This window comes from Diadema setosum, chromosome 7, assembly GCF_964275005.1.
Source record: "Diadema setosum chromosome 7, eeDiaSeto1, whole genome shotgun sequence".
In the NCBI taxonomy this organism is placed as follows: Eukaryota; Metazoa; Echinodermata; class Echinoidea; order Diadematoida; family Diadematidae; genus Diadema; species Diadema setosum.
The window spans coordinates 22,431,721-22,495,328 of NC_092691.1; the positions used below are offsets into that span (position 1 = coordinate 22,431,721).

At 38.0% G+C, this 63,608-nt stretch overlaps 3 protein-coding genes across 3 annotated transcripts; 1 reads left to right on the forward strand and 2 right to left on the reverse strand.

Annotated features, from left to right (window-relative positions):
- Positions 1–7,630: 7,630 nt before the first annotated feature.
- On the forward strand, positions 7,631–25,848 carry LOC140230320 (arrestin domain-containing protein 4-like). The gene is made up of 7 exons (XM_072310474.1): positions 7,631–7,772; positions 8,450–8,560; positions 19,557–19,786; positions 20,370–20,555; positions 21,620–21,805; positions 23,664–23,838; positions 25,699–25,848. The coding sequence occupies exons 1-7, from the start codon at positions 7,631–7,633 to the stop codon at positions 25,845–25,847; spliced, it is 1,179 nt and encodes a 392-aa protein (XP_072166575.1). The 3' UTR covers position 25,848.
- Positions 25,849–48,967: 23,119 nt separating this feature from the next.
- LOC140230991 (uncharacterized) lies at positions 48,968–50,399 on the reverse strand. Its single transcript, XM_072311139.1, has 2 exons — positions 50,107–50,399; positions 48,968–49,655 (listed from the first exon to the last, which is right to left on the reverse strand). Exons 1-2 carry the CDS (start codon positions 50,397–50,399, stop codon positions 48,968–48,970), a joined length of 981 nt encoding a protein of 326 aa, XP_072167240.1.
- Positions 50,400–56,439: 6,040 nt separating this feature from the next.
- On the reverse strand, positions 56,440–57,867 carry LOC140230949 (uncharacterized). Its single transcript, XM_072311090.1, has 2 exons — positions 57,581–57,867; positions 56,440–57,242 (listed from the first exon to the last, which is right to left on the reverse strand). Exons 1-2 carry the CDS (start codon positions 57,865–57,867, stop codon positions 56,552–56,554), a joined length of 978 nt encoding a protein of 325 aa, XP_072167191.1. The 3' UTR covers positions 56,440–56,551.
- Positions 57,868–63,608: the final 5,741 nt, after the last annotated feature.

The following is a 63,608-nucleotide window of genomic DNA, read 5'->3' on the forward strand; positions in this document are numbered from 1 at the left end:
AACCGCAAAATGCAAGTGGTCAGGGAGTTCGAAGTCCCTTGACTGTTGAAACGAACATATATAGATTCGTGGGCGTTCAAGGAGCTAGAGAGACTTTCTGATTGCGGATGTGCAAAAACAAGCATGGCGCTGATTGACAGCTAGATTATCAGCGTTGGAAATGAAATGGACATCGCCCTGGAAATGGATCGAAACCAGGGTGGAACGTCGTCTGTCACTTGCACTGACTCCCCCGCGGCTTCCATTAATCATCACACCTCCTGGTACAAGTGATAAAAGTATAGTGGCGCCTTTTTCCTGATGCCTTTTTCATACACCGTCTGGGGATAACACCTGGTGTCGGAATGACGTGTATCAAACCAGTGATCATGTCACCCAGGGTCGATCGTGATGATGCGTGTAATGAAGTAACTATTTTTTTTTTCTAGGAATACTGTACAATATCATTGTATTTATCTGTCTAAGAACATGTATTGCTTCTCCGAGTAGCGGCCTAGTGACTCATCGTTTATCCATTGAAGCAGACACAACATTTTGACAAGTGAATAAATCTCCATGGTAACTATGCCTAAATTCACGAGGCATCTATATCTGAATTCAGATGACTAGTTAAAGGGACTGTACAGTACTGGTTGAGGTGAGGCTTCAGGTTTGTAACATTCCTAAGTGAAATAATGAGAAACCTCTTATGAAGTATGAAAGAGCACGTCATATTAAGAGGGATTCAAAGTTTATTTGAAGAAAATTGGTTTTCAAAAGGCTGAGATATCAAAAAAAAAGTGATGATGATAATAAAAGGCGACAGGCCACGACTTTTATTAGGATCTCTTTGTTTCACCTTGTTTTTGGATATCTCAGCCATTTCAAAACCGATTTTCATCAAATAAACTTTTGATTCCCCTTAGAAATGCATGCTCTTTGTTATCTCATCGAGTGGTTTCTGAAAATCTCGCAAAACGTTAAAAGGTAAATCCTCACCTCAACCAGAACTGTACAGTCCCTTTAAAAGTCGCCGTCTTTTTCTTATTTGTTGTGCACATAATTATGATTTGGAAATAGGGGCTGCAACAATTGAACGCAACATCATCATTGTTCAGAGGGACACGAGGAGAATGGAGAGGGAGAAAAATCACAAGAAGAAAAAAGCGGTTGAACTCTGACTAAAGTCAAATGGAAGTCCATCTCCTTCCCAAAGGTCACATCCCAAATGGTACGGGTTTGGATTGCTGGCCAATTATTCCAGATGTCAAGAGGGGAAGCATTAAAGAGGACTTTATCTTAAGCGCAAGTGGAGACGTTTTGATTTATTGAAGCAGGAATGGGTGAGATATCAAGAATACTTAATTAAACTTATCGAGTCGACCTTCCGGACTGTCAAACGTCTAAGCAAGCGCGAACATTGCGTTGTTTTATCTTCGGTGTAAATAAACTGTCCGGCCAATAAAGAAATAAAAGAGAAAGAGAGGGAGAGGGAAGACACGGAAGATTGATCAGATTGACTTGTCAAACGGCAGCTTAGCGACAGCCTGCTGACCATTATGACGTGACATTGGTTATTGATAACGAGCTGCGCACAGTCCGGTCCATATCCCCCCCCCCTGCCCCCCCCCCAAAAAAAAGGATATTTTATATATATGTATATATATATATATATATATATATATATATATATATATATATATATATAACTAATAATCATAGAAAAGAAATGAGGAAGATATATAGGTTTGAAGTGTGATATCGTATTTCTTCATACTTTATTATGCCAAAAAGTACGCAAACCATAAAGAGATAGATATCATAATACTCATGCTCTTTTTGAGAGCATCGATAATGGGTGCAACTGGAGATCATCATCATAAGCATTTTGATGAGGGGACGTTATAATGATTGATAAGGGGGAAAGGGGATTATAGGATAAATATTCAATCTTCCTGCGTTATTAGTGAAATGTTCGTCCAAGGACACTGTTATATGTATTTTTAAATGATATTCATGGGCTGAACAGAGAAAGAAGGTGAAAATGACCAAGGATTCGATACCTCATCGTTCAGCCAGGGATGTTACTGGTGTACAGGATTTAATTTATATTGTATGTACAATGACATACAATGATTTATGTCTATAAATGTGGGGAATTCTAGACGTAATTCCCATGATGTCTGATTAAATAATACAATATGTGAAACTACATGGAATATCTTCGGATGATAATCGCAAGAGAAGCGGGCTGTAAAACGAAGACGCGGGAGGAGAATGATATGGAATTACAGAACCACTGAAGAAGAACCCTGAATGTGTGTTTTGTGCATAACTGTATCACTTCACAAATAAATGTTTAATTAGGCCTAAATGTTAATTGTCAGATCCTTGTACTGATTTATTAGCATAACTAGTAAATCTTCAAGATTATTAGTTGGGCTCTGTGTTCATGTTTCCGTTGGCCATGGCAGATACGTTTCAGGCCATCATGGACAAAACGGGATGGACGTGCGACATCGCGGTGGGACGGGATAGGCAAACGTGCACATCTGGAGGACGTACAGGTGTTGGACGCAGCACCACGTGGGTAAATTAAATATAAACAAATTGATAACGAGGATCAACCTGTCAACACTGACACACAGTGCGATAGCGACAACGACGACGATGACGACGACGATATCGACAACAGCATCGACTTAAAAACATGGTTTCATGGTTGATTTTAATGATCGGGTAATGAAAATTATCTCACACACGCAAACCGCGGTATTAACAAGAACTGATAATGATAGACAAGGCCATTGAGTCATTAGCGTTGTTGGAATGAGTATTCAGTGTAACCAACTCGAGCCCCCACCCATGTAATGGCGATTGTAGAATAGTAAGAAAAGGCACACAATGGATCTAATGATATAAGCATTATAATACCTACCATTAGTTGATTATCAGGACGCAATACTGAATAATTTATTAAATCTTCGATATCATGAAAAATGAGGGGGAAATAACGAAAAATGAAGAGAAATGGTTTGGAGAAAATGATACGAGAGAGGAGACGAGGTCATTATACTATCTGTCGGGTTTTAAAGGAACATGAAATCCGAGAAATAATGACAGCAAAAATCAATTTCATGCGAAATCTATATGTTAGTCATCCACGAGTATAGAAATGAAAGCATGATGGGAATCTGCTAAATACAGATTTAGTGCTGCTTTGTCATAGCCTCATACATGAACACAAGGTAGTCTTCGAGGAATTGCGAGGGAAATATCTAAGAAATAAAGTCTCCAATAGTTATCTTTTTTCATGAAAAGTGGAGAATGTCCCTCCAGCCCAGAGAATAACGACGGAGACACCGCAAAGTCACCTCAGCAAAGACACCTCACTGATTCATGTGCCACTGGTGGTTTCGCAAAGCAGCTGAAAATACATGTTAAAGGCAAAAAGTGTTTTTCATCTTTTTTTTTTTTCTTCAGCAGTCGATCCATTCTCCTCACACTGACTAGATGCTGCTGCTTCTCTTCTTAGCTGCTTTACTATGTGGTATGGGATCGTATCTTTAACCGTATGCACGCCAGACAAGCCGCTGCTCTGTAGGATTTCAATATACCTTCTCGCCAAAAGTAGCACCCTTTTCAAGCAGGGGCTTAATTGATTTATATTTCGAACAAGACGCGTGAAGTGTGTGAGGCACTTCGGATGCCCCAGAAGAAACGGCCAATAAGAAAGGACAAAAAAAAAAAAAAAAAAAAAAAAACAGCACCGAAAATGAGGGATATAGAGGTTTCTCTGGAATAGGTGAGGGGGAACCATTATCTTGTTTTCCCCGCAAATTGATTGATGTGGGATAAGACCAGTCGGGCGAGTGAGATCATTCATCTTTTCTCTTCATAATTTTGCTGCAGCGCCTCATCAACTCGACTCGATAGCACGCGCATGTTATTTCTCTGCAGTATACAGGTTGCAACAAGTCCTGCATAGAAGAAAACACAGACCTACAGAAACCACACAACACTCCGGTCAATCCCAGTGAAATTTGGCATGACAAGTTACGTATGTCACATTTACTCATTACCTTGTGACTACTCAACTCCAAAGACAGTAATGTGTAAGATCACACGTCATGATATAGGCCTATTTGTGCGAGCTCAGTGACAATTGAATTTTAATATTCCGAAACAAATCGATATCAAAGCATCGTGCATTACAAGTGCATTTTCAATGCATAGTATCAAAGATAAAGAAATTTAAATAGATAAATACGTCTGTTGAGAATGAGAAGGGCGTTAAGTTGTCCCGAACACTATGGCCCGAATTCACGAAGGTGGTACAAATGAAACTATGGTTTAAACCATGGACAAAAACCATGGAGCGCCAAGTGTCGCACGGAATATTTCGTTACGAAATTGGTCATTTCGTCGACAAAATGACCGTTTCGTTAACGAAATTATCATTTCGTGGAGATAATTTCGTGGACGAAATGTTCATTAAGTTACAAAATGTTGTCATTTCGTTACAAAATAGTAATTTCATCGACGAAATGACTGATTTCGTAATGAAATATTCCATGCGACACTTGGCGCTCCATGGTTTTTGTCCATAGTTTAAACCATGGTTTTATTTGTACCACCTTCGTGAATTCGGGCCTATGGGTTTAGAGGCAACTTAACGCCCTTATCATTCTCAAATAGTAGATAGAGATAGCACGAAAGAGAATGATTGATTTATTCATTCATCCGTACACACTAAGATACGGAAGATATAAACGTTGAAGAATATTATGTTACACAGACAGGAAACATGATAAACCAAACAGCACCAACGTTAACCCTGTTTTCCATCATTTTGACACGTTTGTTTGTTTGTTTGTTGTTGTTGTTGTTGTTGTTGGTTTTTTTTTTTTTTTTTTTTTTTTTTGGGGGGGGGGTGGGTTGACACGTGCATGCATGGCCGTGTATTGGGTTAACCGATAACTCTCACAGACATATGACCTATCATTTCTCCCTCTTCCTTATTTTTCCTAGCATGTCCACTCTGCCACCATCGAGTGTTGCCAGCGACAATAACAATACGCACACTCTAAACGGTTTGGACATTGATGGCGCTGTAGCAATTGCAAGGCATAAGTACCTTGATTATCTCAACACCGATTCCTGAAGCCAGTTCGCAGTTCCACTTCGCGCATGAGCAGAAGAAAGGTCATTCGTACCAATAGGCATATTTGATTTGAATTCACTGGGATAAGCATCTGTGATGTAATGATTATTCATGTAATGCTTATATTAATGCTGCTTGCCAGCACATAAGTAGTATTTGGCAATATCAATAGAAAGAGATTGTTAATACATTAAATGCAAAGAATAATGAAATGGATGCTTTTCTAAGTGTTAATTGACGGATCATTCTGGTCATCTGGTCTACACAAGTTCATTCTTTGTTTGTACAGAATCAATGTAATTCCATAAATTGTTACGTAAAGCTTACGCATTATGTCGCTCTCAAACGAGTGAAGTGCCCCGAACCGACTGAGAAAAAAGAAAGGTCATTCGGACCAACGTGCCAATGAGCTAACTCCGAACTGGCTTATTACTATATGTCACGAATTTTAATAGACTGTGGTTTTGATCGTCTTTTCTCCTTTGCTATTACGAGACTGAACGCAATGCAAGCAAATTATGTTTGTAGTCATTGTAGTTTACAGGAAATGATAGACGGTTCAGATAATGATCTCCATTTTTCATAAGTTAACCGAGATCGATGATACAACGTGTGGCACTAAAAAAGAAAAAAAATAGTTTACGTAGGTAACGCAATTAAAAGAATGCGCAATGAAAAGAGCTGCTCAGTTTCGTTACTATTTGAGTTTTATGTTAATGTTTTCATCTATAATGGTAGGCCTATTTTTAACAATATTTGGTTTATGCACTAACACAAAAATGCACCTGACATATTGCATAACCAGCAAAATCTTCTTATTTTTCTTCCTATTCTTAAATCCCCAGTTATGGTCGACATAGTATTACTATCAGGTTAGAATATTTTAAAACAGAATGGGTCTTAGGCGTAAGACGCTACACACACACACACACACACACACACGCGCGCGCGCGCACACACACACACACACACACACACACACGCACACACACACATATACACAAAGAAGAAGAAGAAGAAGCAGAAGAATTCCGTCTGAATGACTTAACAATGAAATATTAGTGTTGTATGAATATGGATATCATATGAGTGATACGACTTCACAAGTGACTTTGAATTAGATAAACAGAGTACCATCCACCATACTTTGCCTGCTTTTTTCTAAGGCCAAACGTGGTGGACACAACCACTGAGATGTTTGCAAGCCGGGCAACCTCAAGCCGAATGCCGCCAGCGGCTACCCGGACGTAATAAACGAAAAATTGGGGGATATCAGAGCGGACACAAGAGGTGAAAACAATTACCACTGGTATAATGACATTGGGAATACACGTACAGTGATAGCAACGATAAACATAATCTATCGTGATTTTGGAAGAAGCCCAAGGACACTGGCACACACGTAATCGTATGATACATACGTGCAATTTCATATCCTGCGTTATATTTTAAGGCGATGGTATTTCTTCATAGGTCATAAAAAGTAAGTCCAGATAAAGCTATTATAGCTAGATGTCAATATCTCTGCATTTCGGATTGCTTGGTTGCTTATAAATGTATCATGCGTTTCCGGCATCAACTTGCAAGGGATTTACGGATGTCGGTGAATACCAATCATTACCCTTAATGTTATACTATTTTATGGAATCAGAGATCTCCGTTGAACACCTATTTCAAGTGGAATGTTAACCATATTACTGAACCATGCGTGCCTTATTGCAACATCTCACAAACAAGTGTTGGACGGTGCTATGAATAGTAAAACAATACGAGCAGACAGGCATCTATAGTGGATCTCACTCTCCCGTTCGTCTCCCGTAGATATAGACATGCCGTTTCTCCATTATTTCATGTCAGCGAGTTTAGACATCTGGGTGAGTTGTTGTTGCTGTTGTTGTTGTTGTGATATCAGCTCAGCCATTCTTGCTCTAGGCATTCCTGTGCTTTAATCACTCATCTACGTCAGTTCACAAGAAGTGAAGGTACACGGAAGATGGTGATAGTCATAGATAGACGGGGAGGAAGAGAGAGAGAGGGGTGATGGGGGCAGGGGATGACACTGTCAAGGTATGCATTTAGAATAGGTTCCATTTGAAAGCTTATATGGAAGTGCAGTGCGCATCCAATTTTTCTCTCACTCAGACATTGCTGTCAAAGGCATGCACACACTCACACACGCACACACACAGACACACACACACACTCACACACACACACACACACACAGATACACACACATACAATGATACCTACACATCCACAAAAGACAGCCAGTGGAATTTTATCCGTCTTTCCAGCGTGTGCGTGAAGGGATAAGGAGTTGCGTTTACGATTCCGCGCGCTACGGTGGCAAGGTGTTCGCTCGCTTTGTTTTGCAATTCGTCCCCTTTAATGTGGGAGGCGACTAAAAGCCGTAGTGTGTAACAGGGAAGATGTGTCTACCCATTATACGCACACACACGTCCTGCTCCTTTAGATGGGGGTAAAATGGCGGTGCCGTCATCCTATGCGCTCAGAGTCGATGTGTTGGATGTTATCTTTGCTGATAACGATAGGGACTTATTCCGACCTGGAGACACAATCCAAGGATTCGTTCGCGTTGTACTACAGCACAAAAAGAGCATATTAGGTAAGTGCAATTGTTCATCAGAAATCCATGCGAACCATGTTTTTCGCTTTTATCAGTTTTGAACGTAGCGCCTTTACTCATGTCAGCAGGTGTTACCATGTGTTAAAGTTATAAATGTTTACAAGGTAGTGGTCCAGTGCTAATTGCAAACAGACGGTGTAGCATATCGACAAGTTGGTTAAGTTAGATGAGCCAGGGTTACGTGGAATCTCATTATTTTTTACAAAAAGGTCATTCTGACCCTGTTGATATTTGAATATGATTTTAAGTAACATAATGAATATGCGTCTTTTTTCCGTCGGAGGGGGGGGGGGGGGAGGAAGGATAGACAGCTATATTCACAGAGAAGATATGACCAAGTATACGTTCGTGGTTTTGACACTGGACTTGTGAACGTCAAGTGTGGAATCCATAACTCCGAAATAGTGTAATTTCACGGAGATATTACAAGGCATATTCATGAGTAGGCTCCTAGCTGTTAGAGGATGACTAAGATGAGAATGTGCAGTTAACGCACATTCGCAAGCGGATTACTCTGCAGAATCAAGATAACAAAAACAATAACAAAATGAAATGTGGTGAGGCATGAAATCAACACTAAAGTCAGCAGATTTAATGATACATTTTGGATGATGATAATCATAATCTAAGATTTTTGTTTTCGCTTTGTCCACCAGACATTGATATCAAAGTGAAAGGCAAGTCGACAACGCACTGGGTGAAGGACGATAAGACATACAGCTCGACGGATTATTTCTTTAAGGACAGCTGGATTCTGTATGGTGAAGGTAAGTTCCCTCCTTCGACGATTAGTGGACATTCTCTCTCTCCCTCTCTCTCTCCCTCTCTCTCTCTCTCTTACGGCTTATGGCGGCCTTTCTTGATGAATTTTGTTCAAGTTTTGTACAGAGGTTAACCATAATCAAATCTGAACTTTTGATATAACAATAATATTGTTTATTATGCTGTCTCTAGTGTTCCGCCTTTCACAAGGTCAAAGGTAGCCACCATGTTTTAAGTGCGTCTGCATGGTCACTTCTAGGCCTATATTGACTTTCTTCAAGACTTCTTCAAGATGGAGGTGCATCATGGTAAAACTGAAATCCCTTAGGGGCTGCGATTCTTTTCGGTGGTGCTGCCCCATCAGTATTTGGCCCTTTTTTCTTGTGGTCAACGGTCATATCGCGTTTCCTGTGTGGCCTTTATGGGCAGATTTTCTCGACGGTTTTATTCAAATTCTTATTATGGAAGTAAATTATTCAAAAAACTATAGCCGCCTGACACTTCTGGTGGAGGCTTATTCCCGTGTTATATACACACAGTCTCATGTCATCTCCTAGTCTATCTCACAATATTTCGTTGGAAAGTAATGATATAAGCTTGCGGTTTCTAGTTCCGAGAGTTGTAGTATTTAGATCAGAGTTTGATAAAGTGTCAGGTTTTTGATGAGGCGTTTGAACTTTTATCACATATAGTATCTTGTGTGTTATGATATGTCAACATTCTATTCATGATGCATGTCTTATAATTTGTGATTATATTCTGTTAATTTTTCACGTATAAGACTTAAAATGCAATGAATTTTCTGCTTGACAGTTAATTGGAATTGATTGATCTATAATTCATTTATTAAGTTTGCAACTTGTAGATGATCTTATCCCGTTCATGTGCAATGCCGAGAGAGAAATGCCAACGCAATACAAAATTGTGCCCTCTTTTCATCTATTATGAAATTCCTACGTAAAGTAATAGTTGTCATCATCAGTCCGTGCACCATCAAATTAAAGCGGCATAGCTTCAAACAGTGTCGAGTATTCTACAGTTTGCCTCTTTTTATTCTTTGAGCTATGACGTGTTATTAAAAAAAAAATCAAAAACTTAGTGTTGGTTGTTTCATTATCGTTCAATTGTTTAGTATTTCAAGCAATGTCCCATCACAGACATTTACAACCCTAGTTCAAAATTAATTTTTTGTTTAGTATTCTGAGTGGGAAAGCGTAAGATAAGTGAAGATGAAATCAAACTGAAACAAATAGAATTCAAACAAATAAACATATTGCATATCCGTCATTGAGATCATTGGATAAGTACACAATATGATATACATAAATTGATTATTATAGTCATGCCCTATTGTGGCACACATTTATATAAAAAAAAAAAACCCAGATGGTTTGTTGTCAGCTGAGAATAAGGTGAAAAGAGGACTCATATTGAGCTATTTATGTATAAAATCATATTGTTATTTGTTTACTATTCTCTTGTATGTTAATTCTACCGCTCAATCCATTCGCCCATCAATTTTCGCCACTCCCGATCTTCATCACGAAGACACGCAACACGCGAACACTCATGTACATCCTCCGCACACTCACGCACGCACACACACACACACACACACATGGTTTACGCATTTACATTAACTCTATTGCTCATTGCTTTTTATACGATCTATTATTTACATAAATTACATGTACTTAATTGCCTCACTCAAATGGAAATCACGTATAGGCTCCCGGTGAAGAGGGTGATTTGAAGTTATAATGCACATCCTTGGTCTTTTTCGCAGTTAGTCCTTTCATATTCATGCTATTATCATACTCTACATGATGATGTATTATGTGGTTTCATGTATAGATTTACGATTGTAGTAAAAGTAGCTTTTAGACGAACCATACTATGATTTCCATCATCAATTAACAATCCTTGTAAGATATAAAGCGCCTACATTTTGAAGGGTACCGGTAATTTCTACACCCCGTGTATTGAAGCATGAATCATCCTGCCTGCACGATTACATTATAAAGTCACACAGCGCTATCGTACGACTGTCAAAAGACTGAGCTTATGGCCTAATTTACATTAATTCCCAATAGCAATTTGACGTTTTTGAGGACGCCGTTAGGCGGATAAATTGCCTAGCACCTCGGCCACCAATCAACTCGTCACTGGGGTATATTTCACTTGATTAAAGACTACGCGCCGTTTCCACGGATGCAATAATGACACGTTCGTGTGTCTGTACAGTTGGACCATATTCAGTACCCATTGACTTTCGACGTTGAGAATCCCGCATGCTAATACCTGGTGCCTTTGTACCACCAGGAAAATTATGATAACAATCTAGTCATTACATATTTATGGAAATAGTTTTATATTGTCATTTCCTTTTATCATTTTAGACCAGGTAAAACTGTAATTGCAATACCTAATATTCTGAGTTGTGTGTGTTTTTTTTTTCATCTATTTCTTACATTCTATCTTATGAGTTTTTACTCAACAGATGTTTTCATGCTATTTCATTCGCGTCGCGGCAGCAGGCCGTTTGTATCATGCAATCCTTGGAAGAATAGGCAGTTTCGAATTATGACAGTTAACAGCCAATAATGCATTCTGTCAAACATGCAGCTACCAGCATTACTTGAAAATTTTGGACACTTCGTGGCTATCGAGAAAGAGAGAAATCATGCACATCTGTGACCATTACTCATTTAATTCTTCCGGACAACAGAATATTCTCGATATAGCGACATAACGATATATGCATGACAAGGGATTTAAAACAATGCCTAGTCTATTTCCACGTAAAAGTTGACCCAATTAAAGAATTAGTGACAAACCATTTGTGTGTTTTGTTTGTTTTTGGGGTTTTTTTTTTTTTGTATAGACACCCCACAAGAAAAAAAGTAGGATCATGTCACAAATTAAAAAGTAAATCTCTTGCCTTTATTTATTTATTTATTTATTTTTACTGCTGTCAATCTGCTTGATATACTCTGATATCTATTTTATGAGATTTTATTATTTGATCTATTGAGATATGTCTTTGCGTGTTTTGTGTTTTTTTTCTTTTCTTTTTTTTTTTGTCATGTAATCGAATGTAGACTATAAACTCATGTGGTATAACCGATGACATGTTCTCGGAGTTTTGAGTAGTGCGAACCGGCCTCGTTTTATTCATAAACAAAAAAAAAATCATATTTTATAGCATCTTGTAGATTTCTATGACTGCTGTTTTGTGGTAGGTTATCTTCACAGATAACAGTGCACTTCATCAAAACCAAATCCATGCACATGACTGAAAGGAGAGAAGAAGAAAAAAATAAACCTAATTAAGCTGAAATACACTTTACTAAAAACATGTCGAAAAACATGATAATGCCTGGAAAGAATCAAACTAAAATGAGATCAATATTTCTCCATACGGCCACTGGGTTTTCTCCAGCCTTTGGCTGCACGCATCAATTACTTTCAGCCATCAAGCGCTCGTTCCTTTTCCGTCCAGTTGCCCCTGCTACTCAAAATTGATTGGTTTAGAAAATCGTTCCGCAAGGTATAATCTTTACATAATCATGCAAATCTAATCAGTGCAATCGACTAAAATTTGCTTGTGTCCTAATCACCTCTGTGAATAGCCTGGACTCGAATATCAAATCACACCTCTGCAAAGCAAAAGCAAAAAGAACAAACGTGGCTTGCAGACATAATTCGTTTTCATATTACTCTCACAACCTTTTATTTCACGAAGCATTTTAAGCTCTAATGGTATTAGAAATTAGAATCCTTAACTTTAATTTGAACATATTTGATCCATTCACTTCTGCTTGTATGTCATAGTTCCTATATATGCAAGAACATGTTTTTCTTCAGGTGATGCAAAATAATGATACAGCTTCCACACATTTAACAAAAGTTAATGTGGTAATCATGTAAATCAAATCTCATCATGCTCATAGAAAGACCTGGCTATTTTGTGATTGTGATACCCTCTCAGAATTCTTACTTCATAAAGCGTTCAAGTGCCTGATGCTTTTGGTTTGTTTGTTTTTAATTACGAGCATTTTTGTTCCGTCATAATGTTTGTAGGATCCAACTATTACACGTGCATTATGTATAAACAAACAAACAAACGGATAAACAAATTAAGCGCATAGACAAACAAACACGCAAACTTATTCCTCGCATTAAATAATTTGTCGTTTCAATTCATCCTCTTTGAAGAACATACATTAGATGGATCATTTCTTCCTCTAAGGGCAATACGGCGGAGGTTTTATTACTATTTTTATTATTATTTATTATTTTGATTAGTTTTATTTTTCCGTGGCGACAAGATGTTTATATTGAGAGGGGGATCTGGGATGCTGGCAACCAGAGGGAGATCGTCAGTTTTTATTTTCCGAGTAATGGCTTTATGGGTATCGTGGCCAAATGATTTTTGACAACATGACCTGGTGTGTTGCGAAGGCTTTCCGTACACACACCGGGTAAGCATGCATGATGTTGGTGGCTGCTCTCCACAAGGCTCGGAAACTTAGGCACAGACTCATAAATAATATATTTTCATTGCTCCACGAATGGAGCTCACATTTCAGGCCAGGAGCTTGCAATACAAAGTAGCATTAGTCTGTACGAGGAATGTTAAGTCACGGTTTGATCTTAAACTATTTAAAGGTAGTTCACAGTATTAAACAGCGACATATGGCATCGTTTCTTTCATTCCCGTAAATTTTTCAACCAAATTAATAATGCTAATATGATTTTCTACTCTGTTGAAGATGTCTTCAAGCAGCATGAAAATGTAATAGGATAAAGAGGGTAATATTTATACCCAAAGTCTACCTTTAGGGGATTTATCATGTACAGCTTCCCGGCCTGAACAACTAAGATGTTGTATTGCTCTATGGTCTGTTTCCCACCTATGTTGTATGATATTTGATGGGAGGCAACCATTGAGGAGGAATAAACAGATAATGAGCTAAATTGTATCTGCCAGTGAACAGCATAAAACTCACAATATTGTTTCAACTAATTGGTATTCATCCGTTGTTATGTTTGTTTGTTTGATAGATACTTTATTTTCTGCAAATCAATATACATAAGTTACATAATCATGAAGATGCAGGAAGTATACAAAGTAAATTCAACGCAGAGTCGTTTGACTTGCATAAACCACGATACATATAAGTACATAATCATGAACATGTAGGAAATATATAAAATAAATTTAACACAGTCTTTTGACTTGCATAAACAACGATATGAAAGAAATATAATATACAATATGCATGTCTATGCAGCAGTGATAAGAATAGCATTTATAGTTAAGAAACGATTATGCAGAGGGCCGCCATTACAAGCATTGCTTGAAAAGATGGCCGGCCCGAGGAAAAGATAAGGACGTACTAGATTCGTAACGATATAAATTCTGCTGCGAAAGTAGCAGGGGAAAATAAACTCTAGTGTGTGATGGTGGTGGTGGTGAATGTGTGTGCAGGTGCTTGAAGGTGCACAATGGCAGATAGGCTGGAATTTAGAATAATAAAATTGGTTTACTGAAAGAGGGGACGATATGCGTTGTTGCTATCGGGAGACCAACATTAATTGTATAATTTGTTTGTTTTTAGTTCGTAGTTGAAGTATACTGTAATAAAATATACTTCTTTAAGTTTGCTTTGAATGAAAACAAGGAGGCACACTGTTTCAACTCCTCAGGAAGAGTGTTCCATGTATCCGGACCTTGATGTCTAATTGACTTTTGAGCAAGTAAAAGCTTCGGATTACTTAAATGAAAATCATGGGAACGACGAGTAGGGTATAAATGAATATGGTCATTGGTTACTAGGGTATTATGAAAAAATGGTAATAAATTTCGAGTGTGTTTATACATAAATATGGCAGTTAGGTATGGATGTATATCATGGGCTTTCAAAGTTTTTAGGTGATAAAATATGGGATCAGTGTGAGCCAAAAAATTTGAATGTGTGCATATACGAAGAGCCTTTTTCTGGAGAAGAAAAATTGTATTCAATTTTGTTTTGCTACTGTTGCCCCATACAATATTACAGTACATTACATATGGTAAAAATAAACCTTTAATGAATCATTAATGAACCATTAATAAACCTTTAATGAATCATAAACTCCCAAACAAAATATTGATGAGTAGTCATATTTCTCCTTGTTTTTGTTTTTGTTTTGTTTTTTGTCAAAGAAAATTCCCTACAGATATATGAATATAGATTATCTTTATGTATTTCATAAAATGCGACCGACATGAAGACACACACCGCACACAGACATAAATAATAATGGCTCCGCCTTTCCGCAGCGACTATAAGCCAAGCGAGACATGCCTGTGGCAATTCACTTGTGCGTGGCGCCTCAGAACCCTTTGCTTTTAGAAATCGGATGTGTCGTGCATTACAATAATTGGAATTGTTATTTCTAGAATACTTTGGATCAAAACACTGCATAATAATCACCAAACAAGCGTTTCTACGAGCTAGTTTCGCCACACTGGATTTTGTTATGTGGGCATAGATAGCGCCATTCTTAGAAGACAAAAAGAAAAAAAAATGTCCTCTTTAAGTTCTCGAAGAATACTACATGTAATATAGTATACTAAGAAAATGCCACCGTTTGTTAAACATGTCGATTTCTTCGTCAGTAGGAACATTATTATTTCATTTTGTTTTTCTTTGTTCTATTTACAACGGGATTCGATAAGCAATTTTGGAAAATAAACCGCAAAGTGGGATCATAACGCTTTTATACCTCTATGTCAAAACAACTTATCAGAGATTGAACTGTTATGATTGTAATTTTGAAGTCATTATTAGTATTAACAATTGACAAAAATTAATGTTTGTCTAGATAGTAGCAGAGTGAATGTATCTTTTTATACGCAATTGCGTAAAACTATTTGAGGCTTAAAGGGTGTGTACAGTTCTGGTCAAGGTGAGGATTTAGCTTTTAACGCTTTTCGAGATATTCAGAAACCACTCTATGAGATGTCAAAGAGCATGCAATTCTATGGGGTATCAAAAGTTTATTTGATGAAAATCGGTTTTGAAATGGCTGAGATATCCAAAAACAAAGTGAAACAAAGAGATCCTAATAAAAAGACGTGGCCAGTAGTCTTTTATCATTATCACATTTTTGGATATCTCAGCCATATGAAAACCAATTTTCATCAAATAAACATTGAATCCTTCTTAAAATTACATGCTCTTTCATATTTCATAAGAGGTTTCTCAGTATCTCACTTAGGAATGCTCAAAACATGAATCCCCAAGTAAACCAGAACTGTACAGTCCCTTTATAGCAATATCATCATCAGGAAGTGGGACCTACATAATCATAATTATGAAAACATATATACTGTATATAAAGAGCAAGGGCACGGTCACTTTCAGTGGTTTATATCTCATGTTCTATAATAGATATCAAATTCATATCAAATATCATTTTCGAAAGCTGTCATTTAGATCGTAAGATGAATCACTCATGAACATTATGGCAGTGATGATGTTGGATGTGACACAAAAAAAAGAAGAAAGATTAGAGTGATAACAATGACAGTGATACCAAAGATATTATAATTTAATTCAGATTCCTTGTCATAATTTCTTAAATGAATGACAGTGCGTGACAAAATCAGAGATTATTTTTTCTAAATATGGTAATTTGGGCTGATAGAATAATACTGCATGCAAAATATTATAGAACCTCCTTATAAGACAGCTTGTTAATCGCGAAATCTCAATTTGGAAATACACTGTATGTAGAACATAATAAAAAAAAAATAATCAAATGGAATTGAAAAGTTTATGAAATGCACAAAGACTTAGTTTGAGTTTGAGTTTGAGTTTGAGTTTGAGTTTATTTATAACAACAACATATGTACAGGAAAGTTTGAATACATGTTTATACATCAATATTAATACATAGCACATGTAACTGTCTAACCGATCTAAACAAAACATATTGAATATAATCTATAATATATAATTGATAAATGATTATGTAATCTAAAACTATTAATCTAAAAAGAGCTACAATATGGCAATGTTGTACACAATGAGGTTGCTAAAAGAACCAAGAGGTAGTACAGGTGCTAGTAGGTGTTGGTCCTTTAACTAATTAACTATTGAAATACATTAAAAAAATACTGTTATAACATTATTGATTTGTAGTACCATTGTCTATACAGATTTAATGTGTTTTGCTAAATTACTACGGAAATTTTTCCTGGTATTAGTACTCCTTAATTTGTTTGGCAAAGCATTCCACAATTTCACTCCTATATAAGAAAGTGAGAGTTGGCCATATATAGTTTTGCATTTTGGTAGATAAAGCAAGCCTTCTTTTTTTCCCCCTTGTTGAATAAGAATGTTGGATGTTTTGACAATATTCTACTAAATCATGTGGCATATTTCCCTTTGATAAATCAAATATAAATGTACAGATGTAAAGTTTATACAGTTCAAATACATCCATTACTCCCAGTTTTTGAAATAGGGGATCAGAAGGTGTTCTGAGTGGACTGAAAGTGGTAGCTCGCATGGCCATTTTCTTTCTTTTTTTAGTGGATGCCTACTCAGCACTATACATACAAATAAAAACTTTAAGCCATTTTCATATTATCAATCAATGCACATCTACTATATAGTCATTTCATGATTAGACATCACTCAAGTAAATTGAAGAAAATTTATGAATCACTGATAGCGAATACAGGATATTATGTGTGTATATACATATCGTATGTATATTGGGGTAATGAGGCGAAGCGCATTGGATAGAATTCAAATGAGAATCATGTGCGCAAATCCAATCTACTCTTTGCTTACACCATTTGACAAGGTACCCACGGTGCCCCCTTTAGTTAGAGTGGATAAATGGGTAACTGGTATCACGGTGGTGCTGCTGCCAGTAGGGTCCTAGAGAAAAACAGTATCAGAACCACTGTCAAAGTACCCCCCCCCCCCTCGTAGATACGATTGCATAGTATATCATAAGATATACCATAATTGTTATTTGATGTTATGTTATGATTATTGTTTTTATCATGTTACGTCATGATTATTATTTTTATTTCATTATATTATATTGCATACGATCATACTATGGCACATACAACTATGATTAGAATGTTATATCATATCATTTAAGATTACAATTTCATATTGTATTGTCTTGTATTAATTTGAATGGTCTACATACTGGTCAGTGATTGGTCATAATGCGATCACGTGACTAATGTAGCAGGAATCGAAATCGCTATATTGCGACAACGTCAAGTAATAATGATTCCAGAATTTGACTGGTTGTCGAGGGGGCTACAATGAAAATAAATGATGTATAATTCTGATGTAGACCATAAGATATAGCATGTATTACATTGCCTATCGTTGTTAGATAAATACTTGACTGTCCCTTCGGAGATACATTTTCCCCTTGAAACAATATTTCCCTTAGCGCTGGGCACTTCGAGCAAATAACTCCGGATGTCAAGTGATTACACTTCTAACTAGAAATGTCGCTATGGCGACTGGTATGCCTCCGCCATAATGCATGATTCTCCTAATAGGTCTATAGTACATGTGGACAATGTGTGATTACATTTTCACAAAATTGGCAAAATATCAAAATGACATGTTTGTCACAAATGTATCGAATGTTCACCTTCCTTGACCTATGTTTAATTGGATGAATAGGAGAGCATGTATTTGGGGATTTAAGAACTATTTACTTCGACTTTGACCCTTTCATACGTTTACACACTTCAGTCATTTTCAAGGTAAGGAGAGAAAGTGCAATTTCTGTATTGAACAGTAAATTGTTATCATTTTCATCTGGCCTTTGATTCATAAGAGAATCACTGTCAGGCAGAACATACATAAATGTATACTAAGTTTAAAGATAACTTGAGCCACTTCCGAGATATGGAGAAAGAAGTAAGTTCAGCACTTTCACTTGATCTTTGACCTTTTGACCTTTGACCTTCTTGGCAAAAAAAAAATCCCAGAGAATCTCCAGTGGGTTATACATGCATACATCAAGTTTAAACAAAAATAATCCTGCTGGCATTGCATAAATATAAGGAAAATAATGCAATTTTGAAGCATTGCCCTTGACCTTTGACCCCTGAACTTTGACCCCATGAACCCTAAATTCCCTAGCTAACCACTGCCAGTCAGTACATGCATATATACTTTGTTCCATAAAGATACCTTGAACAATTTCCAAGATACAGAGAAAAAAGTAAAATTTTAACATTTTACTTTACCTTTTGACCTTTGAACTTTTGACCTCATGACCCCAAACTTTCGCCAGAGAATCTTAATTGGGTAATACATGTATACACTAAGTTTCAGGAAAATATCTTCAGGCATTGCATAGATATGGGGGAAATAGCGAAATTTTAAGCATTTGACCTTGACCTTTTGACCTTTGACCTTGAGCATGTGCACCCAAAAGTTGATAGGCATAACTTCACCCCCTAATACACATACATGCCAAGTTTCATTAGGATACCTCAAAAGGTTTTGATAGTTACCCTGTCCACAAAATTCATTACGGACGGACGGAAGGACGGACGGAAGGACGGACGGACGGACGGAAGGACGGACGGAAGGACGGACGGAAGGACGGACGGAAGGACGGAAGGACGGACAACCCGAAAACATAATACCTCCGGCACCACTTCGTGGCGGAGGCATAAAAAAAGGCAATATCTCAATGTCTGTATCACTCACATCGTATTGTTGATTGTATTGTATTATATTACCTCACATTATATCATATTTTATCACGGTATATCATATATCATATCATATCATATCATATCATATCATATTATTATGACATGCCTTATAACACAATGTAGGATGGTGTGATATGTATGACATAACAAATATCTCTCTATATAAAACTATATTGCATCATAATTTATGTGATTCATACTGTGTAACATATGCCTTGTATTTTTATATAAAGTACATGGTGAGCAGAGCCCAAAGACGCTGTCTCCCGGTGAGCACCGATTTCCATTCCAGTATCGTCTACCTGACTCACCGCTTCCTCCCACCATCCGGAAACGAGCAGGAGAGGTCAGCTTCAACGTCCGGGTCAAGATCCACAGGTTGAACAACAAGCCTCCACACAAGGTCAAGCGACAGTTCCACATACACCGCGACGTTGACTTGAATCACGTTAATCATATTCTGGCAAGTACTACAAATCATATATTGTTACAGGCTGACATATCAACGATTATGTCAAAGAATTGAATAACAACATTTTCTGATTAAGGGTCGTAGTTTGCGTATAGTTATTTCATTTTCATCACTGCAGTTTTCACGACAATGTGTGATCACCACAAGGTTCCACAATATACTCATCTAAGTTTGCATTATTGTGCTTATTTAACTATATTCTTTGTTACCAAAGAAAGTGAAATGTCTATGTTCTCGTCGAGAAATGAAATAAGATTTGAATTGAATTAAACTGAATTGAATGAAATTTTCTTGCACACATATGCATATGTTGGCATACCGTGAAAACATGATAAAACTGAAAGATATTCCATAACTTTCCTATCGTGCGTCCGATTTTCATTTCACCTGATCATGGAATATAATCACACTTTCATTTATTCAAAAAAATTAAACTGTTTTGCTTCCTACTTTGCATTGATGAATAATGAAACATGATAGATTCTTTCAACTTTCTCCCTTCCCTCCTGCTCCCTCCTTTGCCCCTCATTAATTCTATCTATGTCATTCTGGCCCTATCTCTCTTGCACGTCAGGAGCCCGTCATACGGGAAAGTACCAAAACGCTGACGTCATGTTGCTGTCACGTGGGCCAGGTCACAGTGACGGTAGCTATCGACAAAGGCGGCTACGCCCCCGGAGAACCCATCGTCCTCTCTGGCCAGGTTGTCGACGAGGATGAAAGCACGGACAGCTACGACATTCACGCCGCACTTATACAGGTTTGACAAGCAATTAAAAATCCAAACGCCCTAAGTTAGCCTTATTATTTTTTTGCCCCGATTGATAAGTATTTATATTTATATATGTGTACACACACACACACACACACACTCACACACACACACTTACATATATATATATATATATATATATATATATATATACTTATATATATATATATATATAGATATATATATATATATATAGATATATATATATATATACATAAATATATAGCATATTTACTATAGTAATTCAAATACATATTACTACGTTGTACATACAGTGCTTGAGTCGATTCACCTTCAAACATTTTTGTGGCACGAATGTCTTTGCTTTTTTAAAATCAGTAAATCGTCGCTTACCGCTGCCGATGTGGGAACGTGAGGCAATGCGTTTGGTCGCCCGAGTTTACCAGTTTTCATCGCCATTCTACATTTATATCATCGGCATATATCATAGGCAATCTTCAGGACACTGCTAGAACTGTCCCGATGTTACCATATCCGTACACACAATGTCAATGGTGGAGAATGGTTGTGACAAATGTGTGTGTGTGTGTGTGTGTGTGTGCACATGCATGTGTGTGTGTGTGTGTGTGTGTGTGTTGTGTCTGTGTTGCACTATCAAAACGGAAAACACTGCTTCAGTGGAGCCATTAAAAAAATAAGACAATCGTGCAAATAATGGAGCACACCTAGCTTGACATGTTTTGAAACCTCCGTTTAGTTTTCATCCAACCTGTTTGTATTTGAATCAACTTGCACTTATTCGTTCGTTTTTCTTCTTCGCTTTGATTCAAGGTTTGCACTGAGTGGGAATTTCACATTCATCTCAAGAAGGGCAATGTTTTCCTACTTGACGTTTGTTATCACACACACACACACTCACACACAAATGAAACAAAAGAAAGGGGAGCGACGTCGGGTCTTCCCAAACGCTATTGCAAGTATTTTTATTTCAGTATGAGTCGTCATTGATGTATACATCACAGACTACAATAAGAGGAATAAGATTATGACTAAACGACCAGGTAACTATTCCATTGACGCACTTTGTATAGGTGACGACCTTCAAGTCGAACGAGGGCACTACCACGAGTCGTGACGTCATGATTGCGTCAGTGATGTCGGGTCACGTGTCGTGCGAACCACGCCGGCTGTCCACTCAGGCCATCTTCTTGCCCCGTGAGCTGACCCCGTGTGCCTTCCAAGGATGCTCCAACATCAGCCTGGACTACGAGCTTGAGGTCAGTGATCGAGAGGAGGTTCCTCTGGAAGGACGAAAAATCTCCGGACACAATCCTTGACTTTTCTTGTAAATTATGATTTGACCCTCTGAGTATAAAGAAGTCAGCATTTTCTTACCGAGATAAAGACGCCCTTTCACTTTAAAACAGCATTTGAGATACTCGTAGATTATAAACACACACACACACACACACACACACACAACAATAGAGACACACGCACCATTTGCAATTACCTCGGAGAACTTGTAGGCCAAGAGTATTAGTTTTAACCTGGACATTTCTAGTAACAAGCTATTTTTTTTTTTCAGGATAGCTCCAGGAATGTATCTGTAATAACATATTAAAAATCCTCATAAATCCTCCTTGAGCGTTTTCCGCAACCGTAGATGGCGTCCAAAATGGCCGCCATTTCCTGAAATTCTTATAGATTTTCTTTTTTATTGAATTCTTCATGTTTCAAAACATATAGACACTAAAATTTTGTATTGGGTTGCCTGGTTGAAGGGTTATACGAATTTAAGGAAATGGCGGCCATTTTGGACGCCATCTTGGATTTCGGTACTTGTGTGCGTCAACATATCTTAACATGTATTTTATTGAGTTCTTCATGTTCCAAAACATATGTTTAGACACTCAAATTTTGTATTGGGTTCCCTGGTTGAAAAGTTTTTAAAGAATTTCAGGAAATGGCAGCCATTTTGGACGACATCTGGGATTGCGGAAAACGTTCAAGGAGGATTTATGAGGACTTTTAGTATGTTATTCTAGACATACCCGGTATTTCTGGACCTATCCTGAAACCCCCCCCCCAAAAAAAAAAAAAAAAAAAAACAAACAAAAAACAAACAAAAAAAAAACAAAAAAAAAACAACAACTGCTTGTTACCAGAAATGTCTAGGTTTAAGCCTATTTTGCCCTAATGCTCTTGGACTATTGAGTAATATGACGGAAATGATGATAATGCATAATTTTTGCCTCAGCAAATTCATTCAAATTTGTTGGCTCAGCATTCAGGATCATTTGAGGCTAACCTAGTTTGATAACTATATAGATTTTTTGAAATGTTCGTCTCCCTTATATAACGTCGAAAACTTCATGCAGGTTAGCGACCAGAAGGTTTTAAATTTTATGTTCGTAGCTTCGGACGTATTTAGATGGGCGTCCATTTGCTTTACAGTCAGTCTTCCTCGTTGACATCGGCTTTCATGCATCCAAGGTCATAGACAAGTGGTGGTTGAACGATGGCTGTGGTTTATGTTATCCACTCGAAACTGCCTACTTGATGGCTCTACTTTCCCACAGAACCGCTTGTAATACTGTTTCAATTCAAACGCTGATGCGCAGACGTGTATACAGCGATTATTACATTAGTCGATTTTTGTAAAGGATAGAAACAACGTGCGAACACTTCCTACGAAAAAGGAATTATCCCGGAAGTATCACACTTTAACGTGGTTAAGGAAATAGATGCTAGGGCACAGTCATGTGAGCTAAAGTACAGAGAGCTCACTGTGAGCACTTAACCTCTAGATGGCAGCAGAGCTGTAGTATTTGAGTACAAGACTGGTGTTAATGTTATCGTTACAAAACAAATATCTTGAGGCAAGATATCTATAATATCCGTCTTTTGAAATGTCTGTTCAAATATGTCTAGATGAAATGTCTTTTGAAAGCCCTAAAAGCAAGGGGTTTAGTTTTTCTTTACTGTTTCTTCACTCCAGATAGGGAATGATTTATCAAGTTAGTAATGATCCGTAAAGCATGTACAATACAATCCAGTACATGACGTTCAATAGGGTTCCTAACTATTCCGATATATCTGCGACTTCTCGCCACACTCCTGACCACGTTATAGATCAAAGCATACCTTGGTGGCACCAAGCCCGTAGCTACGCTTTCTTTTCCCGTCATCATTGGGACAATTCCCGCCCTGAGGAACCTCCACTTTCAACCCCACCTCCGAGGCGATCCAATTCACCTACGACCACGCCCTACTGACATCGAAGGCCAGTCAGCATCAACCGTCAACGGTATGTTGCTACCTTTCCCTATCTCTATCTCTCTCTCTCTCTCTCTCTTTCCCCCTTTAGTAGTACTAGTCAATGTACCCGTGGAGTGCTGAATCAGCCGAAGTGGGGCATAGGGGGGGGGGGGGGGGGTGTGTCGTGTGACATGGGCTTGTCCAACAGAAAGGAGTGGAATGATCCGTACTATCAGAGAGTACATGTATCATGCTTGTTTGGCTTCAGCCAATGCCCAGAAATCCTCTATGGGGATTCCCCCAGAAATCCTCTATGGGGATTCCCCCAGAAATGGTCAAGGTCACTGGGTCAACGGAGGTCAAATAACTGTTTTGCGCTACTCCTTGGTCCGATCTCGGCCAAACTTGCTGGAAGCATAAGTAAGCCTACACCTGGGAAATCAACATTGAGGATATTTCTGAGGGAATCCCCATATAAGTAGGCCTACACCTGGGAAATCCCCCATTGAGGATATTTTTGGGGGAATCCCAAGCAGTAGCGAAAAACAGTTATTTGACCTTTGATCCCAGTGACCTTGACCTTTCTAAAAATGAACCCCTCAAGGGCAATTTCGCGGTGAACCTGCATCCACCCACCAAGTTTGATGGAGATCGGACCAAGGACCTGGGAGGAGTAGAGGAACAAACAGACAGACAGACAGACAGACAAACGTTGCTCGAATTATAGTATGATACTGTTACTCTCTCCCCTCCCTCCTTTCTCTCCTTTTATCCGTTTTTGTCTCTCCTTTTCTCTTTCCTTCTACTCCTGTATCAAATGCTATAAATTGATTTCTAAGTCGGAATGGTATTACAGAAATAGGAAACTATATTATTTCATTGCAAACGAATTACATTAACGAGATTGATTTAAAAAACCTTACAGATTGGTAGAATAAACTGAGATTCCATTGTTGATGTTAAACATTTTGCCTTTCAGACAAAACAAATTCTTGCATAAAGGGCAATATAATAATTCCTTTAAAAACTACAATTTAAAGTCATATTGATGCCTACGACTACCTGATACCTATTTTAATGCAAATTCGTACAATATCATAGAGGGGAAAAACATTTCATTTCGTCGTGAATTGTATAAGAAAACATATAGAAATAACATAATTATTTAAAGACTTTTTAAACTTCTATTGATACCAGTTTGCAACTCGTCAATGAAAGGGCTCATGGTAAGACTCGAATTCTTTACAAATGATTTAGTTTGATCGAGGCTTTTCTTAAAAAACAAAGTAACTTATATTCAACTTTTACAGACTGTACGAAACTACAAAGTACAATGATCCCTAATCTTTTCTAAGTACACCCTTTTAAAATTTGTACAATCCACTTTTGTATTACACATGCACATGGCTTGACCTGTTTCGGTAAATTGTTTTTATAATTGACGCAACAATAGAAGTTCACTCGTAATAGTAATGTCATTGCACAACAAGAAAGCAAACATCGTAGGTTTCTTTATCAAGAAAGTTCTTCCACCTTTTATGTTCAGCCTACTTTTAACGAATGTTTTGATGAAAACATTAAGATCGACTTCTCAATCACCTCCAGTCTAGCAGCCAAACTCAAAACCATTATTCTGGAAATTAAGTACTAGTATGTGTGTGGTTTCTCATCGTTTTGAATATGATTTCAGACATTAACAAGTTATATTATAATCATGGGAAGGCTTAAAGTCTGAGAGAATGTAAAATATATCACACTCCGAGCATCGTTATTCAGCGACGTTTGTGGTGAAGGACCACAACTGATAATCATTAAATCTTTGGTTCCTTCCCAAACTCCGCCCCTTCTCTCTCCCAATCTGTCTGTACCCCCTCTCTCTCCCTCCCTTTCTCAACTAATATTTTATCAGGTCTCCCACCGAGCTACGAGTCTGTCATGAAAGAGAACCAGGAATTAGACGTAACGCCCTCTATCGAGAAAGATACACCATCATCGCTGGGGAGTACCCCTTCTTCTCCTCTTGTGCAGGGAGACATGAAACATTACGGTGTCTTCTGAGCGACACCATTCCTACCACCAAAACTTCGAGAAAGAATCCTCTTGTCTTTACCGGGGTCTTTACCTCCCCCTAGTGGAGTTACATAGAAAGTCTCTGAATGAAGGCTGGGGAAATAGATATCTCGATCGAGCATGACAACTCATAGGGTCTCAAGGAAGGATTTGTTGGTGTTTTGTTGGTGTGTTTTTGTGTTCTTTTTTATCTTTTACATATTTTCTTTTCTTTTTGGGTATCAGAACTTGGTGTAGGGTGATAGGTATCATCATCGCTTTGCTTTTATTGACTGATCTAAAAGCAATGACCTGGCCACTGACAATGTGACATGGCGATAAGGAGAATGTGGACAGTGTTCTTCCCATTAATCCGATGACCACGCCCAGTAATAAACTTGCGACCAATCACAAGTCAGAGACTCAATTCCACAATCTGCCAGGGGTATCCCTCTGAATGAGTTTGAAAATTGTCAAGTAGGCCTGCGTTTGAATTTGGGGAAAGTTTCTCGATGATCTTTAACATGTCTTACAAATTCCTGGAAGGGGCTCTGACGGTGCTCAATGTGGTACATGATTATCGTGTTTGCCTCTCAATACAAATCACCTGGGTTCGATTCCCGAGTCATAACTGAGCAGTGTTATGTAAACTAATGCTGTCCCCTTCAGTATAAAGAGGCACAACAATCTGCCCTTATGAGTTCAAATAGGATACTAGTTTGTGTTAGTCATGACTCATCCATGTAAAAGATCCCATTTCATTCATTCAAGAGCAGGGTGTTTCCCGGTAAAGTGGTTCAACTATCCACACAAGAAAAACGGGTCAGCAAACAATATCAACCGTGAACATTGTGCCATTGGAAAAAGAAGGTCAGATGAAGGAATAGGAGGAGGGGAGGAGGAGGAGGAGGAGGCGGAGGAGGAGAAAAAGAAGAAGAAGAAGACGAAGGAGGAGGAGGAGGAGGAGGAGAAGAAGAAGAAGAAGAAGAAGAAAAAATATGAAATGTGCTCGTAGGGAACGCCCCTACAGTTGACGCAAACTCTTGATTTTTTTTTTTTTTTTTGGTCCACCCTGACTCACATGTAAGTGTTAATTGAATCTGACAGTTGTTTTGTCAGTAAGAAATCGATGCTACATCATACATCTAAAGCGAATAGGACACTGAGCCTTCAGGCGGAGCGGCCATGATCGACCATAATGTGAAGATTCTACAATACTGCATTTGAACTTTGCAGTGACTGCAAACTAACGCTGGGGGCGTAAACAGAAACTTCATTAATTACAGAACGAAGAATCATGGCTTGACTGATTTTGTCCTCGTTTATGATGAAAAAAAAAATGTTACATGTTACACAAATATATCTAATCGCTGTAAATAAACAAATATATATAGAGAACTGTGTTCATGAACGGGTATTGTGATGCATTACATGCGATTGGTCGACTTGACTGAATGTCTGTAACTGCTGCGGTATGGTGGACCTTGAGAACGAAGACAGTTAGATTTCACACCGTTGCATACCAAAAAGCATAATCATCAGGGTGTCATCAGTTTAGAAAAACTTGATACTTGTCAATTACTTCGTTATACGCTGTAATTTTGCACGATGCACGATTCTGAGAAATAAAATGGAAACCCAAACATTCTGCTGTCTTTTCAAATTCACGATATCTTTTTGCGTAAAGGCTCACCGATATTTTTTAGGTATGATGTGCATTTCTTTTATTGAATGATCTGTGATACATGTTGTGAATTCATGGTATTTAGTAATACTACATACACTGCAGCATCTGTATATACCTGCAAAATGATGACGTTTAAGCGCAGGCAGGGACAGTTACAAAATATGACACTGGACAGCGAATGGACTAAGGAGGATATTTATCGCCTTTTGTGATCATCTACGATGACTGAACCACCACATAATCTTCAGAGGCTATCCTTAGAGAATACGTTTCATTTTTTTTTAATACAATTTCTAAAAAATCAAGTATTACTTTGCCATTGCTTTGCAAATTGCTGTACAAAACCCACTAGTCAATACACTGCAAAAAGAAATGATAAAAAGAAGAATTGGTTCCAAGCTCGATACGCTGACTCTGCACATTGACGATATAACATATTTTACGGTTGTTCAGACGGTGAATCGCTCCTTGTACATTTCTTCGTAGAATGGCATTTCCTTACCCACTATCTCCTTGACATCAGCCGTAGCTCCGTCCAGCGACGTGGTACCAGAAGGCTTCAAGAAGCAGCTACTTTTCATGGCCCCTTCAAGGAACAAGACAAGACGGTCAGCCTTGCTCACATCCGGGCACACGTGGTTCCACTTGGCAATGACATCCAAAGAAGAGTCCCACTGGAGGATACTGGGCGAGTACGGAATTCCGAGGGCGCTGCACAGTCGCGGCATCATGGCTGGAGGGTCGGCCAGAAGATCGTCAATGTCTAAGATGAGCGGCTTCGGTTCGTAGGTGGCCTTTACGTGCTTCCAGAGGTCGTTCAGCGCCTTGAAGAAGTACGGCGTGCCGTCCTTCGGCGGAGGAAAATCATTGACGCAGTGGAATTTAGCGGGGTCGGGTTTTTCGTAGTCGGGTGGGAGTTCTTCCTGCGGGACGTCGAGCATGGACTTGAGGAGGACCTTGCGATACGAGGTGTACACCTTGACCGGATGTCGAATAAGGAAGAGGTACCTGAAGCCGCTAGCCTTGTTTGGAAGATACTTGTAGCGAACTGGTGGCATTCCTACCGCCATGTCTTTGATGAAGACAAACTTCTTGCTAGGGCTGATGGAATCGAATTCCTTTTTCAAGGTGACAGGTCTATTAGGAAGAGAATAATATGACGGAAGAAAATTAAGCAAACACGCATCAATTTCTCTATGTTTTTTTTTTTTATTTTCAGATGCAATCATGATAGATGAAGAAGTAGATGGCGATGTTCCTTCAAGTTCTTCTTCCTTAGACAATACTATTCACTTCATGTAATCAACAACAACATATAATCGTAAGATATATTTGTAACCAATATGATTCCCATTCATCTACACCACCACCATCATCCTTTTCCTCATCAGAGTTCATCGTCGATTCTAATGATGATGATTATCGTCATCGTCATCATCGTACATTTGTCAGCATCGGTCATATAAATTCGAGTGCATTTTTAAAGATTTTTATCAATTCGTATTCAACGGATAAAAAAAGATAAATGCAAAAATGAACTTTCATTCATTCACATCCATGGCAGCAGTCTAATAATATGTGGGCATGATGGTTATTATAGCACCATTGAACATTTTAATCGTTTGATTAATTTTCTTTTTGTTCGGTTGTGTTAAACGTTGTAGCATTAAAGCATAGTGATATAAAATGAAATATATAGTGATGTCATATATTTCTATTTGAAATCACCATTGCCTACATGTGTCTGTCAACTGGAAATGCCATCCGAACGAGTTGTGAAAAGGCTTGGAAATGGGTGACCTTTCGTCATGATGACGCCTTGCATCAAATTAGAGTTACAATGTTTGTGTGACAGGCTTAAATTTTTCTTTTAAAGTTTAATTCATTTCTTGACACCTCAAATAAATTTGCATGACAGTCTTACTGCAATAAGAGGCAATACAGGATGCGTTTTGATTAGTCTACAACTTGAGGTAGGAAGGTCACGATGGGGGCCCTTAATAACTCATGTGGTAGACTTCACCATGCAGCGAATTCGTCAAAATCAAACTTGAAAAAGGAGAAAATTATGGCAAAATAATGTATTTTACACGCTGTCGCTGAGTGTTGGTAACGGTCGCAACCACATTACTATCGAGAGAGTTGTTAGCAACTCTCAGCACTGACATGATTTGTTTGAACAAAATCATGTTTTTGACCGATTGGCAACTTTCATATCTAAAACCTTCTAGTCTCTACGGTTTTCATGAAAAATCTTCCTTTCTCTTCGTACTTTTTTTAAATTTTATGTTTTACAGGGAGCTAAATGCGGAATTGCGCTTTGCTGGTGAACTTGTCCAGGTTTTTAAATTGACTCTAGGTCGTCAGAATATCTCGTGTTCTATAACGAAACGAGAGCAGATAGATAGTTACTTAGAAGTGGCGATCACTCACGAGAGAAGCTCCAACTTGTACTGGGCGAGGTCTCCCCCCATGCTCATCCCCTCGGCGGCCTGTCGGTAGGTCTCTTCGTTTCCCTTCACCTCCAGCGGCAGCGAAGCGTCCTTGTCGTACCACAGCAGCGTGTCCTCCGCGGCCTTGGCCATGTTGTACGGCTCGATCCACACCTCGGCTCCGTCGACGTGGCTGAGGCACTTCGACATCGCTGTCGACACCGAGCGGAAGACGCACCACATCATGACGCGCGGGTTTTCGGTCTTGCTACCTTCGTTAGCCGCCATTCTCAAAGACAGTTTCTGAAAGCAAAAAAATTGATTTACTTGGCAGAACTGAAACAACGAGACTCCATCTCTGCTAATAACTTAGTGATTAAAATGGGTCGCATGACTACATTTCGAAAATTTGTTATTATACTTCACTTGATTATAACTTTAAATGTGTTTGCCCTTGCACATCTGACCAAAAAAAAAAAAATCCACAATCAATCAAATATTATACAAACATGTATATCGCTTCATCCACAAAATACTGTGTTAACACTTAATAATTTTCCGGGAAAAAAATGCATTAAACAAATTGACACATACACACTAGACATCGACAAATCTCCCAGTACTTTCTCGGCAACATCTGTGTAGAAAATCAAATCACCTAGATTGGAAGTGAACCGATGTATCTTGTCCGACCTCATGCAGGCAGGAATAGAAATAGTGAAACGTTGTATTTTGTTGTGAAAAAGATTGTTTGTAAAAGTATGTTGTGTGTTTCACTTAACCCTGCCTTATCGCTACTGGGATACAGGTTTTAAGACAGCATCAACTAGTCATTATGACATCATGTATTTGATCTCAAGGAGTATGATCGCGTACCCTCAAAATTTGTATCAATTTTGTCGCAAAACAATCATCCACATGATCATGACCCTGGAAGGTTTCAAAGGAAAGAAGATCGCTCGAGCAATTTTTGAATGCGGTTGGGGGTTCTTAACCCATTCCATACAGGAACCTAGTGGCCTTTGTACTAAGTCAGTGGGGATATCAGAATTTAGTATGGAACGGGTTCAGCAAGACGTGGGAGTGCTGAAGAAGAAGAAGAAGAAGAAGAAGAAGAAGAAGAAGAAGAAGAAGAGAGAAATACAAGAAAAGAGGCGGAAGAGAAAAGAGGGAAAAGAAAAAAAAAAACAAAGACCAGCAGAAGAACAACTTTTCTTTCACACTTACTGTTTGTCACATTATTCATGATTGTATATCATTACGCTATATTTCCCTTATAAGAAATGAGCCTCAATGCTGTAATTATACTTCGTTGGAAATGAAATAAAATGAAAATGAAATGAAGACACGAAAATAAGCGGGAAATATTGGAGAAAGAGAGGGAGAGGGAGACTCAATGTGTCTGAGGGAGAACGAGAGAAAGGAGATTTGAAAATGGAGGATGAGGAGGAAGAAGAAAATCAGGCAGATCACAGGATGTAAAAGAAGGAAGAAACGAACACTAAGTGTCCCTTTTCTCCCGAGCGTAAAGCACTGAGTTCATTGTCGCTATTGTCTCTCTATCGACTTTCAAAGGTTAACTAAAAGCGGCTTTGTATACATTGTGCTTCCCTTGTAATGTACAAACGTTCACTTGTATAGTGTACACGTACATTTGAATAGTGTTTACGTACATTAAATTTGTATAGTGTATACAAATGTACATGCGTACATTTCTATAGTGGGGAATATGGTGATGCGAGGTAACCATACCAGAGCACATGGTTTTTGGACATCCATTCTGATTTGGCGAGGAACTAAGCTAGCTCTTCTTCATTCGAGAGTCACAATTCTATGATTTCAAAGACTGAATAATATATCAGAGGAGAGACACACGCTTGTTAGGCTTCAGTCAGACAAGCTTGAATGTGACCTACCATGTTAGATGTTACAGAGGTCTATATGAAATAGGGATGTAGCCTATACCTTATGTACTCATGCATTTGTGACTAGGCACCGTATGCAAAAGGGGGAAAATGTCCCGTATGCAATGTTGTAAATGCATACATTCGATTTGCGGATGCGTATGTTCCACGTTAGACTAATTGCAAACTGTATGTTCCTCTGTTAAAACCTCAATACTAACCAGTACGGAGGCAGCCATGCATGAATAGTATGCTTGAAAGATGACAACAAATATTTATACAAGTCACCGGCAAAGCGTCCATGACAACGATCGCAAGGTAGGCTATAAGGATGATCTGCATAGTATACCTCGCGAATGCTAAACTTCTGGTGTTGTGTCTAGTAGGACAGGGGAATGAACAATGACAGTGACATATTGCATTGACAGTGAAACAATTATCTATTGTTCATCCCTATGGAACGCTATTAACGGCGGTGCCATTAGAGTTGGCGAAATGCGAACACTCACAGTAACCAGAAGCTTGCTTGCAGACCGCAGTTAAGTATTGATGTGTCCCTCCTCAACGGGTAGCTCGGAGAATGATAGTCCCAGCTCTTTTCACGTATGTCTATGTATGTTCAGGGGGGTGTCTCACCTCCCTGGTATGTTTCAGTCGTCCATTTTACGCGCACGCAACAGATTCACAGATGCATGGAACAATGTACTGCTAAAATCGAAGGGATCAATCAATGAGATGTACTCAAATCGCACGTCCGTGCATTTCCAGACCTGACGTGAATGTCTGGACGTGTGTTTAGTTAGCATGTGTGCTTTTAGGTTTTTTGCAGTACGGAGAAAGATAACAAAGGGGGAATTAAAGGAAGGGGGAGGTACTAGCTGGAGGCCTACTAGTATTTGTTAAATCTCTTCTTGAAATGGTAGAATCCTCAGAGTCACTCAGTGTGGCTATTACAGGGTGTATATAGGTGGATAATCAGGGCACGTTCGAGGAAATTCTCTCATCGTCTGATCGTTTCTCATGTAGGCAACAAATCACTTCAGGAAAGCAAAAATCAGCAAATGATTTCTTTAAATGTTTGTTACGTCGACATCTTTTACTATGAAAGTCTTTTCTTCTTCCCCTCTTCTCTTTCTCCCTCCTTACCTCCCCTCTCCCCCTCCCATTTCTCTCCCTCTTCGCCCTCTCTCCCTCTTTATATACATATCTCCCTCTACGGCAGTATGCGATCTCTTGAGGTAGTGTATTGTTAAAAGATGGAGTCGGAGAAGTACGACGCAATAATACACGATTGCCTTTAAAAAATCGCGTTGTTAAATCCCAAGAAGTATGAACACGCGTTTTATAGAAGTCAGATTTCCATATATATATATATATATATATATATATATATATATATATATATATGATATTTTAACTATACCTAAGTTCATTATAGATCCCTGAATCAGTGAATCAATGAATTAGTCTTGCGAGTGAAACCTTTTTCATCTTTCTTCAGTGCATGTTTTCAAGTTCACTGTGTGTTTGATAACTTATTCCTTTCCAATAAACAATAAAGGTTAGTATTTGCCTAAATGTTTAACAGCGTTACAAAATCTATTTCATGTAAATTTACTATGGGGCAAGTCCAAGCTATTTTGCACCAGTAACGCGTGGGACATCACAAGAAGATTTAGCCCTATATTGCACTGTTAAGATTGAAACTTCATATGTTGGGTTGCTTTTGATAGCTAGTAGGTATCTTCATTCAAAACAATAGAAATAATGAGAATCACGCATTCAGTATTCAATTTATGCAAATTTATTCTCCAGTAACGCGTGGGACCATAAAAATTGTCCTTTTTTTCTTCTTTTACTTTTATCTCAATTATTGTGAAAATACTTGGTATACTATAAAATCATTACAAACATCTTTTCCTACAACAATTACTGTACCTGAAACAAAACATTTCAGAAAAAATCATGAAACTGTTTTCTCTCAAGGTCAATTATAGAAAGATAGGTATAGTAACGCGTGGGACAAGTAACGCGTGGGACATTTTTGTCACTATGAATATTGTGATGTGAATTGCACATATGCTCAGAGAAACTTTAATATGGGGTACTAATTATCTAAATAGATGTATTTCTAATAAATTCTTGCAAATTCAAATGATTTAGACCCACCAAAACAATAGATATAATAAAAAATATGAAATGCCTGTGTTATCCTTTATTTTTTGACATTTGACTTTGAATGTGACCTTGAAAATAGCATGTAATGATCTTTTGTGAATTATTTATCCAAAGTGGAGTTTTTCACCAAATTTCAAGTCAGAATTCAGAAAATTACAAAAAATCCCTCAATAATGTACACATTTCCCATAGAAGACTAAGATTTAGTACACTTCCATTGACTTGTACACAAATCGTCCCACGCGTTACTAAAATGTCCCACGCGTTACTAAATCTAATTGCAAATTGCAAGTATGAGATTTATCAGACTAACTTTTTATCTCTTGGATATGATTAGGTGTATTGTGAATTTGGTCTTTTGAAAGTTTCAGGTCAATTAAATCATTAACTTTTATGCAAATGAGAAATAATGACCTAAAAAAGTAACGCGTGGGACATGCTAATTTTGGCCCATCCCTCATTTGCATATTTAATCAGTTGAGAAACTGAAAATCACAGTCATGATAACTTGTTAGTCAGACTTAAGGTCACCATACTTATTTTCACAAAAACTTGTAAAAATTAAAAGATATATTTTAAAATGCAGAATTTTTGAATGTCCCACGCGTTACTCTAAATTTTAATTTATGCAGATTAATTAATTCATTGCTAGTTATGCGGAAGGATTTTTACTTTTTCTTTTTGAAATTCATGTATTTTAACTTCTTAGCTTTAAAATGATACCAAGTTTATGTAGATTGACCCATTTTGAATTTTCAGTCTTGTGTGATCAATTAGCTTGGACTTGCCCTATGATGTTTCTCGTGCTCACGCTTGTCTACTGTAAAGCTTGAAATATTCGCGACATGAAACGTGCGCAAATAGATTGAAACCGACGGCCTTTTTTTCCGAGGCATGACATTTCCACAAATTGCCACTGGCATTCAATGCATAGTGTAAACAATTGAATTTTTGCGAAAATTTCATGCATATGAAATTTTGGGTTTTACCGTTTTTACCAACTGATATAAAATAGATAATATATAGGGATTGCACTATGAGGTTATCTGACGATTTTCCCTTCATACATTATCATTCAGATGTATATCATGGCATCGTTACAAATTATACCGTTTTCAGAAATACACATCTTAATTGAACAGAAATAAAAACCTTAGGTTTCCTGGCGGCTTTTATCTACTCTCTTGTTTAAATGGGTCTTAACTTCCAGTCCTGACTCCCTATTACAGTTTTCATAAACAATTATTCAATTCATTGATCTGTAGGATTTCATTTTTCTCAATATACGTCAGTCAATCAAATCAATCAATTTAGAATAAGGATGAGAACGATCAAAAGACTTGAAGAAAAGTAAGTGTAACAAAAGTTTCAAGTCAAACTCAATCTAACCCTTTCTGTCGTGGAAAGATCGTCATTCTCCAGCCATACATCCCTCGTCATTCTCATTGTGAAGAGCCCATTAATAATTGTGTAATAGCGCCCTCCTCATATTCGTCAATCGGAGAACAGGCATAGCATAATAGTATCAAGCAAAAGAAGAAAAACAACGATGGAGAGAAGGGGGAGGAGGAAGAAGAAGAAGAAAAGAATGAAAAGGAAAAAAAAAGAAAAAGAAGTTGATAAAAAGAGAACAAGAAGAAGACAGGGTATACACGTCTGGTCGCTTAACAATTTTACATTGGAAATGAAACCATTTCATCATTTAATGAGCAAGTAAGGTGTGAATTGAATGCCATTCAGCACTGTTGAGATATATATATATATATATATATATATATATATATATACATATATATATATATATATATATATATATATATATATATATATATATATATATATATATAGATAGATAGATAGATATATATATACATATATCTACACGAAAAAAAAAAAATGTCATGTTACCCCATTCCTGATGAAGACTGAACGAAATAAATACATATAAAAAAAAAAACGATAGCCAGTTCTTAAATCCTATCTTGCTTTCATATGATATGAAATTAAAATTTGTTGGGAAAGAAACAATACCTCACGGAAAAACTGAAGTGTTTTTTTCCTGGGCTGTAATCCTTATCATGCATCATTTCATTCTGTTCAAATATCATCTTGTGAAAATTGTCTAAATTGCAGTCATAATTATGATTATGCTGGCTAAGATTTAGATTGTAGACTTCAACTGACCCTCAGGTTAACAGAAGAGGGAGGTATTGATTTAAAAAAAAAACTTCGGAATCTGCACAAAAGAAGCATACGAATTTCGTGAACAATCGATCGACGAGTAATAACGAAGTTTATGAAGTGTGGAGTTCTTCAAGGTCTGGTGTAAAGAGAGGAAAAAGTAAGAAAATCTGTTTCGGTTAAATTTTGTTAAAAGGGCATTTTACCGGTTTTTTTTTTTTTTTTTTTTTTTATGTGTTGTTCTTTTAATTCTAAAAGACCCAGCGGTGCAAACAGAATCAAAATTTCATAACGATTAAGTCCGTAATTTAATGTTAAAAATGGAACTTTTTAGGTGAGAATTATGACGAGCCCGGATGTTATGATGTCACAGGTGCTCTCACCTATTACTGATTACAAGTGCTCGCATACGCGTGCGTTAATTCGTATCGAGTAGCAGACGACGCTTAGGCCTAAAACAGGCGGCGCTTGTGTACTGTTCTATCCATGTAGATATCTCAAATTGCGCTATTATAAAACCAAATCGCACCAAAATTACAGGATATACTTCATAGCATATTTCAAAGAATTCTCTTATATTTGAACGAAATCAGTAATCGAGAAGTATCAATATTGACGTCGACTTTCAAGTCGTCACTCAAAAAAAAAACTCACTCTTCGCGAGAGATCTTGGCGAACGCAAAATGCACAATCTAGAACTGAAGTTAGCCGACTGGTACTGTGCGAACAGGGAATTTACACGAGAACTAAATTCAAAAGTGTAATGATTTTTGCGACTTGTGTGATATAGGAACTACATTTTTCATTCAACTTAATACAAATAATTTGTAAATTTATTTATTGCCCCCGATTACTTGAAAGATTTGTCTCATGATATTAAATGGCTAACTTCAGTCTGTGCGTGCGCAGCAGGTAGGTAGGGCCTGGCCGCAATCACTCGTGTTAGTCGTAGAGCAGATTATTTTTAGCGACGCCGACAGGAAAGTCGACATCTACACTTACGCTTCCCGACATGTGATTTGTTTCCAATTAACGTGAGCTGTTGGATATGAATCATAAAGTATTTCCTGTGAGTTTGGTGCCTTTGGCAAGGTGAATTTTGAGATATCTACATGGATACGGAAGTACGCTAGCACTATACCTACACCAGCGCTGGGATCGCGAAGCGGCGACACTGTGTTAGAATCTACGTGGTCAGGCCACTCTTCCGAGCTATGGGTCCTAGTAGGCCTACTGAAACAAACTGTTAGATCTAACATTAGTCCTTGGTGTAAATAACACCACTTTAAGATTTATCTCGACTACAAAACATCGGAAGTCCATAAAGCAGATACCTTACCTGAAAAATCCAGCACAGGAACAACAGTGCCTACAGGACAAGGGTCCAGATCTAGATCTGGAGTCTGGACTTTCGTCTGGACCTTCTTCAAGTTCTGGCAGCAGGGGTATGTAACGTTACGCTGTGCCTTATTAGCGCTGTGCACATAGGGCCTACAGCTGCAATGTCGACGGTGAGTGAGTGTAGGGCCTACTCATCAAAACTTGGACTGCCACGTAAAACCTACTCCTTGACTGCTCAGTAGTCCTAGTCCTAGTTCTAGTATTTCAGAGTCTATGCGTACTGGGTACCGTTTTCATCTCACTAAGCGTAAATCGTGCGTGCCGTTGAAGAGAGTCTATCTACATTTGGATTTAGATTCACTCAGCCCTCATCTACGTTAGATAGTTTGAACTGGCGAACCATCGCTCGATCATGATCATCAATGCGTAACGTTACTTACACATAGTCTTCTATGGGCAGCACGTTCGGATAACGATGCCAATTTCATTTTGCACATCTGGAATTTCCCCACAAGTTTTATCTAAATAAAAAGCTGTTGGAGAGATTGCTTTTAAAGATTAATAGATATTGTTTAACATATTTATTATAGCTCCATATTGCAATTATACTAAATAACAGCTTTTGCAGTACTTCGTGTGAGATTTCATCAGTAGATTGGCATTATGTAGTTCGTCTTGCTAATGTCGGAGTTGTGCACCAAGAGCACCTGTGACGTAGGCCAAATTGTGTGGATCGATCCATGGCTTGCTCGTTTTCATTTTTTTCAAAAAATCATTACAGGCTTATCTTGGGTTTTACAATCCTCTCTTTCCAGTAGTAGGCATCAAAAAATGTAGATTAGAATTATCAGACAATTAGAAAATGTCAGTACAGTTTTCTTTTAATATTATTTAAATGCACACATAGAAGTTACATTTATGGAATGAAATAAAGCACTTGATTGATTTGGATTTTTTTTTTTCGTTACAAAGAGTCGAGTTATTTTCTTCTTCTTTTTTTTTTTTAAACCAAAGAACAACGACTCCTGAGTAGAATTTAAGCTCGGTAAGTGACAGTCGATCTGATTTCTAATAAGAATTCAAACTGTATTCTTGTGATGTAGGAAATCTGATGACATGCGTTGGGAAAATGTTAAAAATCATTATATTTTGGACAGGAAGTATAAAAATCACTCTTTGTTTTCAAAACACGCACACACACTGACACGTTTTTTCCCTAATCATAGTCTTTATTTGAATTCCATTCAATTTCAGCATTATTTCCACAATGAAACAGTAAGAAAAAAAAAGCAGCTGTATTCTTCACGTGTGCTGTTGAATCATTCCTTTTTTTAATACAATAAGATATTGATATTCTGTGTAAATCTCATGATACAAAAAAAATCTTGATCAATTTGATCAACTAATCAACATCTGCTTCATTAAACAAACTATACTCTTGAGAATACAGCATTTCGCCAAAACCAGTAGTACACTAAAATGTCATAATTGAATTAAGCGAACAAAATTAATTTCTCTTTAACCTTTCACTCTACCCTCATGATTTTGTTATACAAAACAATAAAATTGTCATATGATATGCGTGTGCTTGCAACATTTACAAAAACAAACTGTATCTCCACTTAAAACACACACACGCCCATATAATCATGTATGTATATACAGTATATATATAAATATATATATATATATATATATATATGTATATATATATATGTATATATATATATATGTATATGTATATATATAAATATATATGAGTGTGTGTGTGTGTGTGTGTGTGTGCATGTATTTATATATATACACTCCAAAATGATATGGTAAATCCAACTTTCTGACTGTTAGATTAACATTAACTGAAAGGTTGGTGAACTGATCGACATTTAGAATTTAATTTACTATTTACTTTTATGTCCTTATCAAGTGGTCATGCATTCGCATGCCCCTTAATTGGCTATAGGTTCTGAACTTTATCAGGGCAATGCAAAGATGAGATGTTATCGGTGTACAAGTGATCTTACTGTAAAAGTGCGCAGATTTGATGTAAAGTTTGTTCAACTGTAGTTTAAGATAAACAATGACGTCTAGCACCGTATTCGTTGTAGTTTCTATAGCCTAGCTTCCATGTCGGAACAGGTATTTCTTACTACCAAGTTGTTCGATGAGAACATTGCAACAATTAACATGATTATTGATAAAATATATATCTGTCATTTCAGCAAACAAGACAATTAGTTTATATGCAGAGAATTATTGTTTATTTGTCTGTTGATCGTGTGCGTTGTATCAACCAAATGCGTAGAGACACGATCTATGCACAGTTACATTGACGGAATGAGTTTCCAAAATTGCACAAAACATAATCACATCAATGTATATACCTAGTAAACGCATTCATAAGCTAAAATTTTGATGTGTCTGTTTCGAATTTAAAAAAAAAATCGTAGATCTTACAGAATCTCGGCTGTTATACTGTGAGCGTTGTGTCGATCGAAGCGTATATAGTACTGTATTACAAATTATGTATGTATGAATATTATCATAACTCATTTTCTCTATCTTATTATTTTATCTTTTTATATCTAATATTATCATAACTTTCAACCAAACAGGCAAACGCGCACTTCCTATCTCTCTCCCTCTCTCCCTCATCTGTATATGTATATTATATATTATTATATATTATTATATATTATATATCACATATCATATATTATATATTGTATATCATATATCATATATTATATATTATATACTGTATATTGTATATTATATATAATATATTATATATTATATATTATATATTATATATTATATATTATATATTATATATTATATATTATATATTGTATATTGCGTGTATGTATATTGGGTATACCTTGTATACACTAGGGCAACCAGGTAGGCGAGAAAGCACATGAAGGCTGTGAGAATGTTTGTAATGAAGAACGATGAAAATGAGATAACAGTGCATTTCTAAAGCCTGGACACCAGGCTAGACGCCTTGGGCACAAAGTACAATAATTTGATTGTAAATGAACTGGCAATCAGTTAACGCCGTATAGAAGAGGTGTTCATAGTATTGTGCTCTAAGGTTCACGCTGAGTGCTGTTTGAATAATTGGTTTGCTGAGGTCCATATAAGTACTGGTAGACTTTGTTGTTGTTTTTTTTCAAACTAAACTGACCCTCATTAAATAGCTTAAGTCACGTTGCCTCTCTAGTCTACATGTGTCATTGTCTTGTACGTGTTCGACAGAAAAAAAAAAAATCTCAGTTGATAAAACGTGGACCACCATCTTATTAGCGTATTTCTTATAAACATCGAATGCGCAATTATAATTATGCAGCATGCAATAACATTCTAGGAGGCATCGGGTAAAATTGCTTTTACTTGCAGAAAAAGAGAGATCATAAATCTTTTAAATGAAATCATTCTTTGGTTGCAATTAAAGAAATTACACCTTTAGTCCTTGCAACATGTGATTTTATTCTTGCTATGTTTCATAAAAGTCATGAAGGGATCCCAGGATATTGATATCCCGATGCAGCACAAAAATTATGCAAGATACGGAGAATAAACTCCAAACATTATGGTAAAAAGTTTCGAACCGTGTAGGTTCATGTATGTGTTGTTTTAGGGTTTGCATGCGATGGTGAAGTAAATGAGGGAGAAAGATTTGCGGTGACACCATGTGTATGTAGTCCTTAACCGGATCGTTGTTTGGCAGAAGAGCCTAGAAAGAAGAGAATTGAAGAGGGAAGCGACATATGAGGGTTATAAGGAGGGCAAAAAGTGAAGAGTGGGGACAGTATTGGGCTAGAAGTTGAAGTTGCACTAGTGGAGACGGTAGAGAAAGGAACAGAGAGAGTGGTAAGGAAGAACAGAGTGAGAATCAAGTAAGATGTTCGGACATCGTTAGAAGGGGAAAGATGAAATAAAAGGGAAGAGGAAGAGGGAAGAGTTGAATGTTGGAGAATCATGGAGATAGGAGAGAGAAGTCAAGATTCAGGAAACCAAGACAAGAACGAAGTCGGCGAACAGTGTGGCTATGGAATGCGGAATCAATGGAGAAAGGACGAATAATCCCGTGAAGGAAAGGTAAGTAGAGGAGAGATGAAACTATGTTGAGAGAAGGGAGAGAGAGAGAGAAAAAAAAAGAGGGGGGAGGGAAACAAAGAAAAGAAGAAGAAAGAGCGTAAAGAACAAATTGCAAGTACAGGATAGGGAGCTTGGGTGGATCCTACAAGTAATTGCTGCAGAGGAGAGAAAAAATGGAGAGGAGAGAAAAAATGGAGAGGAGAATTAATGACAGTTAAATCCTGAAAAGATTCCTGTGAGAGAAATGCAAAAATGAGAAATTAAATTTAAGTTAAAGTGTAGACCTGAGGAGAGAAGGCAAGAGAAATAACCTGTGAAGAAAACTGTAAATCAATACAAGAGGTCCTGAAAAGGACCGTTGGGTTGTATGGAAGGAAGAAATAAAATGAAAAAGAAGAAAAGAAGAGAAGAAGAGAAGAGAACATCAAAGGAAAGAAAAGATAAGTAGCGTAGAAACAGACAAAAGTGTAGGAGAGAGAGGAAAGAGAAGTGAAATACTGAGTAAAAGGTGCTGGTGAAGGTAGAGCAAGATGTCTAGTTATAAGAATAACTAGGAGAACCGGGGAACGTGACGTTTCGGTTAGGTTGACTGTCCTTCCTCGGGTTCATATAGTTTTGAAGAATCAGTCTTCAGGTGATTGGCCTGGATGTCTGTTTGATAGGCTCTCAAGCATTTTGATACAACAATCTACAAAGCAAACAAAACCCCTTGTGTATCAAATATTATTCCTTTCTTGGAATAGAATATTAGAAAATTGTTAGAAGTGCAGTAAAAATGTATATTTGAAAAATTGCATCATTATTTTTCGTGCCACAAGCAGGTAATGACTATATTTTTTGCTAATTGGGCTCTATGCTGCATGATCTCTTGGTTGTAGCCTGGTTGTATTTTGAATCTTATTGGGCTTGTTGTTCCACCCTTGCATGTGTTATGTGAATAAGTCCACTGCCTTGCCATTCTAGAATGGGTATCACTTTCAAACACAAATGTTTCCCGTCACTTACACACTGGTGGCACTCACTAATATTCCCTTTAAACATGTCAATCATTTTTGTAAATGCAAACAGTAATGTACTTCGTTCTTTGCCATAACGGTAAGTTTGCTGCAGCGATAAAGCGATACCATGTCATAGGTTACCCCAACACCGATACTCGAAAATCCACATGTGTATGACTCATAATGGCAACTGCATTCCATGCAGCGAATCGATGACTAGGGTTGATATTATTTTTGATGGGATTCCCATGCAAAATGTTCCCCGCGTTAAATTTCTAGGGGTAAACATTACCAAACTCTCTTGGAAAATGTCATGTTGGCAACAGAAAGGTTCTGTAACAATATCTTTTGATACTTTTGGTGTTAAAAACGTAAGTGCAGAAGCGGAGAAATCAAAAGTAAAGCATAAAATAATGTATACGTGCCTCACGCGCACTAAGTTTAAGTGTCACACTTTTTAGGTTTACCTCTCTTTCGCCTTAAAGGCAGGCTTTCAGTCTTTGCTCTAGTCGATGAAACTGGCATATTTTCATATCAGAATGGTGTTGTACGTTATAGAATATATAGAATACATGTATTTTCTTTATGATTTATAATGATGCCTATACGTTTCCTTTCCTTTTCTTTTTTTTCGCTTTCACACTCTCACTCTGTCACACTATCTGTCGTTGAAGTCAGTTGAATATACATGTAGTGTAATTATTCAGAGCACGTGTTTCACATTCCCATATTTTTCTCTTTTTTTGTTTTGCATTAGTATGTTGTTGTCGTTGTTTTTGCTGTGATTGTTTCCTGCGGCCTATCACCCAGTCATATTGGTATATGGTATATCATAGACCCTCATTTTGTTTAAGTCTAGTAGGGGATGAAAACATTCCTGTTTTAGCAGTATGAATAGCTTCGGACTGTATAGAAAGATGTTGTGTGTCTTCATTCTGTGATATTTAGGGAAAGACAGAAATGTATAGCCGTTATTTTGCTTATACGTCGTATCCCCTTTTGAAGATGATGGGTGTGTATGCGTGTGTGTGTGTGCGTGTGTGTGTGTGTGTTCGTATACGTTTAGGGAGGTTCTTGGGAGAGAAACGATTGTTTGCTCTTTATTATCTCGACAATTATACAGTTGGCAATTAGACACACGCGTTCTCATATACAAGTGAGGTGGGGAAGCGTACACAAGGCGAGGACGGACAATGTTTGATCTCGTTTTATGTCAACACATAAACAGGTTATTGAGGTCACAAAGATAATATTCGTTGTTCTTGCTTTTTACTGTACCTTGGAAAATTGCGATGAAAACGTAAATACAAAGAGAGAAAGAAGCAACCTATTCTTGTGTATGTTTGCATGGTTATAGGCCTACGTTTATTAAGGTAATCATCTCTTCCAGATAAACACCACGCTTTTGATTCTGGCTTTATGAAACTTGATGAATAATGGTGTTTCGGTTCATGGTACTGAATAGAAAGATGCACATTCACATATATATTAGCACTTTGTTATCACAATTTACATTTAGCATTGTATGATGGTACTAAATAAAACAATAGGGAGACGTACATTTGCATTAGCATTCTAATCTTAACAGTATTTACAGTGAAGTATATGTTCTAATATTCTAGAAGTAAACAAAACTTGCTATCAAAAGAATGAAGAAAACAGCAGCGCAATTATTTCAAGATCGTATTAAATAAGGAACTAATGATAATATGTGTTCAATGTTAACTGTAGTTTTTTTTCTTGTCAAACAGCTCTTTAAAATGATAATCATGAATATGTAAATGAGTTCACTCAATGACAACGTAAGCTCGAGCTTACACTGTCATTGTCTTTCTCTCTCTCTCTCTCTCTCTCTATATATATATATATATATACCGGGTGTCCCAAAAAAAGCGGAACGGTGGATTTTCAGTACCTTGCGTTCCAAAAGTGATATATTTTTTGACATCATTAGAAAGAGCATACTCCGCAGAAGACCATGATACTAAAATCATTAAATTTGGTTCAGCACTTTCTATTCTACGCCAATTTCTGTAAATGCAGTCATTTTCAATTTTTTGCGACTTATGAGATAATAATTTGGGTGCGACACGCGTTCATAATACGGTGAATTGTGTAAGCTCGTTGATCCATGTCAACAAAAGATAACGCTTTCATATTGGGAGCGCGCACACACACACTCACTTTTTTTTTTTTCCTGGCCCGTGCCCAATGTGAAAGCTGTATCTATTCTTTTGTTGACATGGATCACCGCGCTCACACAATATTCACCGTATGGATCGCGTGTCGCACTCAAATCATTATCTCATAAGTCGCAAAAATCCAGCGAAATTTGATAATGACTGCATTTTCAGAAATTGGCGTAGAATAAAAAGTGCTGAACCAAAGTTAATGATTTTGGTATCATAGTCTTCTGCGGAAGATGCTCTTTCTAATGATGTCAAAAGATATATAATATTTAGACCGCGAAGTACTGAAAATCCACCGTTCCGCTTTTTGGGGGACACCCGGTATATATCGCGTAAAAAGAGAAGGTAGTGTCCTTTAAAAGGCTTACTGAAATGATCTCTTTCACTATATGTATAATCTACATAAACCCCTCTGTCAAAATGAATCTGACATTGGTGATATAGTATATTCTGTTTTGGTGTCAATAGAGGGAGCTGGTGAGATGTAGACAAATATTTTGGAATAATAATTTGAATACGATTTGAATAGTATGTGACAGGAATGTATGGTTAGGGTGTGAGTGTGAAGTGAGTGAGCAGTGAGAGTGAAGAGTTGCATTTGAGGCTTGCTGGCGAGAAGGTGCGCAGACGGGTTGACAAGCCAAGAACAGGGCCTGAGCATCATTGCATTTAATTCGGCTGCGTCGCTTGGTGCATTCCCCGTAGACACCGCTGGCCGTCACTCAAAAAAGGAAAAGGGACCGAGAAGCTGTAAGTTTTGCAGAATTTCATACTGTTACTTCATTTAGCACCCGGTAGGAAAGAAGTTTTTTTTTTTTTTTTTTTGAATCGATTAGAATAGAAGTAAAGAAATGTTAATGTTAAAAAGTATAAAGCAAATACACCATGTGAGGTTCTCGAAATAAAGCTTGAAATGATGTTTGGTTTTTATGTACGTAACGAGCCAAAATATTTAAGCCAGAGAGAGAACTGGTCTGGTAGTGAGAGGGTTAGGTTGTTTGCATTACCTCAAAAGTGAGAGTGTTTGAGTAAAAGAAATAGCAATTAGATTTTTAATCCTGAACGATGAGTTTTGTTGTTGGCGTAATTGCTACGACATTTTTTTTTTTTTGATAATTGTAATAATTATGATATTAGGAATATTATCGATTTGTGTTGATACACATATCTACGCCAAGGACGATATGTATGAAGATCGATAACGTGTAGCTGTGAATCGATTCAGACACTGAAATTAATGGTAAGAGAAAGTGTGTCTTCTCAGAAATTCGGATATGAATGTTAGAACGACGAGAGATACAGTGTAAAGAGCATATATGCAAAGTTAGTAAAAGCAGCTAGAAAAGAGCGAGCTTTTACGGGAGAGATTGGTATTGTTTGGTAGATTAATTCTATCGCTGGATAGTAATAACTGTCCCAGTAATAGTGTGAATTTTAACTACTCGCAGAGGTTCAATAACTTGAATATGGCTATGCTTATGCTTTTTGTAGTATGGCAATTTATTGCAACAGAACCGAAATGTGCCATAAGCTTTTGTATTCTTTTGTAAGAAAGGTCAAAATGAACACGAAAGAAGAAAGTGATGTGGTTATAAGCTGAGAATGTTCGGAAACACTTGTACCGTATCACAGCTCTGCAATGGTGAGCACAAATGTTATATTATAGGAGCTGAGGATTAATAGTTGGGTAGAAATTTATTTTGACAAGGGATTTGTTATATTTCTAGCCGTCCGTATCCAGGCACTGAGTATCCGGACTTGTCCGAGGACGTATCCGGAGGCGGATACCGCCCAGTCTTTGAGTCGTCGAGTAATCCCACGCCCAGCTGTGGACAGAACCAGGCAGACACACGCGAACCGGACAATACCCACGCCAGTCGACCGTGTGTATCCGGCCACGCCGTGCTGCCACGCCCGTATACATTTCACGCCGCGACGGACTGCAGGAACAGGCGTCAGCCACCTCGCGTGAACCGCGTATCCGACGCCAGGATCCGGCTTCGCCTGAGCAACACTGTACAGTCATCGCGCGGTTATCGACAACGTGAAAGTGCCTTAGATAATTATGTAGGGACTTTATTCATAGGGTTTTTTTCATACGTAGAAATGCACGTGCTCATATAGGGGCTTATTCGAAATGAAGATACCATAAAACCATTTATTTATATACATATAGTTTTGTCTTGCATTTTTCTTCCCGAAAACATTTTTCTTTCGGTGACTTGGTATTGACATTCGCTAGACAACATCCCATATTGCACCGACTTTGTTTAAATAAAAGAGTCGGATGACACAATTGATTTGAAACGATAATTTGCTGTGTTCAGTTTATTATTGCGGTCGTCTTCCGAGAAACCCTTTGACACCCTCTATAATATAATGACGTTCAGAAGTTCTGTCTATTCAACCGCTTAGCCTGTTATTCGCTTTAGATATTTTCATGGGAAGTCCTATTTCATTGCAGTAGCAACAACATACGAGAAAGACACGTGGAGAAGATAAGAGTATAAAGCATACATTTTGTACAGCTGTAGCAAAAAATAAAGTGAAATTGTTTGTGGCTATACGTTACATTATAACAAAGATCTTCTGAATAGTTATGCAAGATTTTAAGGATATCGTACAATCTGGAAGATTCATTAAGAATCTTCTGGTAGCCATATAGGAAAGTGATGATCACTCCCCTATGGTAGCTTTTCGTGATTTGGTTACATTTTGCAGGAGATTAAAGGCATTGCATCCTCTGTGTATTATGCGATGTCAACGAGGTGTTATGTTCTCCGTGTATTATGTTCGATGGAGCAATGATGTGCATGCAAGGTTTGAGATCTGAGGGTACTTCCAGCCTCATATCTTGCTCTGATCTTCAATCATTAACATGCAAACTTATATTTTACGTCAAATGTTTGCAGAGATAAGACAAGGTGATAACGGCTGTGAGCTGTCAGGCTGCTTTCACATAGAAGTATACTATTCGGGTATTCGGGCTCGTTTTTCGAGGGCACGCGAATAGCTTGAATCGAACGATAGGATTTCCTCACACCGGTTCACATAAGAGGGCACTATTCGAAAGTACCGAATACCTGCGAAAAGTATAGCAAAGTGGGAATCGAGCTTGTTCGATTTTCTTGCAGCGTATACCGTCTCTCGTTTATGAAATAATGACGCTTTTGGTCTGGATTTGCCCGTTAGCAAATATAAGCATGTAGACCGACATTCTGATGCAGTTTAGAAATTGTTAATAAGATTTGCTGCGATGTAGGAGGAAGAAATCCTCACTACATGGGATGGTGAGTTGACGGTGCGGGTGATGGTGTATTCGGTGCTCGAATAGCGAATAGCGAATACCGAATACCGAATACCGAATACTTCTATGTGAAAGCAGCCTTATGGGATACCAATATTCTTCATTATTCTGGAGAACACAACAATACAGTGGAACAAGCCCTAACAATGTTAACTGCGTGCAATGGAGTAATGATTATAACGTACAATCATCAACATTGGACATTCAAAATTATATGCAAAAAAACAACAACATGTTTTGATGACTGATATAAATATTAGCCATTTTCGCATCTGCTCGGAGCAAACAAACGTAATGGTTTTCTCGGTTTTTGCTCGAAAATACAGAATCCGAACTTTACTACGATCTTCCTGAGTATGTATCGGGTAGATTCCGATATCTTTTTTGAAGAAGTATTGGTTTTCCCAAGGAGTCGGCAACTTAATGTTATAATGGATTGGAAAAAAAAAAGAAAACAATTATTTTAAGCTCACCAAAGTGATTTGTGTACATTTGCTCATCGGAAATTGCGTATAATATGAGACAGCAGCATTTAAGTCATGGTCACACTGAAACGTTATTACATCAGTAAACCAAAACCACTTTGCTAAATAGAACGTGTGTCAAATTTCTTGAACGCACGTCCAGCAAACAAACAGATACAGACGACTTTATCATCATTTCAGTAATGCAACACCATCAAGTGGGTGTTATTGCATCCGAGACTAACCTACACGAGAGTTATCATACAATGGATACTGAGTCAAGAAGTTGGGTATCTATTAGCTGAGATAGAAAAGGAAGAAAGAACGAGTGTCCCGAACAAACGATTTTAAGGGGTTATTCTAAGCTTATGCATTTCCGCGTAGTACGGCATTTCTTTCTCGGCAACCTCCCTGATATCCTTTGTCGCCCCGTCAAGAGAAGCGGAAGTAGAGGAAGGTTTAAAACAAGTACTCTTAAAGGCGTTGGCAAACCACATATTATAGCGCGGAGCGTCGAGGACGTTTGAACAGACACTTTGCCACTTACGGACCACATCGGATGAGGCGTCCCAAGTTACGTAATTCTCGGAGTACGGGATACCAAGTGCCCGGAAAAGCAGTGGAAGTAAGGTTGCTGGATCCTCCATGAGTTCATCGATGTCGACGATGACCGGGTCGTTATCGACGTTTTCTCGAATGTGGCACCATAATTCGTGGATTGCCTTGAAAAAGTAGGGCGTTCCTTCGTCCGGTGGAGGCGCATAATCTATAATGTGGAAGGTTTCTGGATCCGGTTTCGGGAAACCTGGTGGTAGATCCTCGGGATCCATTTCCTCTATTGCTTCTAGCATTGTCTTCCGAAAGGATTTGTACGCCTTCACAGGGTGTCGTATGAGAAAGAAATGTCGAAAACCACTGGATGGATCAGGCAGGTACTGGTATCGGCTAGGTGGCATGCCGAAGGCCATGTCTTTGATGAAGACAAATTTCTTGGTGGGATGAACTGAGTCGAATTTTTGCTTCAGTTTAACAGGTCTGTAAGTATGGAGACAGAAATATATCAATAAATCTTCTAGCTTCATTTTATTCTCATGCGCGCCTAAAACTACTGATTAGCAACTCTTCAGATTTTGGTGACATAGAATGTTCACAAATTTAAAAGCAGGAATAGCCTGTTCGTTGCATCGGCATGGATCTAAAAGCAATCGTATGGAATGGCAAATGGTGATCATTGCATGTATAGGTATACAACCAGTTTATTGTACGTTATATCAAAAGTTCATATTTAAGCCCTTAAGGTTTTGTAGGCGATTGGCATCAGCTCAGTCTAGGAGGAACAAGTTGTAATACGTGGTTGTTTTTTGTTTGTTTTTCTGGTTCCCATTTCTGTATTTAAGGTCCCAGTTTTTTATGTATACTAGAGAATTTTATTGCGAACATTGGCATTAAATTCATGATGCGTTTGGAAAATATATTATGTACTTACGACAGCAGGTCTAGTTTGAAGTTCTGTAGGTCGCCTCCCAAGTTTAAATTTTTTGCTGTCTCGTGGTAGACCTCCTCGTTACCATCAATATCAAGAGGAAACGGGTCGGAGTCAGCATGATATAGTTTACGGACGTCCTTGGCGATTTTGGAAATGACGTACGGCTCCAACCAGACTTCCGCCCCGTCAACGAAGCTCATGCATTTTGTCATCGCTGTCGACACCGACCGGGGAACGCACCACATTATGACTCTCACGGGTCCGTCGCTTGTAGTTTTTGCGTCAGTGGCCATCTTATTCCTCCTACAATGGACGATTAATAGACTGCCTAAGATTCTACTCTAGAGGGAGGAACGTTCTATACGAAGTGAGAATTCCAAAATTCAAACTACAAAAATTACGTTTATATGTTGGTTCTTCAACATTCGAATGACAAATTATCTTGGGTAATGATTCCATGTAGACCAACTAATCTCTCTTGAAATTACCAAGCTTTAAGCTCATGTGGTTTCTCTTACACATTTATTTCTCAATGACGGACTACACTGCCTAACCAATAATTAGAATACAAACTTTACATGCTTAGCTTCTAGGTTTATAACTGACCTTGAAAACAAATGCATATTCTTCGCTAATGAAGCAAATTTGTCATATAGACACATAACTTTGCTATTTGCTTGATCTCATAACATGCGTCATTAGGCTTACCAATACACTCCGTGTTCCGTTTAAAATGTTTTCTCTTTTTCCCTCTGAGAAGTATTGGCGTCAACAGTCCTCAGACGCACGATCAAATACGGCGATGCGTTCGGCGTTTCGAATGCAAATGTGTGTTCGATATCTTGCTGTGGTATCCCTGTATTATTGACACAAACCGATCTTTCGAACTGTGTAAAGTGGCCCAGTCTCACGGTGGCGTGGTAGGTATAAGTCAATGTTTGGCTTGCGAATCTTAAAAAAAAGCTGTTTGAATTGTAAACCTGACCTTCGTCCGATATTAAGAAATGAATATATGAACTTCAAGGTTATCTTACAAGATCTTCTTTCTAAATGTCAATGGAATGGAATGGAATGTTTTAACTGGAGTGTTCCATGATATAAATGTGATATTGCTAATGCAAGTTGTTTGTATTAATTGAAGTATACTCTGGAAAGATTTCCTTCATGTAACTTATAATTTACTGTCTCTGAACTAATGTGCATTATTCCCTTGAAATTGAACTTGCACACGGTGCAACTGCTCATATCAACAAGCGTGTTTAGGGCAATTACCCCCTAGGCGATTAAATATACCCTTCCCTTGACACTAAACTCTTATCCTAATCCTGAACTTAATCCTAACCCTAACCCAAATATTTCCTCTGACCTTATCACTAACCTGTATTTAGCCGGGGGCAATTGTCCTCAGGAGTTAATTGCCCTGCTGATAGGCAACAAGCCAATAAATGTGGTGTCGGCCTGTCTTACCCATTGTGTCCCTGTAGGTTCTATAAAGTTTTGTCATCATACACATCATGCATGACCACGATTTATCATGACTTCGAGATTGTTAGGCTCTGTCACACCTTTCCGGCGCAAGCCTTGGGTGTGACTTGCGAAAAACAATTTTTGCCATTCGAAGGCCCCCGCAGATTGCCCGCACGTGACAGTACCTTCCACGTATATCTCGCCTGTAGTTGCCCTGAGGAGTTGAGCAAGCAAGTCCCATTTACCCGCAGCCAAGTTTAGGCCCTAGCTGTCACACCTTTCCGGGCAAGCTACACGGGCTTGTTATAATTATGTGGGGATTTTCCACCATGCTAGACATTTTTTTTTTTCGCGGGCGGGCAAGGATCTGGGGGTGTTTCGCATGCGCCTTACCTGTTGGACCAGTGCTACTTACAATCTATATGTACTTAATGTATTCTGTGTGACCTGCGTGTCAGGCGGATGAGTATCGAGTGAGGGCTGACAACTCGCTGAAGGAATCCCTCTGAAGGAATATAATATGCCAGAGGTAGCACAGAATGTCATTATCTTGGTAGCAGCCGACTCTCAAGTAAACCAGCAGAAAGGCAGTAGTTATATGGATAACTGACCCTCAGCATCCATGCAATTTGCTCGCATAGCTGGCTTCACATGCACCAGCTACACGGATGTTAATAGTATTGACACCATTCCTTGCCAGTAAAACACCCGAAGAATACCGGCAGATGACGTGTGTGTGTGTGGCGCATAGGCATAAACCCACGGGCAACTTACGTATTTCAAGCGGATTAACTGCCTGTGACATGCGGCAGCTACGGGCCTCATACTGGTGTTCTGCCTGGACCTTTGCAAGGCAATCCCCCCTACTCACCAGGAACAACTTTTGAGCATGACATCTCAGACAACTAAGGGCAAGTATACGTGCTAGGTACTGTCAGGTGCAGGCCATCTACGGGGAGCTCGGGGTAGCAAAATAATGTTGCAACTCGCACGCAGTTACCACTCAGCTGTAACGCAGGTACTACTTCGCAGTGCCCGTATGTCGCTCGTAACTGAAAATGGATCGGCTTCGAAGCTCTCACGCAGGTCAACTGGAATTCACGCAAGTGACCTGCGTGAGAGCTTTGAGACCGATCCGTTTTCTGTTACGAGCGACTTACAGGTACTGAGAAGTACTTGCGTTGCATGGAGTTGCCTGAGAGATGACGCCAATATGGGTCTCCTACTGGTGTTCTGCGTTAACCTCTGAGAGCGTACCCCCACGACTCACTCGGAACAAGTTTTGAGCATGTTCAAGGCCTTGTCATACCGTATCTGGGGAAGTTTTGCGGCTTGACTTGCGAGGAAACAAATTTGCTACCTATGAGCTCTCTGCAGTTGGTCCGCACCTGACAGTACCTAAAGCGCGTATCTGTAGTTGCCCGATGGTGCGCACAAAGTCCGATTTAACCTCAGCCAAGTTTTGAGCATGACCAAAACTTTTTCCGGGTGAGTCGCGGGGAAGCCAATAGGAGGCCCTGAGCGGAGGCATCTCGGAGGCATCTGTCATTCCTTCAGAGGAATTCCATCAATGAGTTGTTAGCCCCCACGTGCCTGGAACACAGGTCACACAGTATACCCGCAAGTAGAATTTAAGTAGAACGCGTCCAGCAACTAAGAAACATGCACTGACTCGCCCAAATCCTTGTCCGCCCTCGGAAATTGTCTGGTATGCTGGAAAATCCCTACAAGCAACAATCCCGCTTATCTTGCCCGGAAAGGTGTGGCAGGGCCTAAACATGTTTGCGAATAAAAAGATTTACGTGCGCACATCCGGGCGACTACGGTTGAGATACGTGCTGGGTACTGTCATGTGCGGGTCATCAGCGGGGACCCCCGGGTAGCCAAAATTGTTCTTCGCAAGTCGCACGCAAGGCGTGCCCGGAAAGGCGTGACACTGCCTTTAAACTTGACTGAGGGGAAATAGGACTTGCGTGCACACTATAGACAAGATACGTATACTAGGCACTGTCATGTGCGGGCCATCTGCGAGGACCTCCGGAAAGCAAAAATAAAATGTCTACGACAAGTCATACGCAAGGCTTAAACCCTGACGCTGAAAGGTGTGACAGGACCTTAAACGTCTGCTTGGAGCTGCCTTAAAACAATCCTCATGACTGTCCCGTTTCTTAGCACAAGAGCGCATTATAATAAATGACTGCAAAACAGTGACTTCATTGTAAGGAATCTTCCCTATTGACTTTTGTATTACCAACTGCATTTGACCAGGGGGAAATCATCTTCGATATTTTTTGGGTTTTTTTTTTTTGTATATTTTATTTTCATACAATATCATACATCCTGGATCTGGATGTTTAGCCCTTTTAAATGGTACGAAGGGTCAACAATAACTATGTTGATGGTATTAAAGGTGGATTAAACGTCAATATACATGGTGACATGGAAGTCTTAAAATGAGCGTTATTACTTACACATGTTGAATATTAACTCATAACATTTTAAAGTTGGAACATTTTGAAATCTTTGACAAATTACTTTTTTGTTATCATCCTCTCATTATGAACCACTTTGTGCTCCTCTCTTTTGTGATTTTGTGATTTTTTTTTTTCGTTTTCTTTTGTAACAGACATTTTCAACCTTGGGTATCCATAATTATTCAGTAATTATTTACCCGCTTTTGCACTTTCTATTTTTGTCTAACAATTTAGCCCGACACGTCTAAATGTTCCTTTAGAGTATGTGTATAATTGGTGTAATCTCATACAAATTCTGTATTTTGGTTCAAGGACTGATTACAAAGATATCAAGAAATTTGAATTACTGATTCAGGGTTTACGACATAAATCTTAGATACCTAAAAGCAACGAAAAATGGAAAAGATCGATACAAAATGAGTCACAGTACAAAGATTTTAGAAAGAAAGTACTCGCAGAATCCAGTCCAGTGCTGTGAAAATGTCTGTAAACATTTAATGAATTATGTTATTAATGCACTCCAACCAGCAAAATAGAGCTATTACCATTAATATCATAACATCAAAGATGATATAAGAAAAGCCTAGCAACTATCAATGATACAGATGAAAAATTAATTGTAAATGCGCTTTATGATCTTTTTCTTGTAACTATTGAAAATTAATGATTGCAAAAACAAGACACTGATCTGTGATTAATATCACAATATATCATCTGTAAGTAATGTCTAATAATAATTCACAACAAAATTCTCTATGCGCTTAACATAACATATACAATCATAAATACTTAAACAGATCAGTTTTCAGTGCCTCCATGAAAGAATCTAGATGTTGTGTCTAAAGGCGTGTGAGCTCGTGCCGGCTCTAAAATTCTTGTACCAATTTATACATGGGCACTTTTCTTAAACCTTTCTTTGGAAATTTGTATCGCGCATGCTTGAAGTGATCTTTTCTTTACGAATGATATCGTTTCCGTACAACTCTTCCTTTGGTTAAGAAGGTAGATTTGTAAGCACATAAACGCGCGCACACACACACATACACATACACGAACTTTAACCCTCAATTGTGAATATCATGTTCCTGTCAATGACAGTAACGGAAACCTATTCCTCCGACTAAGGACTAAGATAAAAAACCTGTTTTTTGAATTTGTCTTAACCCTAGTGAGAAAAACGAAGAGTATAGATAAAGAGAGACTTTGATGACATTGTCATTATCATTTTGATCGATTCCAGGCTATAGAGAAAGAAGATCTGCTCCGGCTTCGTGGCTACATTCGTAACCATAAAAACCGAGAAAATTGAATTTAAAAACAAACAAACAAACAAACAAACAAACAAACAAACTTTTTACACTACACCATCATTTGATTAGGATCCACATCATCAGGTCATTATTACCAGGCATTATCAAACTTAAGCTAAGTGAACAGTAGGAATGGTCTTTAAGTTAAAATAAAAAGGGTAATACTCATCCAGATATCTCATTATAAAAGGATCCTTATTACCATTTTATGATAATGTGGGATACTTTAAATTTCTATCTAGGAGCCGTTGCTATTCAACATTTAATGATATAAATCATAAAATCACCAACATTCCTCAACCTTGTCAATCATATTCTCTTTGCTGACAATACCTCCATCGTTTCTTTATATGATAATGTTGAATTTCTTACAACACGTTAGATTCATGAATCATATAACAAACTACTTCAATAGTTTACATGGGCTTAATCATCTGTAGATGTAAACATCGCAAATATTGTTCATTTTAGTTAAATTTGGGTTAAATTTGATATATGTATCGAAAGCTTTTCTCTTTGCGACAAGACATATCCTATTAAACAATGAAGGACCATACTTCCATACCACAGAATATTCTATCAAGAAACATTTGGAATTCAATTTCTTAACCTTTCGCTAGCATATCTTTGGAGAAAATGTACTTTATGATTTGGGGACTTTTATTCCTTTTTTTTTGGGGGGGGGGGGGTCCGCTGAAAAAGGAAGAATATTGTCAAATATTTTCAATGTTTGCCAAACGATAAGCAGAAACATTTTGTTTCCGATAGAATTTTGAAGAAGAATTATTGATTTGCTGAGGAATCAATACTTTCTTGCCATGGTACACTGACGAATAGAAGTATTGATTCTAAATTCACTATACTGACTTGTGTATGTTTTGCTTTCGTAGTAGTAACGCGTATATAAGATCTGACACCATTTTAGTTATGGTCGCACTGATATGTATTGTAATTACCTCAGTATAACACCAAATCAAATTACTTCTGGATGGCTGTCAAATGTTAAGAAATCATGTCTAGGAAAGAAAAGAGACGAGTTAATCCCGTTAAATCACTTTGCGTGATTACGTAATTGTGTGACAAGTGGATGAACTTGTATACCCGAGGATAACCATATCTTAAAAGTAAACCTAAATCTATAAGTGGGTTCTCTACCTGAGGTATTTATAAAGAATAAACTTGTGTCTTTAGAATTTACGAAGGGGTTATTCTAAACTTGTACATTTCCTCGTAGTACGGCATTTCTTTCTCGGCAACCTCCCTGACATCCTTTGTCGCCCCGTCAAGAGAAGCGGAAGTGGGAGAAGGTTTGAAACAAGTACTCTTAAAGGCGTTGGCAAACCACACATTATAGCGTGGAGCCTCAAGTACATTTGAACAGACATTCTGCCACGTACGGACCACATCGGATGAGGCGTCCCAAGTTACGTAATCCTCTGAGTACGGAATACCCAGTGCTCGGAAGAGCAGTGGAAGTAATGTTGCCGGATCATCCACGAGTTCATCGATGTCGACAATGACCGGGTTGTCATCGACGTTTTCTCGAATGTGGCACCATAATTCGTGGATTGTCTTGAAAAAGTAAAGCGTTCCTTCCTCGGGTGCCGGTGCATAATTCATAACATTGAAGGTTTCTGGGTCCGGTTTCGTCATATTCCATAGTACTTGATCGGGATCTGATCCCTCTACTGTTTTCAGCAGTGTTTTCCTAAAAGATTTGTACGTCTTCACAGGATGTCGTATGAGGAAGCAATGTCGAAAACCACTGGATGGATCAGGCAGGTACTTGTATCGGCTTGGTGGCATGCCGAAGGCCATGTCTTTGATGAAGACAAATTTCTTGGTTGGAGGAATCGAGTCGAATATTTGCTTCAGTTTAACAGGTCTATGGATATGGGGATAGAGATAATGATTGATGAGTTTTCTAGTTACTATATATGTTTGTGTACGCCTTGAATTTCTAATATTATTATGAAGTAATACACTTCAGACTTTGGGTACAAAGAATAGAACAATCATTTTCTTTGAGGTAATTGTAAAGTCGTGTAAGTTGTGCAAACATTTAAGCGGACCAAGTTGTAATACAAAACATTGTTCCCATTCCTATATTTCTACTTTCAAAAATTTCCCTTAATGTACATTAGGCTCTACACAATTCTGAGACAAGTAGGACATACACCTACTATCATACGGTAATGATTTGTTTGTAAACATGACACTTACGACAGCAGGTCGAGCTTGAAGGACTTTGTGTCAACACCCAAATTTAAGTTCTTTGCTGTTTCAACGTAGATTTCCTCGTTACCATCAATATCAGCAGGAAGCGGGACGGAAAGATAACCTTCACAAATTTCTCTGGCAATCCTGGAAATAACGTACGGCTCCAGCCAGACTTCCGCCCCGTCAACAAAACTCATGCATTTTGTCATTCCTGTCGACACCGACCGGGGAGAGCACCACATGATAACCCGTGCTGGTTCGTCGTATGTAGCTTCTGCGTCAGTGGCCATTTTATTTCTCCTAAAGGATGGATAGCGGGTTACTGATAGCAGATACACACATTTCATCGATAATGACGTTCAAATCAATATAATTTCTAAAAGCTGATCTTGTTGAAAGAGCTTCACGTGATTATGGGTTTGTCAGAATGATGACATGTTTGACACTCCATGGTATACCACGTGCAAAATTACGTCACTTTGTGACGATATTTTGCAGATAGAATAAATTCTACTTGCATGATGTTACAAAGTATTTGTGACATCACAAAGCTATTGTGACATTGTGCACTGCTTCGTACCATCACTCTGTGAAATCAGGGAGGAAATCACCTCCCTGGTGAAATGTAATAAAATGAAATAATTAAAAAAAAAAACCACTATGACCTCTCAAAGCATTACTGATCGCGCGCTGCTTCGTACGGTCAGTGTAAGATCCCTCCGCAACATCGCATCCACCACGCGACTTCTCGCTTATCATTTTCCCCTTCTTTTGTTAAAATATTTGATCCAACATGTGAAACAAATAAACTCTAGTTAAAATATTTCTCGTTAAAACTATAGGCTTCGGTGCCTCCAAAAGTATTCTTTTATACTTCGAGGGGTGTGCCCCTCAGTGAATAGTACTACTTTGGAGTCACCGCTGCCCAAACTTTTAAACAGAAACTCTCAAAGCAAAGTATACTAGTATAAGGCAATGACGGACTTTACATAGTTATCTATCATTGAAAAGCGAGATTTAAGTATCTAGTTACGTAATGTTATGACTTTGAAATATCGGAAACGAATTTATGAACTTTTTTTTTTTATACAGGTGCAAACATTATACTTAAAAAGCAGTACGGTACTAGGCCAACAGTAGCAATGTCTTACGCGTAATATTTAGCATGCGTTATGGTGCTTACCTATACACGTAGTAGCGTTTAGCTGAAAATGTACCTTCTATCCCCTGCGAGACGTTTTTCGTGTTAGCAACCCGAATATAGTTCAGTGCTTATGCGTGTAGCGTTGTAAATGCCAGTGTGTATTCGATATCTTTTCGCGATTATCTATATCACTTCTAAACCTCTCTTTTGTTGACACAAAGTGATCTTACAAACTTTGTAAAGTAGGTAGGTCTCGTGATGGCGTGATAGATAAGTCAACGTGATTAGTCGCTTTACGAAAGCTTACAATAGGAGGACCCCAAGATTTAGAAGTGAGATTATCCCATAAATTTGAGATACAAGAGGAAATCACAGAGACTAGTATTTGAAATCATTTCCTCCTTTTTTTGTCTTTAGAATATTTATTTTTTTTATTTTCAGGATGAAATAATATTAAGTAAGAAGTGATCAAACTACGATGAAAAGTTTTAGCACACAACGCGTTTTAAGCCTATATACGGGAGCATTCATATTTACACACGTACCCCTCGTATTTGAAGGTTTGGGGATAGCCCTCTCCACACCGTTCCCCTACTCGGCACCCTCAATTTAATAGACTAAGGCTACACTTTGGAGATTGTATGCACCAGATCGTTGAATTGAATTATAAATAAACTCCCTCTTGTGGGAGGGGAATATCGTTTACCTCCTTCCAAATCCTTCTGCTTCTTGGTCTCCCTCCACAGACTCACTGTTCTTCACTGTAAAATTTCTAAATATTCAACTAAAACGTGTTCGCCAGATCGTTGAATTTCAGTACGAAAGCTTCCTCAAATATGGGAGAGATAATTATAGGCGGTCCTCTGTATAGAGTTAGTACACTTTTGGGAATGACAATTATGAAAACGGATTGACGCCAGACGATTGTAATATTTGAGTTCATGCTATTTTTTATATTGATTGGACCTTTTAAATTGCATGTTTTTAACAAGAAAATACACACACAAACACACACACACACACACACACACACTGGAGGAATATCGTGCATGGACATACATATATACATGGCCTTGCATGAATCTTTCCCTTTTCTCGGTCTTTCGTTTCTTTTCTTTTGTTTAATTTTCAACAAAGAGTGACAATGTACAAACATTTCACGAAAAGAAAAGAACAATGATATGAAAATGAAAATACTTTCATAATGTTCCTTCCTGCATTCAAATTGGGAAAAAAAGGAGAGAAAAGCAGTTTGAAAATTAGACATTTCAACCGGCATCGCATGTTACTTTAAGTCTCTAACCAAAACTTGCCTTCCCCCCCCCCCCCCCCCTCAAAAAGGAAAGTAAGAAAAATACCAGATCCTGCATGCGGCCATAAAACTCGACGATTATTTTCTTTTGTGAGGGTTTCATTTTTATTTCGCCTTACATAGAATCCCCCCCCCCCCTCCACCATGAAATTGTCACCGCTGGGAACTCGTGCTCGTGCTCATGCTTTTTTTTTTGTCTGATTGCTTAACAGACGGTGCTATAATGATATTCATTGTAAGAATATCTATACTAGACATTCATTGAAATTGTATATCTATAGGCATATAGTTAAGATATAATCTACATTAAATTATTCCTACCGAACTTAAAGCAAGGGGACTGTTTAAAGTCTATAAAACATGCCAAAACATGCACCAAATAGCACCATTAACAACATCAAAATTCAAAAAGTTCTAACTGTAGGAGGAGGACGATCAATCCTAAACCCCCACTCCCCGCTCTCTTTGCTTCCTTGCATACTAACCACCCCCCCCCCCCGAGATCATGTCCTGGCTTTGCCACTGTTGATTTCCGTACCTGAACTTTGTCCGAAATTACGACAGGAATATGTAAACATCACGAATGCGTAAGTCGTCTACGCAGTGGTAATATCCGAGTCTCAATATGAACGTTGTATCAAATCTGTGTATTTAATATTGCTGATCGTTATTCGTGAAAGCTGCTGTTTCTGGAATATCTATCATTCTTTTTGATTGACCACAAAGCACATGTCGGTTGTGGGCATATCTACTCTACGTATTATAACAAGTAACAATTTAACAAGTAGGTGTCCTATTGCTATACTGTCCTACCCAATGAACTCTATTGGCTGGGTACATTACGTTTTGTCAAGGAAATGACAGCATATTTGGGGTCGCAAATCTTGTTGTTTGTGTTCCTATAAGCCAGTTCAATTCAATTTCAATTCAAATGATTTCAAATTTCAATTCAAATGAGTTCGCAGTTCCACTTTGAGCATGAGCAGAAAAAAAGTTAATTCGTACCTGACATCAAAAGTGGTATTTGGCAATAACAATAGGAAGAGATTGTTAATACATTCAGTGCAATTTAATGGATGCTTTCCCAAGTGTAAATTGAGGGATCATTCTGGTCATCTGGTTTACGCAAGTTCATTCTTTGTTTGAACAGGATTGATAAATCCCATAAGTTGTGCATTATGTCGTTCTGAAAACAAGTGAAGTGCCCTGAACCAACAGAGTAAAAAAGGAAGGTCATTCGTACCAATGTGCCCATGAACTCCGAAGTGGCTTATTGCTACAACACAGGGTTTCTGAATAAAGTAATTTCCGGACTTTATTCAATTGAATCATCATGTCCGCTCACTGCAGATCCTTCATGCCTGGGGTAACATATTTTTTTTAACCATTTTTTTTTCATTTTCCATCTGAGAAGATGTCTGGACAGCCCATATTGAGCTGCAGTATAACCCTGGTCTTCCTTGGGATCTAGTTGGATATGGAGCGGGACCACTTCATCGGCTTAGAGGCCCTTTCCACTTTGCGATGAATGAAGAGGGATGTTTTCATGTACATGAGCTGTGACTGTCGCTCACATGGGACCTCCATTAAGTTGGGGTGTTTGGCCTCTTACTTGAGGAGACGATATCATCACAGACAACATTACACAGTTACACTTGAGAATCGAACCCGGGTCCTTAGATTTGGAGACAGACGCGCCATCGACTGAGCCAAATCACCTCCCTACAAGGTTTGTAGCCAGGGCAGTGGGTATTGATACTTTTCGCCTTGGTGGACACAGCTGCCAGCTGCCCGCAATCCTTTGACCAAGTGATTCCATCCAGGGCTATCATCGAAAAATGTTCCTGACATCTTTTGCAACTATGTCGCTTTTTTTTTTCTAACTCTACATTGAAGGTATACTTTGGAATTTTACCTCCTTTGTTTTCTCGGATCGATTAAGATCGGACCCAGGCCGCGTTCGAGCTCTCAAAAGGGAACCAAAGCAACCAATGTGATACCATATCATGTCATATTTGGAACATTCGACCGCTCTGCGGAGAAAGCGTCCCACATGATATTTGTTTTGTTTGTTTGTTTTTACTCAGAGGGGATCACACGTTTTATAGCACCCATACAGGGCCATGAACCTATACGCGGTTACATCAACACATTTATTATTTTCAATTTCTAACAAGATGAAAGAGCACTAACACTTAGATTGACTCTTTCAGAAAAGCAGGGGGGATGATATTACCCTCAACATATTGTATCAGTGAGAATTTGAAGGATTATCTTCTTAACTTAAACATAAAAAAAAAATCAGTACTTTTGAATATGTTGTCTGTTTCCTCTCAATCTTCACTGTTATGTGCTAGAAATATATCTGGCATTCGTGTTCTGTACCTGGGTATCCCTGTGAATACTCTTGATACTAGAAATGGAAAAACTATTTGCATGCCTAAAATTCTAAATGAATCATTTACAATTTTCATTCATGAAATATGTATGTATAGAGAGAAATATAGAACTACAGAAATATTTTTCAGCACAACGCATTCTTAGGTTTGATATACGTCTAAGGGAATATTGATATATATATATATATATATATATATATATATATATATATATATATGTATATATATATTCTTTCTGCATTTGTGAGGAAAACAAACAACAGAGTGGAATGATTACAATCATACTACAGTAACGCAAAAATATAAATCAGATATCACTGCACCCTTGTTCAAACAAAGATTGTTAATAAAAATCATCTTCGCACCCTTGCCAACATGAGATATTAATTTCTTTTGAAAACTTGAGCATATAGAGGGGATGACCAATTGAAGCGATGCGTGAAGTGTACACATTGCACCTTACTACCATTACTTAAATTCAAATTGTAAAGTTGTATATTTGCTTCAATTTGTTTCGATCATTTCTTTCATCAGACACGGTACGCTCACCATTACGCTGAATACTCTCAAGTGGACAGGAGAACAAACTGGATATATATATATATATATATATATATATATATATATATATCTTTCTCTTTTTTTATATTTTATACAAATGTCATAGTTTCAATGTTTGTTTGTGCGTATGCACAGTAACCTTTTCTTTCTTGATAATGTTATTTTCAGCACAACGCATCCTTAGGTTTGCCAAACGTATAAGGGAATATTAAATACGCATAATACATGTATATTCAAAGTAATGAAAGTCATGGTTTCCTAAATGATTTAGCAACTAGCCGTAAGCCCGTTACTCTTAGACGTCTGCTGTTGTTTTCACATTTTCCGGGTTTTTTTTTTTTGTTTGTTTTTTTTTTTACATTATTATTTTCACGGCTTCACATCCCTTAGGCATCGCGTTGAATAGCCGGTATACTCTTCCGCATCACTTGCGTTCTGTTCCGTTCAATGCGTTCCCCAGCAAGACTAATGCAAAGGTAGAACACGTCTCACAACATAATGCACCGGTATTTAAATTGAACAAAATAAGCAATGTTTTAATTGCGAGTGAACACTAAAATGCTTAAATGCGATTTCATGAAGTCTGTAACAATAAATGCGTGTACCTGTTGACCA

Excerpts from the sequence above, each read along its gene's own strand:
- LOC140230320 (XM_072310474.1), top strand. The coding sequence starts at position 7,631 with ATGGCGGTGCCGTCATCCTATGCGCTCAGAGTCGATGTGTTGGATGTT. Across the intron at positions 8,561-19,556 it reads CTGGATTCTGTATGGTGAAG|TACATGGTGAGCAGAGCCCA; the intron begins GTAAGTTCCCTC and ends TTTTATATAAAG. Across the intron at positions 21,806-23,663 it reads GCCTGGACTACGAGCTTGAG|ATCAAAGCATACCTTGGTGG; the intron begins GTCAGTGATCGA and ends ACCACGTTATAG.
- LOC140230991 (XM_072311139.1), bottom strand. The coding sequence starts at position 50,399 with ATGGCCACTGACGCAAAAACTACAAGCGACGGACCCGTGAGAGTCATA. Across the intron at positions 49,656-50,106 it reads TTCAAACTAGACCTGCTGTC|ACCTGTTAAACTGAAGCAAA; the intron begins GTAAGTACATAA and ends CCATACTTACAG.
- LOC140230949 (XM_072311090.1), bottom strand. The coding sequence starts at position 57,867 with ATGGCCACTGACGCAGAAGCTACATACGACGAACCAGCACGGGTTATC. Across the intron at positions 57,243-57,580 it reads TTCAAGCTCGACCTGCTGTC|ACCTGTTAAACTGAAGCAAA; the intron begins GTAAGTGTCATG and ends CCATATCCATAG.